We start from the raw sequence: 60,948 nt of genomic DNA on the forward strand, positions 1-60,948 counted from the left end.
ACATGCACAGGACTATTCAAAAGGTAATTTAAAAATGTATGATATGTGCTAAAACAGTCCCAAGATGGGACCACCTTACATAATTAAAGAAGCCTGATTTAGAGGCACTGGACCAGGAGATTGGGGTATTGATTTCACTATGATGCCAAGAGCAACTGGAAACCTCAGGTGTTTATTAGTGTTTATAGGCACTTTTACTTGCTAGGTAGAAGCCTTTCCTTGCTGATCTCAAAAAGCTTCTGTGGGATGCCTGCATGACTCAGTTTTCAGTCAGTTGAGTGTTGGACTCTTGATTTCAGCTGAGGTCATGATCCCAGGGTGGTGGGATTGATCCCTGCAACAGGCTCCATGCTCAGCTTGGGAATCTCTCTCTCTCTCCCTCTGCCCCTTTCCCCTACTTGAACTCTCCACTCTCTCTCCCTCTCTCTCTCTCCCTTTCTCTCTCCCTCCCTCCCTCCCTTCCTCCCTCTCTCTCAAAAACAAAACAAAAAACAGAACAGAACAAAGCAAACTTCTGAGGTTGTTAAAGACTTCTTAAAGGAAATCTTTCCCAGATTTAAGCTAACCATGTCTATTCAAAGTGACCATGGAGGCACCTTTACAGTAAAAATAACCCAAAAGTGTCAGATGCCCTGAACATTCATTGGAAACTATGTGCTTCTTGGTGGCCACAATCTGCTGGCAAGACACAAAAGATGAATCATACTCTTAAAAAGACATTAGCTACAATTTGTCAGGAAATTAATTTACCTTGAGATAAGGCCTTGCTAGTTTCCCCGGTCTGAGTAGGGGTGGCTGGCCTCTAAAAGCAGGCTGCAATTGAGCCCCTATGAAATGTTATATGGGAGACACTTCCTACACTTTGAGCATAATATGAGCCTATCAGAGGGAACTCATATTAAGCAACTAAACACCCTAAGGAATGTACGGTCTTGGAGAGCTACTCTAACTGCTATTCATGAGTTTGCTCTTAGCAGGTTGTTATATCCTACAGATGTTTCTCTCTACTACTTGTGTTCTGGAAATTGGGTCCTATTAAAGCCCGAAAGAAACAAGCACCTGGAAGATTGACTCCATCCCCACTAGGTGGGACCATATGAGGTCTTACTGGTAACTCGCTCTCCTGTTAAGTTGAAAGGTGTCAAGCCATGAATCGATCACTCTCGAGTGAGGCTGGTTCCATGGGAATCACCACACCCACCATGCCCCACCCGTCAGAAGGCTACTGGCAATGAGAACCACACCATAGAAGAACCACACAATCCAGATCAGCCAAATCTTGACTAGTTTCATATCCCAAACACTGATTTCTCCCAATGGACCACTGAGGCTTTGACAGACCTCAACCTACTGCTTAAAAGGCAGGTCCTGACAGACCAAAAGGTAATGTATCATCCACATGCTATCATTGTCATAACTTTGATTTAGTTACTTTGGGTGCTCGTATTAAAGCACAAACATTGATGGTTCTTTTTCTTTTATTTATCATATTTCCCTGCTGACTCTGACTACCATCCCCACACCCCCACTGCCACCAACACCAAGCCTAAAAGATAATTCTGTGATTAGGACTTCCCAGACTTGGGCTAATTCAGGAAATCTCTCTGAATGTTGGATTTGTCACCCAAAACCTTATTTGGTGCACAATCATAGTGATCTCATGCTAATGTGAGTGGCCAAATTTTTAAATTTTTTCAACTTCACCATGACATATGACCAAGACACCTAAAGAAGCCTATGCTAGATACTGGGGGATAATGTAAAGGCAAAAAGACATCATAAAAATTAATTTGCTAATGGGCAAAAGAAACTCACTTGTTTACTAAGATTTGGATTATCTACAGTTTGGCATTTCATTAATTGGGTACATAATAATCCAAGGTGCTTTCTGATGCTGCTCCAAAACAATCAAAGAAAGAATATTTTGGTCATGCAGAACATACATGTTCAGGTAAGTACCAGGAACTATTTCCAACAAAGCACAAAGTTGTTTCCTGCCTCAAGCCCCAAAGCTGTGCCCCTTTCCAGCAGGAAGTAGCCAGAGCAGTTATCACCCCAATCCATCAAGACTGAGGAATGAGGGGGGTGGGGGTGGGGGTGGGTGGCCTGAGTTAAATGCTTGACTGTTCTACCTAAAAAAACTCAGATTAACCTACTTGATTTGTGGGCTTGTTTCGTAGAAGCTGACCAACCACCAATAAGCAGAGACTGGAGCAAACCAGGAAGAATTCTTCCAATTGAGTAGATGGATCAAGAATGAACAAAAGTGACCTCTGTGGGGACACACCCCAAGACCTCCCCTAACTTAGCATGCTTATTACACCGCCATTTTAAGAATATGAATGCGCATGCTCAGGAAGGAGGACACCTCCCCTTTTCTCTACATCTAATCAGCACATTCCATTCAAGCCACGTACCTTGTGATATCCTGACCGCTTATCCTTAAATACACCCAAGCCCACCCCTTGGACAGGTGGATTTGAGAAATTTTCTGCCATTTCCTCACTTGTTGCCCTGTAAGTAAGACTTTTTTGTTCTGCCACAAAACTGGTGTCACTGACACTGACACAGCTTTTGTGGCAGTGTTTGGCTGCCTCACGTCAGGCAATGGACCCTGGTCCGGAAACATGTTTATAGTACAATCTTTCAATAAAGCACCAAATGTGTTCACTAACCAGAGGCAAATTTTAGCCTAAGTTTCTTCGTAATAGGGAAACCAAAAGTAGGCAAACCTGTATGTTTAATAATTCATGTTTCATTATTTTATTTAGAAATGATCTAGGTAATCAAGGAATTTAATGTAAGCCTTCACTTAGCAAAACTTTAAAGTTCAGGATATAAAAAACTTTTTGGAGCTTTTCAAAAGTACACATACCTTAAGAAGTTAATTGTTACTAAAAAAGGTTATTCTACAAACTCTTGCTGCACTTATATCTATTTAAAACATTTGTTCCCAACAATGGTTTAGATCACCCACGAAAACTTCATGAGACATTACTCAAAATGTTAGTTACTTTTGTTGACAAATTTTGTAACAGGGATAACATAAAGTGATGCATTCAGTGAATCCCGGTAGGAGAAAAGTGCTGCTTTTAATGCTGATAACTCTAAAGACATGTCTATTTTTGTTTAATGTTTATTTTATTTTTGAGAGAGAGACAGAGACAGAGTGCAAGTAGGAGAGGGGCAGAGAAAGGGGGACACAGAATTCGAAGCAGGCTTCAAGCTCTGATTTGTCAGCATAGAAACCCACCAGGGGCTCAAACTCAGGAACCACAAGATCATGACCTGAGCTGAAGTCGGATGCTTAACTGACTGGGCCACCCAGGTGCCCCCAAAGACGTGTCTATTTTAATTAAACAACCTTAAATTAGCTTAATAGATGATTTTTCCCATATTCTATAAATCTAAAATACATTTGAATTTTCTTTTTTATTTGGAGAATATTTATGAGTACTAAATATCTATAAGCACTTAATCTTCTTTAAGCCAAATAAATAGCGCTCTTTTATAAATTAATTATGGCAATACCATCTGGAGCTAGAAAAATACTGTATCTCTTATATACATACAAGGACATATAGACAAGTACAGAGATCTGGTAGCTTCTCTTTTCAAACAATAGAAAATACATTAGTTTATAAATGACAGTATATAAACAGAATAAATTAATTTTTGACTCAGATGGTTTATGTCTTTTAATATTTGTCGAGAAGACTTTAAGACTTGTATTTGTCCCCAGAAGCAGTCTTAAGGAGGCTGCATTAGAGTTTGAGCAAAGAGCCCTTTTAGCTGTTTTGTATTTTAAAAGGTCTGTTTCCATTTTTGTGTTCTTCAGTCTCAGGTGATTGTGGGCGCTGTTTATATTTCAAATGTATGATAACATTTATAACTTTAAGGGACAGAGAAAGAATGGAAGTTTTTTGAGTCTTGGAGTAATTATTATTTACTTTTTTTAACTGCAGGGCAATTTGTTCTAATATTCTGGTGTTTGTTAGTATCTACAAACATTTTGAGAGGAATAGGCAAGGGTTGGAGATTGGTAAAGAAAGGTGGGTTTTGACTTGTTTCTAGAGTCACATTTCTGGTGTTGTGGAGATCTAGAAGATAAAAACAGTGGTTTTGAATCCACGAAGAACTAGATTACAGCCTGAATATTAAGGGACTGACCTACCTTTTTAACTGAACTTGCATCTTTATATCTGGAAGATTTTTTAACTGAAAGGAGAATCAAAAGATTTATATCTTTATAAAGTCTGTATAAAGCATTTTGACCAAGGCCTTATTTCTAAGTATACAATCCAACCTTCACTTTTATCAGTTCATGAACAACGTCCTTCCACTGATCATTTGTAGGAAGGTTTATGAGAAATTTTGGTCGTCTATTTTCTCTTTGAGGAAGTGCCATGAATGGCCACCAATCTTTCTAATTCTTCTCTAAATTTGATAGGCTCTTTTGAAACACAGGTAAAAGGGCTTTGTAATTTAAAAGATCTCTGCTGTTCAATGGATAGGAATTTCTGGAGAAGAGGGGGATGTCTAGGATACATCTGCAAAGGCCCTTGTATAGGAATCCTGAAGGTGGTTCAGCCTGATTACAGAGCCCTATAAAGTAGGAGCAAAGCAAGCCTAACTGCCCATCGTAGAAACTTTTATTAAATTCATGTCTCGGCTTTCAACATTTACGTGAGTAACGCGTATACTTTGAACCTTAGAGATTAAGTCAGCGTGCTCTCTGTAAGTGAGGATAGGGAAAGAAAAGTTAAAATAGACATGATCTTGTAGTTTGTGAGTTCAAGTCCTGTGTCAGTTTCTGTGCTGACAGCTCTGTTCTGGAGACTGCTTCAGATTCTGTGTCTCCCTCTCTGCTCCTTCCCTGCTCAAGCTTGCACTCTCTCTCTCTCTCTCTCGCTCTCGCTCTTTCTTCTTCTTCGTCTTCGTCTTCTTCTCAAAAATAAATAAACATTGAAAAAAAATTTTAAATAGGCACACAGGGCCAGATTTTGAAAAGGGGAACTTATAGATATGGATACTAATTTTCATCTTACGCCTAATTTCTGTTCTTTCATCTTGCCAAGGCCAAGCTGTTACACTAATAAGGACAATTGAAAACATTCTATAAAGAAATTTTTTTCTTTCAAATACACCTAATTTAAAGGAGCCATCTTCTGGCTCTGATGAGTAGGATCATATTAATCTCAATAGTGACTCAAACCAAAAAGTCTTTTTATGGAACTACCCAGAAGTAACTTTTCAGGCTTCATCCTTGAGTGCAAGAGGCATCCCTGGATAGGACATAGATGCTGCATTCCCCATGATCCATAAGTTTACCCCCCAAAATAGCAGAAGAAAACAAAGGCCTTTGTTGCACCAGTAGTAAAGATAGTGTAGTGAAAACAATGTCTCTGGTCTCCCACAAAAATGTGAGATGCTTGCAGTCAGTCATGCTAATATGTGACACTAGGCAGACCCTACTCCAGCACCAACAAGCTATAAAGGCTAAGATGACAAAGGTCCCTTATTGGCAGGGACCTCTTATGAAAAACTCCCCAGAGGACTGGCACAGCCAAAAAGAGAGCTGTTTGTAACTGCATGTCTCCAAACCCCAGTCTATTCAACTGGCTACCAAGTTGCACCCAGATAAGTCACCTCTAGATGGAAGAGGCCAGACAGAATATTCTCACTGGTCACAAAGTAAAGGTTTCAGAACATAAAACAAGACAAAAGGAAAAAATCTGGTCTGGTTTTCATACATGGGCCCACAGCAAAGTCTGTCTGGACATTGGTCTGATGAGAACTGTGAACTCACCAGTCTATGAGGCTAAGTCAAAGAGCAGGCTGATAAGACTGCCTTTACAAAGATGAATCTCTTCATTCTTATTCCATTAGATCCTGCAGTTAGATAAGCAGGTAAGGGTTCTCACCTCATGCCAGCTGTTTACCACCTGTCCCAGGATCTCTCAGCTATAGCAGTGTCCAGCCAGGGAAGTTCATCCTTCTGCCTATGCCAGCTGTTGGGGAGGAAAAAAACTCTTCTCTCCTTCAAGGTTCTTCTAGCTGATCTAAGAAACGAATTGACATGAGAGAGATTAACAGGCGGAAAAAAGTTTAATTAACTGTGCATGAAGGCCTAGTGTTCAAATTGAGACCCAAAGGGATGACCAACACAGCCAGATTTTATGCTTTTTGGTCAAAGAAACAATAAACCTGTGAATAATAGTAAAAAGAAAACTTATGTTCAATGGCTTCAGTTAGTAAGGAAGTGTACAAAGAATTTGGTCTGAGGTAGTAAATTATTAAAAAAATTTCTTTATATAGTCTTCTTTGCTCTTTTCTTGAAATCTGGCGATAAAAATGTCTCTTCATATCCTGGTATAGGGAAATGTATCTCCAATGTTTCACCTGGGCAATTTATTTCCTATTTTGAGGAGATAAAGTCAGGGTCAGTGTGTTCTCTTTGCACTGGCTGTTTCTTACATAACTTTAATTCAAAATAATGAATATACCAAAGGAGCTTATTGGGGCAGACTGTCATTGGCCCCCACATGCACAGTTGTGTAGGTTAGCGCTTCGAATAAGGCAGATACTGTGAACACTCCCAAGAGACCACTTGTGAGAACTAGATTCTCCAGACGTGGCACCATTCAGGTCACTGATTTTTCCAGATCTACAGTGGCCTGTGAATGTGTAGTATATACCCTGTCAGCCTTCCTTGGGCTACACGAGTACTCCAGGGTTGTGCAACTCAGATAGGGCCCCAATTAAATGCATAGCTTCTAGTGTAAAGGGAGCCTGACCCCCAAAATCCATTGTGAGGTGGCAGCTTTAAACTCTCCACACTCAGTCCCCATTTGGACTGATTGCCTGACAAGGTATGGGGTTCACCAGTAACCAAGGTTCCCAGGTGTCTGTTAGGAAAGGCACTGCCAGCCACCCCTCCCCAGCCAGCTCTGGCAAGGAAGTCCAGATTCCTCCAGCTCTGCTTTCAGGGGGAATGTGCACGTTTGTGGAGATTAATGCTTGGAATGGACAGATGCCAGGTGTTCCCAAGAGCCCTACATTCTGGGACCCAGGCTTGCCCACCATTGCCCTGCTCCATGTCCCTGGCTACCCAGACTTACATGGCTCACATGTGCCAGGTACAGACCCGTAAACCAGCCTCAGTAAGACCCAGCCCTCTAAGCCTGAGGGCTACCTCAGCTACCCCAAAACATGCATAATCTCTGGCATGGAGGGAGCCCACCTTCTGAAAACTGCTCTGACATGGCAGTCACAGACAGGCAACAGTCCCCATGTGCATTTGATGCCTGTTGGGGTTCCAGGCTTCTCTAGGAGCCAGGACTCCCAGGTGTCTGCTAATGGAGGATACCCTGTTCTCTGGCCAATCCCTCCCTGACAGGGATGCTGACAAATCTCCAGTGATGCCTTCAGGGGAACATTCCCCAATGGTCAGTAGGCCTTGAGATTAGGCCAATGGGTTATTCTCCTGACAGCCTGCTCCTGTGAACCGACCTCTCCAGACACTGGCTCTATTCTAGGTCCCTAGCTGCTCTGAACTGTGCAGTTTGTACATGTACAGTCCACACTCCACCACCCACCCTTGGGCACCCAGGGCCCTTCAGGCCTGTGGAGCTGGGACCCATCCCCAACCTAATGCCTTGCCTCAGTGTGGAGGAAGCCAACACCCCCAAAATCACTCTGAGGCATAGCTGAAATGGCCAACAGTCAGTCCCCTTGTGACATGACTACCTGACGGGCTCCCAGGCATCTCTTACTGGAGCCCACGCAAACCAGTTCACCCAAACCAGCCCTGGCAAGGCAGTCTGGATTCATCCAGTTCTGCCTTCAGGGAGAATATTCACATACGTGGAGGTTAGTGCTTGGAATTAGGTGGATATCGGGTACCCTCAAGAGTCTCCTCCAGTGATCTGGCATTTGCCTAGCGTTGCCTCACACCAGGTTCCTGGCTACCCTGCACTGTGAGGCCCACACATGCACAGTTTGCCCTCTGCCAGGGGGCCTTGGGCTGCAGGGCTCACTTCTGCCCTGTGGAGCTCTGGCCTGACCCCAGTCACCTCAATGTTCTTGGGTGGAAAGAGCCCTTCCTCTGAAATACTTTCCGAGGCAGCACCTTTAAATGGGGCACATCAGTCCTCCAATGAGAATGGCTGCCTGAGGGGGCCCTGGGCTCCCCCAGCAGTTGAGGCTTTCAGGTGTTTGCTACTGTAGGAAATCCTGGCCTTCCCACTGTGCCCCACAAAGGCAAGAGAGTCCAGGTACCTCCAGCTCTGCCTTTAGGGGGAATATACACATTTGTGTAGGTAAAGGTTATGAATTAGGCAGATGCCAAGTGCCACCAATAGGCCACTCCTGTGACTGGGTTACTCCTGACACAGTTCCAGCTTCCCGGCTACTCTGAGCTGCCCCACCAGCAAACGGGCAGTCCCACCCTGTCAGCCTTTTACTGCTGGCGCTGCCAAGCCCGTGGAGCTCAGGCGGGTCCCCAAATGACTGCATAGCCTTGTGAAAGAAGATTCCAAGGTGAGGTAAGCATTGCCAAGAGAGTCATTCAAAACAGAGTCAGGAGATACTGAGGAAGCAGAGCCTAGGCATGCTCCTGTTTCAACTCTTGGAACACCATGAACTTGTGACTTTTGTCAGTTGCAACCTCACCCCCTCCCCAAACACATCCTTGTACTTTGGACTGAAAGAGACATAATGGACACTTGTTAGCTAAATTGAAGATTATTCGCACACACAAAATAAATTGTCCCCTGTACTGTCTCTGTAGCACCCCACTGCTCCTTGTTCACAAGAAGCCATATGAATGGGCATGGAGATTTGTTCCAGATCTTAGGGAAAGTAATAATATTGTATTTTCTCAACAAGACATCAAAACAGAATTATTGAACATAGCTTTGTCCGCATTGGGCTTCTTATTATAGAGAAACTAAAGATATTCAGGTCTATTAGTAAATATGTTTTATGCCACATTGAGAAAGCATGTTTTCTCATGTGTTTATGAGTATGTTTATAAACACATTTATTAAATGTATTTATAAATTCGCCTGTCCATAATTGCTTCCTTCTTTGTTTTTGCTGGAAATTAAAGATTCTAAGGTCTGAGAATTCTAATTAATGTATGTGAACTTAAAACTACTAAAAGCAGCAAGGATGAGAGAAAACAACTCTATATGAAAAGTATGCAAAAAAACAAGTAGAATGTGTGCTATTTGTTCTGCAGTAAAGCTGGTTATTTGAGAAATGGAAAGAACAAGGGACAAGCAAAAGTGGTTGCAGAACATTGTAGAAAGTTTGTAGAAAAGGCATTTGATGTTGTATGGTCAAAGTTGGTTAAGATTGAATTTTATTTATAGATCTTTTAAAATGAGCTCAATAATGTACTGATACCAAACTAGAGTTTGGTTTTTTCTCTATTAAAACAACAATATTTTCTTAGATATTGGTTTGTTCTTAGTAAGAAATTATAAATAAAGTTAATTTACCATTAATGTAATCTGCCTGGGAAACAATGATTCTGGGTTTTTGTCTTTCATATGTTTTATTACTTAGCAAAACTGAGTCTTCTCTATTCAAAAAGAGCTCTGTAATTTTCTATATTTATACTTGAAATATTTTCTGCCACTTTGGTTAAGTAGATAATTAGGTACTTTCATAATTTTTTATGATCCTTTTTTTAATGTTTTATTTATTTCTGAGAAAGAGAGAGACAGAGACAGGGGAGGTCAGAGAGAGAGGGGAAGATACAGAATCTGTAACAGGCTCCAGATTCTGAGCTGGCTGTCAGTCAGCACAGAGCCCGACGGGGGGCTCAAACCCATGAATGGTGAGATCATGACCTGAGCCAAAGTTGGACGCTTGATCAACTGAGCCACCCAGGTGCCCCGCTACAATCCTATTTAACCAAGTGTCCAAACCTTTTGATATTTTTAACAAACTTGCCCAAATCAAATTCTAAATAAAGTCTTTCTGATCTGGAAGAAATTTGCGGACTTTTCCCCCAGAGTGTTCTTAGAACATTGCAAAGGATCTATTAAACTAATTTGGCTCATTTGATATAATAAATTACATGGGAAGCATTGTCAAATAAGAAATAATACTAAACTTTATGTTGTATTTACATAGGCGTCTATTAATATAAGCATTCCAAAACTTGTACGACATTCCTAAAATTCTGATATAAGTTCAATGAAAATCTGATCTCCTTTGTAGTGAGATGCCCAATGGACCTAGCCTCTGCTTCCTTTGATCCACAGCTGATAAATGGGGATATACTTCACATTTCCAACAGCTCGATCAAATCCATAGAGAATAATCATACTTTGATAGAAGAGTCTTTCTACAGCATTTCCCTGGGAGACAAAGACATCGACCATTAACGCCTTCAACCCAGAGACATGGTTTATTGGAAATGACACCTCCACAGAGTCCCTTCAGCCTCACTGGAAGAGACCATACCAGGTGTCGCTAACTACTTTTTGCACCACTCAATTAGAAGGCATTGGCTCACGGATTCATTTCTCATTTTAAGAAGGCTCCAACATCCAACTAGACTATTAAACCAACCTGGGACCTCAAACTGACTATTTCCCAGATAAAAAGAAGCGGACAAGTCTGCTTTCCCAAGAGTCAGGACTGGGCCAGTGCAATAATTCTTATGTATATAACTGCCAAAAACTTAACGCCAAAACTCACTGAGATCTTTGGATTATCATTCCTCTGTGTAGGAATTCTTAATGGACTTTTGCTGCTTCATACTCAGTGGGACTTCACTGGTGGTAACCAAATCTCAAAGATTTCTGTATATCTGCTATTGTTCCCTCCCTGCCTTTACATATATCAACACTTAAGAATTTTTTGATCCTCCCTGCTTTTAACATCTCCCCTAGATGGAAGAAAATGTGATTGTTCAAATGTCTTAAACTCTAGCTTTATCTGGGGATCTATCCAACTGTTGGATCTGCCATCATTACCCACTGTAAGTTTTGCAAAAACTAATGACCCAATAGTTTTGCCTGTCTCTAATTTTTCAGATGTTCCCAACTTTACTATAACTCTTGATAAAAAAAAAAAAAAAAAAGCTTTCTGGGCTGCCTGGGTGGCTCAGTTGGTTAAGCGTCCAACTTTGGTTCAGGTCATGATCTTGTGGTGAGTTAGAGCCCCGCGTTGGGCTCTGTGCTGATAGCTCAGAGCCTGGAGCCTGCTTCAAATTCTATGTCTGTCTGTCTATCTCTCTCTCTCTCAAAGATAAACATTAAAAAATTTTTAAAGAAATGTGTATCTTTAAAAATAATTAAAATAAAATAAAATGATAAAAAGCTCTCTGCTCTAGCCTACTGAGTCCAAGTTTTCAGCCCCCAAACTCCCATCTCATGCTTTCCTCTAAAAAAACAAACAAACAAACAAAAAACAAAACAAAACAAAAAAAACCCGCACTACACTAAGGGTGCCTGGGTGGCTCAGTCAGTTAACAGTTAAGCATCTGACTCTTGATTTTGGCTCAGGTTATGATCTCACAGATTGTGAGTTTGAGCCCCACATCAGGCTCTGTTGCTGACAGTGCGGAGCCTGCTTGGGATTCTCATTCTCTCTCTCTCTTCCCCTCCCTTGCTCATGCTCTGAATCTCTCTCTCAAAACAAATAAATAAACATTAAAAAGAAAGTACCATACTAGCCACTAGCCACTATTTTCCCAATAATGAGAGCATTAAACTCCTGGAAGGTGGGTTTTCCGGTTCTTACTTGTATCTGAAATACAAACGCATAGACCTAGCTTTCCTGATAAAAATTTGCCACTTTGTGATACTTTCTTACCCAACCCTCTTCCCTTGGCTGCCCCTCCCCAAGCTTGCCAACTTTAAAAAAAATTTTTTTTGTTAATGTTTATTTATTTAAGAGAGAGAGAGAGAGAGAGAGCGAGTAGGGGAGGGACAGAGACAGAGGGAGACATAGAATCCGAAGCAGGTTCCAGGCTCCAACCCTTGAATCATGAGATCATGACCTGAGCCAAAGTCAGACACTCAACTGAGCCACCCAGGTGCCCCCCCTAAGTTTGCCAGCTTAACCAAACTACTGGGAGACTTCCTAAAACTGATCCCAGACTTGAACTCACCTCCTCTTTATTGCCTGCTATTGCATCTATAAATACTGTCAACAAGTCTAGCTTGCTCTGTGCATAAAGGACATAGTTTTGTGGATATGATCACCAATATCGGGCCTATGAATGTATTGATAGCTGGAGAGATCATGGCAGCACATGTTTGGGGGGAGGGGCATTTAACATCCCCTTCTAGTATTCTCAGAATGGCTTACAACCACTAATCCTGAATCTTGAGAAGAAAAAGGGCCTCATCAATAGTAGATGATTACAACTGCCCTGTGTCCAGTCTCCTGCCTACCCGGACCTGCACAGCTGCAAACGTGCACCTTGTCAGCCACCTGGGGGGCTGTAGGAGCGTTCCAGGCACGTGGAGCTACACACGTGAGGACTGAACCCCCAGAATGGCCTCAGAGGGGAGGAAGCCCACACCAGGAAAACATTTCTCAGGTGGCAAATTTTACTGGCTACAGTCACTCCCCATTTGGACTGGCCATCTGAGGGGGTCCGAGGTTTCCCAGCAGTCAGTTCCCAGGGGTCTCTTATCAGAGGGTAGCGAAGCAGGCCAGTTTGCTCCAGCTCTGCCTTCCGGGGCATACGGACGTTTGTGTAGGTTAGGGCATGGATTAGACAGGTGCCCAGTACCCTCACGGCCCACTTCCCTGACCCAGACTCCCCAGACACTTGCCGCATTCTAGGTCCCCCATTACTCTTACCTGCTGGCTGTCCATGTACAGGACACATGCTGTTAGACCACGGAGGGCTGCTGGGGGTGGAGCTCAGGGGGATCCGAACCACTGGTGGCAGCTTTAAACCGGCAACAGTCAGTCCACATTTGGGCTGGTGCATGTTGGGGTGCCCGGCTTCTCCAGGAATCAAGGCTCCCACGTGTGTCTTATTGGCACGTACCCCGGCCAGTCTGCTGGGTCAGACGCCCGCAAGACAGTGCAATTTCCTCTCTGCCTTCAAGGGCAATATGCGCAACTGTGACAGATGAGGCTTGAAATGAGGCAGGTGCCAGGCACTTCAAATCCTGGGATTCAGCCTCTCCCTACAGCTGCCTTTTTCCAGGTTCTTGGCTCCTTTGACCTGCGATGCTCACGCATGAGCAGTCTACGTTCTGTCAGGCAGCCTTTGGCTGCTGGGGCATTTTAGGACTTTTGGGCTCAGGCTGGTGCCCAAAACCTGCATAGCCTCCAGGGTGGGGAGTTGCCCACTCCCCCAAAACCTTTGAGATATCAGCATTAAACTGCTATCAGTCAGGCTCCCCTGGGGAGGTCCCAAGGGTCTCTGTCGGGCGAGGCTCCCAGGTGAGTATTATTAAAGGGTACTTTTGAGACAGGGAAACCAAGGGTTTCCCATCAAAGAAAAAGCTGCTTTTTATCCGTTGCTTTCCCCCTCCCCCTGCTTCTCTTCTTGCAAGGATGTGCATCCCCACCGTACACAGGCTTTAATGAATGGAACAAACATTTTCCTTGTATGGAACAAAGCATTAATGATATCTTTGGAGTCTTCCAGCACAGTAGGTAATTTCTAACCTGCTGGCACTAGACATCTTAACACCAAGACCCCTGGCCTCAAGGAATAAGTGACTTCTGATAAACACCTGGAACTTGTCCTTGTTCTAACGGCTTCTGGATGCCTGAGACAACATGTACACCAGACCCCAAAGGTGAAACTCATGCTCCTTTCCTTTCCAAGTCCCCTGGATCTATATCTACTCTCTCTGTATCTTCGATAAACTCTGCCTTCACTCCCTGATGGCTCATGTTTGATTTCCGTCCTGCAGAACCCCCTCAGCCTATCGGCATCACTTTGACCATCCCACGCTGGTAATGTGGTTTTCTATAGCTCTGTCGTCAGGGGACTATGCTCATCTGTGTAGGTAAGGCTTGGAATGAGGTAGATCCCAGGTACCCCACGCCCCCACCAGCCCTTTCTCATGAACTGACCTTGCCCAACATTATCCCATTCCAGGGTCCTGGCTACCCTGAGCTGCACAGCCTGCTCGTGTGCACTATGCACCAAAAGCTGGCCTTGGGCAGACTCAGTCCTCCAAGCCTGTATAACATGGGCCAGGCCCCTGCATGGCCTTGGCACCTAGGGATCCCACCTTCTGAAAACTGCTCTGAGGCAGCAGCTGCAAAGGGTGACAATCAGTCCCCATGAGAACAGACTGCCTGATGGGCCTCTGTGCAATCAAGGCCCGCAGGTGTCTCTTATTGAGTACAACCTGGTCAGCCCTCCCATCCGGCCTTGGCAACGCAGTCCAGATTCTTCCCTTGTGCCTTCCATAGGAATATAAACATTTATGTAGGTTAAGGCTTGCAGTTAGATACCATGTGGCCCCAAAAGCTCACTCCTGTGAGCTCACCTCCCCAGATACTTGCCCTGTCCCAGGTCCCTGGCTACTCTGATCTGCATGGCTCACGTGTATGCAGTATGTACCCTTTCAGCTGCCTTCGAGCAGTCAGGGGCCCTCCAGGCCCGTGGAGCCAGGGCCTATCCCCAGCCACTGCACTGCCTTAAGAATGGAGGGAGCCACCCATTGAAAATTGCTCTGAGTCATCAGTTGAAATGGGCAACAGCCAGTCCCCAGTGGACAGGCTCCCTGATGGGGTCTCAGGCTTCCGTGCAATCAAGGCTCTCAGATTTCTCTCATAGAGGCTATCACAACCAGCTTGGCCAGTTTAGCCCTATCTGTAAACCAACCAGTATCCTCTAATCTTTAATCCATAAAAACAGAGTCAATGCCTTGCCTTCCAGTACTACCTGCAGTGTCTATTTTCACTTGTTTTGATATCTTGAAAAATCCATAGATTGGTTCCTGTACTAGGAAAGGATCTCCCACTTTTTCTCACCGAGGCTTGTAAACTAAATTTACCCTTGGCTAGGGAGCACTTACCTGAACCAAAAACACATTTTGTGCTTGGGAAGCAGGGGCCTGAGTAACACTGCAATAAGATGGAGTCGGCAAGAAGATGTAACGCTTGCCAACGCTGGTCCATTGCAATGACAACCTTCTTTCTCCCTGTGCCCAAACTGGGCCTCGACATTATCAACACAAAGCTCCAGTCAGCTGCTCCCAGTTGGTCAGATTATAAGCGATTTAAACATATGTCCCATCCCTGTAATAAAAGAAAGAAGCAGCACACCGACTTCCAAACACAAGGCATTTTGCTTTTTTTCTACTAAAAAAATAAATGGGGGTCGCCTGGGTGGCTCAGTCGGTTAAGCATTCTACTTCTGGTTTCCACTCAGGTCATGACCTCATGGTTTTGTGGGCTCCAGCCCCATGTGAGGCTCTAGGCTGGTGGGGCTGAGCCTGCTTGGGATTCACTCTTGTTCTAGCTCTCTGCCCCTCCTCTGCTCGCACTTTCTCTGTCTCTCTCAAAATAAATAAATAAACTTAAAAAAATAAACAAAATAAATGGGCTTTGCCAAAATTAACGCCAAATTTCTTTGCATTCCCCTTCTTTATGCAACCTTGATTGCTTCTGTGTTCGTTTCTTATGGCTGTCCGTGGTGTGTCTTATTCCAATTAGTTGCCTTGTTTTACCAAAACTAAATCTTTTTAATTTTTCTCAGTCGACAGATTTTTGGTCAGTTCCAAAAAAAGCAAATGCATAGGAGTGGCATGTGTCTTTAACGATGGGACTAGAAACTGCCCTCCTTCAGCAATACATTCAAGAGCCAAGGAATCCTGGGAGGGTCAGGCGGCACTTGTGGCCATCAGTGAATTCATACCACACAGCCGTGCCTAGAATCCGCTGCATTTCTCACTCACCGTTCTTTGTGTGCTGTTCCTCATTCACGAGGCTCTCTTGAATAGAGCAGAGACAGGAGTTGTAAGTAGGGGCCCAGGGATTACTCCTAACCTGGGGTGTGCTGATTGGGAACGTGTTAATCTTAAGTGTGGACATCATTCAGTTGTGTGTCCAGAGTGGGACAGGCCAGAGTGTGTTAAGAATTTCTGTCTTAGGGGCATGTAGGTGGCTCAGTCAGTTAAATGCGACGTCAGCTCAGGTCATGATCTCGTAGTTCATGAGTTTGAGACCCACATCGGGGTCTGTGCTGATAGCTCGGAACCTGGAGCCTGCTTCAGATTCTGTGTCTCCCTCTCTCTCTCTCTGCCCCTCCCCCACTTGTGCATCTGTTCTCTCTCTCTGTCTCTCTCAAAAATAAATAAACATTAAAAAAAATTTTTGCCTAAATTTCTGTTGTCAAACTAAAATTAAACAGCAGGATTTCCGTCTTTGCCCCTCACCCACCCTTCACCCAGCTTTCTGTCTGCACTGTTCATACCCAACTAAAAGCAATGGATCAGTCAACATATTTTGTAGAATAGTTTTCTACCAAGTCTAAATTCAATTTGGAAAATCTCAAAGATTCACTCTTGCAGTTTAGAAAAACAGGAACTCTCAGGAGTTATTTCTTAAAATGTGAGCTTTCACTGAAATAGGCGGCAAAGGATAAAATGAACAAGCCTAAAGGCAAGGAACATAGAATTTAATAGCCATTCCCAAGATCTGCAATAGGTTTGCAGCAACATGATTTTTTTTAATACATAAATTCACCACTAGAGGATGTTACATACTTCAAATAGATTGCAACACACTGAGGCCTCCATACTGTGAAAACTGACTGATGAGGAAGAGGTGCTATGAATGATTTACTTACTATAGGAATTACAATTTTAAATAGTATATAATAAAAATGATGTCAAGTCTGAAGTTGCAATCTGCATAACTGAATGGTTGATACAGAAGCTGACAAAGACTTGACCAAAGTTCAGTCAGGTTCCTCAGCCTTTTCGTAGGCTCGTCTATGCACTTTCTTGTAAAATACAGCTTTAGCAAGAACCCTGCTACATTGGTTTAATCTGGAAGCCCCCACCCTCGATGTCTGATCTAGCTCCCTCCAGGGGATGTCTCATCACCCCAGCCTGTCCTTGGCAAGAATCCTGTTAGGTCACTTTAACCAGAACCCCAGTCCCTAACCCTGATGTTTCCTCTTGGCAGTTTTGCATCCACTGACCTCCACCCTGCCCCCTGTCTGTAAACTCCTCCCTGCCCATGCTGTATTAGAGTTGAGCTCGCTTTCTCTCCCCCAATGTAAAATCCCACTGCAGTGTTCCCTACACCCATCACGAGGGTCCTGAATAAAGTCTGCCTTACCATCCTTAACAAGTGTCACTGAATATTTTCTCGTTAACAAAGTAGCTTCATCAAGCTACCTGAAGAAAGGATATTAGCTACTGAATGATCCTTAGCTATATTATGAAAAGGAAAAGGAGTGTACAGATCCTGTTTTGTACAGGTGCCGGCATTCCTTACGGGGAATTCCAACCACATGGTATATGACTTCAGGGCCTGCCAGAGCCTGCACACCCACAAACACTAAAATTGAGACACCTTAACTGTCTTAACCTAGAGTCTGACCCTTTCTCAGATCTAGTAATTATCTAGTATCAATACAGGTCTATATTTGAGATGAGCCAAAAATTTAGTAATGTCTTTTATTGTCATGTTAACCTAAGATTAAGTTCTCACTTTGACTTAATACCGTGTTAGATAAAATATTTCAAGGGAACTTTAAAAGTACAGGCTCAAAAACAAAACAAAACAAAACAAAACCATCTTTGAAGATCAGAAACAGAATAAAAACCAAGTGGTGAGAGGGGCTGAAACCACATGGATGTTGCATCCAATCAGGCAGAGGCTGCTGAGCACTTGAACATGAATGTTTCAGGTGAGTCACACAAGTTCAGTTACATAAGCAGGATGGGCTTGTTGGCAGTCCCTGCCAGATTGTGTTGTTACTGCAAATATTCAGTAATTATTTCATTTCCAGGAGTCTTTTAAAAAACATCTAGTTAGAAAGCCAGTATAGAAGTATGCTACAAGTCAATTTCATAATCTCTTCTCTTTTTCCACATTCTTATTTAAATTCTGGTTAGTTAACGTGTAGTGTAATACTGGTTTCAGGTATAGAGTTTAGTGATTCATCACTTCCATATAACACTGAGGGCTCATCCCAACAAGTGCCTTCCTTAATCCCCAACATCCATGTAGCCCAAACCCCACCCACATCCCTCCAGCAACCCTTGGTTTGTTCTCAATAGTGAAGAGTCTCCTGCGATTTGCTTCCCTCTCTTTTTTCCCCTTCCCCTATGTTCATCTGTTTTGTTTTTTAAATTCTACATAGTTTCATAATCTCTTCTACCTCATGTAGTTTGTCTTTGGCTGAACAAGGTCAATGTGAACCTGCCCCACTTTCTGCTTAACAATAATTTTGTTACCTGATGTGGGGCTATAATTACTCACCAGACACATTAATAAACAGTGTGAACAGACATCATATGCTTTTGGTTACTGAATCCCCATGTTGGTTCAATTGTCAATGATAATGGCATAACACTTTATCCATTTTCCATTCTCCACAATTCTTTGATAAGAATTTCACCAAATTGCTGAGATTCAAAATTTTTTCCAAAAGGTAGAAAAGCAGAAGTATATAGGAATTCATGAATCTACCATGTTGTCAAAACCATTAATGGTTGTTTTTGAACATCCCTTTGTACATGATCATAGCAGTTAGCATTTATATTGCACTTTTATTCAGTCTGTGTTCTTTATTATATCTGACTCATAGATGTGCTTATACATAGTTTTGGAATTATTATTCCCTTCCCATGAGATTTTGAGGTGAATGAAAGAGCCAAGAGGAGAAAGAAGATAGGCTAGAGGACTTGCTCCTGGCCATTAGGATCATGGAGTCCTAGGCCCTAAAATACTGTCAGAAACCACCACACCTATTCCCACCTCAGTGTGCTTCATAGAAACCATCTGACGGGAAACAAAAATGCCCGGTTTTGAAGAATAACCAGACAATCCTGGAGTCAGAGGTGTTCATCACAGAGCAGAGCCAGCCTTGGCAGAGCCCGCCCCATTATGTTCAGCAACTGTATGGAGTTCATCACTTGTACAGGTTCAAGGGCAAGGGCCTTTGTCTTCCCAGTCCTTTCAGAAAGCCCAAGCCCTTGCTGCTTCTCTGCAAAAGGGAAGATGACTGAGGTACAGAAAACATGTAGGCAGAAGGCACTTAAAAAATAAAAGGGCTTGGGGCACCTGTGCGGCTCAGTTGGTTAAGCCTCCAACTCTTGATTTCGGCTCAGGTCATGACTTCATGGATTGTGGGTTCTAGCCCTGCATCGGACTCTGAGCTGACAGTGTGGAGCCTGCTCAGGATTCTCTCTCTCCCTCTCTCTGCCCCTCCTCCCCTTGTACTCTCTATCTAAAAATAAATAAACATTTTTTTTTAAAAAAGGAGGGGTATAATTCCCACTTGAATGTCAGTTTCTTAGACACTGAATCCACAAGCACTAAATGGACTAAATGAAGAGACCCCAGGAGTGGACAGCAGGAGGATAAGAAGCAGATGGAAGATGTAGGCTTCTCCATGGCTTTATGAGTCTACAAAAAAATTATGTGTAATTCATTTCTATTTCTCTAACACCTAGAACAATGTTTAGCCCCTGGTGTCGAGTTCCCCAACAAATGTTAGTTGAATGAACAGTTCTGCCCGCATTAACCCTACTCTCTAATGGCTGATTTTCAAAATCTGTGCCCTTTTGACCTTTCCACACAGGTCAGCTCACAAGCACTTTGACTCACCCTTGGAGTCGGAGTTGGGTCACAGAGTTGAAGCTGTGGGAACAGCCACAGAGGGAACCAAGGGAATGACAGCTTCTGGACACTTAACAGTGTATGTAACAAACGCAACACACAGATTCCTGAAAGTTACACCTGAGTCAGATTTCTGGCAATCAAGTTATTTTTTCTTTACTGAAATGTTCTGACATCTGTCCCTGAGGCAGCCTCTGAGAGCTGGAAAGGCAAGTGGAACCCAGATTCTAAGGACAAGGACAGAGGTGAAGAGCCTCTGGGTGCCCAGGTCCAGCTCATGAGTCAGCCGGCGGTCACATCCTCTCAAAGACGTCCCCCCACACTGAATAACCAATAAGTTCTTTACACTTTGGCTGTAAGTTACTTTGCATAGAAGCCTCTAAGTCAAAAAGCTGTAGGGAAAGAAGGGCATGAAACACTAAAATAAAATAATTGAAATGGTCATATAGTCAAAACCCCTAGTTTTACAGATGGGAAAACTGAGGGACTAAGACCATGTTGTCACTGCAAAACTGAGACCAGGGGGAGCCTGGGTGGCTCTGTCAGTTAAGCGTCCAACTTCGGCTCAGGTCATGATCTCACGGGTTGTGAGTTCAAGCCCTGCATCGGGCTCTGTGCTGACAGCTCAGAGCCTGGAACCTGCTTCAGATTCTGTGTCCCTCTCTGTCTCTGCCCCTCCCCCACTCTGTCTCTTTTGCTCAAAAATAAATAAACATTTAATACATGGTTTAAAAAAAAAAAAAACTGAGACGAGAACTGAGGTCCTGAGCCTTAGGCCACTGTTCTTTCTGCTGTGGAGAAACCTGGCAAGTGAACTAGAGAAGCCCAGTATTTCCCAGAACCTACTGCGGCATCACAGACATAGATGGGGAGGGGGGCAGGAGGAGGGTAAAAATGTAGAGCTTTGGGGCACCTGGTGGCTCAGTCGGTTAAGTCTGACACGTAACTGACTGAGCCCCCCAGCCACCCCTGTGTGTTGGACTCTTGCTATCAGCTCAGGTCATGCTCTCACAGTTTATGAGTTCGAGCCCCGCATGGAACCTGCTTAGGATTCTCTGTCTCCCTTTCACTTTCTCCCTCCCTCTCCCTCTCTCAAAATAAATAAATAAACAAACAAACAAAAAAAAGTAGAGCTTTGCATTCAAATTACCATCAACTTTCAGAAGGGAAAACCTCCAGTTATAAGTAAGTTGTGAGGATCTGATGTATAGCATGGTAATGACACTATGTTATGTATCAGAAAGTTGTCAAGAGACAGTAGATCTTAAAAGGCTCATCACAACACCAAAAAATTTATAACCATATGAGGTGATGGACATTAACTAAATGTATTGTGATCATTTTGCAGTATATACAGACGTCCAATCATTAGGTCGTACCCCTAAAACTAATACCATGCTGTATGTCTCTTATAGTCCAACTTTTTAAAAGTTAAATAAAGAAGTAAAAGAAACTACTATCGGACTCTCCTGTGATATGAAAGATGGCCCTTTGCCCCAATTTGCAGCTTTATCAGCACTCAGGGCCTGTGTCACAGAGTGCGCCCCATCCGCACCCCCGATTCGTCACGCTTATTGTATAAAACACTGAGGTGGGCAGGACCGGCAGCCTGACAGAGGCCTGGCGGAGAGGGGCTCAGGGAGACCCTGGAAGGGAGGCTTCCCTCTGCTGTCCGCTTGGTCCTTCTACCCATGAGATTCACAGTACTGTCCTCCTCCGTCACCAGCTCACCCTTCTGCTTCCCGCAGCCTCAGAGCCACACCAGCCCTCCAGGCGCCAGCCAAGGTGTGTGAGCAGCACGTAGGGCTGCTTCAGTGCTTCCAGAAGCCCGAGGGCCTCTGTGGAGTCAGGAGCAGATGAAGCCGGCTGGGCAGGGGAAGCACAGGAGCAGTGCCTGAGGCAGAGCGGGAGGGGGCTGTGTGCGGTGGGCTCTAGTTCGTACATATGCTTGCTCGTTCCCCACACTCGTGCTGTGGCAAGAGACTGCCAAGTCCTGGGAAATGGCCAGGGCTCTGTGCGTCTGCAGCCTTGCCCAGACCACTCAGAGAACTTTAAGGAGCAGCAGCGCTCCCGTTTCAATGCCAAGGCCTTTGAGAGGCACCACAATGGCTGGATGCCTCTATCAGGGGTCAGTCTGGGACTCTTGAAAAATGTGCATCCAACAAAAGCCAAGCCTTGAGCTGCACATTGCAGCCTTTAGAGTCCCACCTTTTCACAGCCGGCGATCGAAGCAAGAGGCATGGGGTGGGGGTGGGGGTTGCATGAGTTGATTTCAGGAAGTGTCACCCTGGAAGAACCAATGAAGGACCAGCTCATTTGGTCAGGGTTGGTCCTGGTTGCTAGTTAATCCCAAAAGAGACGAAGTTTAGCGAGGAGGTGATGGAGAAGCTGGAAAACTCAGATGTTACCAAAGAGTGCAGCCTCGAAGGGTCCGGGCTTTGTGCTCCGGATCCAGGAGCAGATGAAGAAGGCTGTCACAGCTCTGAGAGTGGTCCAAGGGGTGCTCCCCACCAGGAAGCCGAGGACCTTGCTCGGATTCCCCAGCCACCCACTTTGTTGCAAACTGGCGGTGGGAGGCAGACTATAACCTCATCAAATCCCTGCCGCCATCATGGGCTTTGGGATAAATAAAGCCCAGTATTTCATCTTCTCAAACGTTGGACCTGAACACCACTTAAAAGACACATAGAAAGGGGAGAAGAGGGGGCATTCTTCTCTCCCTGAACTCGATTTGTCTAGTCCTCTTGTATTTATGGTATTGTTCTATCTTCTCTTCCCTTCTGAATACACCTGACTTTTTAAAAATATTAAGAACGGCTTAATGAAAGAGAAATACATCCTGCTACCTTCAGCAGACTTCGGCGGACTGCAAAGTGTGTGCAGAGCACTGCACCACATGCCGAGGCTCACGCAGTGGTGAATCCTGCCCTCCACGAACCTTCTGTCTGCCAAGGAGATAAAGGGCACTCCAAATACCGGTGCTCCAACCTAGAATGCGGGAGAGGTAGAGAGAGGCTGTTCTGGCTATCCGGAAAAGGGAAGAGATTACTCCAAGTGTTGACAGAGGAGTAAACACAATCATGGAAAAGGTTTGATGGACAGGGGAAACTTGTACTGGTGGAGATGGGGGTGTGGGTCCGGAGGTACAGTCATTCCAGGTGGGATGAACAAGATCTAAAAAATTCCTGGGGGTGTTGTTGCTGTTGTTTTACCTTTTTGGTGGGGGAGGCACAGCCCCTTTTAGGATACCCGATGGACACACATTTACGCTGAATCCCCGTCGGTGGGTTCATAAACCCCATGTGCATTTAAACACAAAAGTCCGGATGAGTCCCCGGGAGGGGTATGGGGATGCTGGTGGTTTGCTCTCCTTCCCTGCCCCCCTTCCCTCCCCTCTCCGTTGCTACGTCCACCCACTGTGGCACCAGGAGAATCACGAAGGGGACAGGTGACTGCTCAGCAGAGCAGGCCCCATTCGGCAAAGTCTGCTGCCCTTGTGCATGGCTTCCGCGAGGGGACCCGCGTGGGGTCCGCCCGAGGCCCCTGCCATCCATCCAGTTGGCTGGCACAGCCCAGGACCCGAGGGTCCCGGCAGCCAGGAAGGTCCACGGCTCGCCCTCCACCTACCCTTACAGCTGGTTCATTCTCTCCAAATCCTCTTCCTTCTCATCTTAAAATATGCTGCCTGCCCAGGACGCACCCCTCCCCGCCACCTTTCCCGCCTGATAGGCTGCAAAACTACAATCCAACACATTTATCTTTGGAGTTTCCGTGAAGACAGGTTTTGTCTAGGAGATTCCACAGTGGGAGCAGGGACGCGAGGATCCCTCATCACCCTGCCTTCCTATCTGTTTATTTAGCCTCAGACTTCGGGCCAGAAGGGCAGCTCCTCCCCTGCCAAAGCTTTGTTTTTATGCAAAGATAAAACGTAGCTGTTAAAAATAATTGAATCATGTATGGTTACAGAGTTTCTGTCTGGGGCGGTGGAAACACTGTGTTCTTTGGAAAGAGTGCTGACGGTCGCACAAGCTTGGGAATGAAATTAGAGCTCCTGAACCGTACACTTCAAAATGGTTAAAATTGTAAATCTTATGTTATATATATTTTACGATATGAACTGCTGTTGGCTGACACGGTTTTCCCTCTGCTCTTCCCGTCGGTGGCCTGGTGGGGAGAAAACTGCTTCACACTCACAGCGGGGAAGGCCCTTTGCCCGTGGAGGGTCCCTTGGGAGGCCCAACGGCAGCCGTGTTCCAGCCCCAACAGCGGAGGGATTCAAACGTGGCAGCATCTTACAAGGCTCATGAGGTGCCCGGGGCCGCCATTGAGACACCCCCGCGGCTCTTCCAATGGAGACCAGAGCACAGGCTCTGCCGGCTTCCCCCCGGCCCCGCCCACAGCCGCTGCGCGCGCACCTGCATGCACTACCCAGCATGCACTAGTCCCAGGCACCGTCCGTGGTGGTGTGCTCTAATCGGAGGGAAAAGATTCTTTTCAAAATGCAGAGTCACAAAACTCACAAGAACACATCCAGGCAGACGCTGAAGTTTTGTGTCTGCCCCCATCTCGTCGATTCCCCACTTCCTCCCCAAAGGAAACCAGTTTTATTATTTTTTTTTATTTTTTTTAATGTTTTATTTATTTCTAGGAGAGAGAGAGACAGCGTGAGCAGGGGAGGGTCAGAGAGAGAGGGAGTCACAGACTGAAACAGGCTCCAGGCTCTGAGCTGGCAGTCAGCACAGAGCCCGACGCGGGGCTCGAACCCGTGAACCGCGAGATCATGACCTAAGCGAAAGTCAGACGCTTAACCGACTAAGCCACCCAGGTGCCCCAGTTTTATTAGTTTTTGAGGCATCCTTCCAATGCCTAGCTCAGGCACATCTTCTATTACCATTTTCTCCCTTATTTAATTCTTAATTTTTCTCTTGTGAGTTCCTCCTCATTTATTGTCACTCGTACTTGACTCCTTGGAACGGGGTCCTGGGGGCCGGGAGGAGTGAGAGAGGGCGATAGAGACAGGAGAAGGGTGAGGGTGCAAGTAAGACCCTCGGAATGCAGGGATCTGGGCTTTGCAGGCCTCTGATCATCCCTTCGGTCAGGCCCTATACTTCCGGAGAAAGAATCCAGAGGACGTTGTGAAGAGGGTCTGGCCCGAGCTAGAATTCCAAGATGGCTAATTAGACTCAGCACACAAATCCTCTAAGGGCAGAGGTCTTTTTTTTTTTTTTTTTTTTTAGAAATAAGGATGTGGTTGGTTGGGTAGAAAACCTGTGGCCCAAGGCAAAACCCAGCCCAGGACGATAGATAAATATCAGATGGGCTGAAGTGGATGCAGGAGCTGGCAGGCCAGTACTAGAGCACAGTGTCCCTCCAGGTGCTCGGGGGCCTGTGGCTGGGGCTGGAAGAGCCATGTCATCTTCTGTGGAGACCTGGAAGGGAAGGTGATGTCAAATGCCCAGTGCGATCCAGCCGCCAAGTCTCTGGACTTTCACCCCTGTGAAGACCGAACTCTTCTACCCACTGGGTGGGAGCCAGTCAGTCAGGAGGAGAGGGCTGCCACACCTACCCTCCTCTCCCAGCTCTGGCTGGGTTCCTTGGTGGTGGAGGTGATGTGTATGCAGAAAAGAGGTGGGGCGTTGATGACAGAGCACAGAGGAAGTGGGGTAGCCAAGGACTTTCCTGGAGGTCTGGGCAAAGCCTCCCGCAGGGGCCAGCCACCCTTGGTAAAGGACTTCTGTGGGGAGTAGCCTCACTTGGGATCGTGGGGGCAGTCCTCTGGAATTAGGCGTGACTTCTGCCTTGGTTGGAACATTCTGGCTGGATGTTCATATCCTAAGCATTAGGCAGAGTTCAGGGATGCCCAACAAGTGGGCTAAAAGCAGAACATATTATCTTTAAGAATATTCATGACAAGTGGGTTTATCCTGAATGTATTTGAAGATGCTCGTTGGACAATAATTTCACATATATGGAGAATGTTGACATTTTCATAGCCTGCGTGTGGCTACTTTCAACGATCTTGCCTTTTGGAGACTGGGAACAAGAAGGTAGAAAGGCCATCCTCCACTCCACTTCTGTCCTTCTACCCAAGACTGTCCTGCCTGAGGATTCCTGCCTGAGGAGAGTTAAAGAGACTCCTCCCTCGGTTTGACCTATGGCCTCCTCAACTATACTTTTACTGTGGGTAATAGTAAAAACTGGTCACCTGGAGAAGGCTTCTCTCTTTGCTTGGGCCTGTAGGTTTGGGGGAGAGTTCAGAGGGCTTTGCCAAGAGGGTCAAGCCTCTGTTTAGCCTTGAGCTGCTTACTCAGATCCAGAACACAAATCACTGGGGCACCTGGGTGGCTCAGTTGGTTGAGCATCCAACTCTTAATTTGGCTCAGGTCATGATCCCAGCATTCTGGGATCAAGCCCCACATGGGGCTCCATGCTGAGCATAGAGATTCTTTCGCTCTTTCTGCCCCTCTCCCCCACTCATGTGCTCTGTTTCTTAAACATAAAGAAATTGAAAAAGATTTTTTTTAACTCCTATGACCAAAGTGTCAAGAAATATAGGTATAGGTTTTATTTCCTCCCACCTTAAAAGTACCCACTAAGCCCTGTAAGAAAAGGGGAAAGGCAGAGGCCTCAGGAGCTGTCCCAGTGAAGCCCAGTACCACCTGCACCCGTAGCAGGACACAGGTCAGAGATGAAGGCAGGTGGCGCAGAAGGTTGGTTGGTGGCGCTTGATGAGCTGTTTGAATCCTGCCGGCCACTCTCCTCCACGAATGGGCAGGATTGGGCCTCAGGGCCTTATTTCACAGAGTTCAATCTCCTGGCACCAGTCAAGTTGCCTTAACTCACCCTGAAGTGAGAACAAGTTCACGGACATGACAGTCCCTCTGACAACTTAGGATAACACAGAAAACTTGCCTAGAGCCCTACAGTGAGTGGTGTGATGGGGACAGATGGACAGGAGCACAGCAGGTGCAGAGGCAGCCTCACCTTGCTGTAAGGTGAAGAGAGAGAGAACTTTGATTTTATTTCTGAGGAACTACATCCACTGGAAGGAAGGGATATAAATGGCTGTATGATGTCTGGTCAGGGAAGCTGAGGCCCCCATGGCCCCTGGGTGAGGGTTACAGCCGTGCCATCATCTCTCCTTGTCCTCCGTGGATCCAGGCAGTATGTGAGGAGGAGGGTTTGGGGCAGAGTGAAGGTGGGTCCCCAGAGCCAGCACTGGGTGTGTGGATGCCAGGGGGTGTGAACAGGTGTGAACCAGGTGGTTCTCCTTGGCTTCCTAGCTCTATGAAGATGCAGGTGGTGTCCTGTAAAAGCACATTTCTGTCCCTTCCTGTGAGACATCAAGACACTCTTCCTCTCACCCTTCCTCCCCACACTCACCTCCCCACTATTACCCAGAATCCCTTGTCCACTTCCAGTGGCAAGGGAGCTAGCAGTTTCTGGGTGAGGCCCAGCAGGGCCAGGGATGAGCAAGTCAGGGAGTCCAGGCTTAAGAGGAGGGGCTGGGGTTCCTCTGAATCCCTTCTGACCTTTCAGACGTTGAACTTGGGGAAGCCAGTGACGTAAGAAGCACAGAGGCAAGCCAAGAGCTGTGTCTTAAGTTGGAATATGATTACCCTCCTTCATGTGTCCAGGTCATTAGAGCAAATGTGACCAAAAAAAAATGCAGCTCTGGGTTGACGAGAGCTTTGGTCTCTCAAAGAGTCATAGGTAGTTATTGGGGAGGAGGTTCCAAATGAAGAGAGAGGCTGTAGTGAGCAGAGAGGCGGTCCTGACAATGCCTGGAACAGGCAGAGAGGTGGTGAGGGAGGAGGGGAAAGGCTCAGGGGAGGGTAGAGATAAGGAGATGAAATGCAGCCCAGAGCAGCCCTCCACCCTGGGGCCTGGCCAATCTCAACTTGGCCTCCAGAACTCAGGTTTGGGTGCACCTACAAATCCTGCTAATGACAATGGTGGCCATGTGTGCCAGGCCCACTCAGTCCCCACAGCAATAGAATAAGGTAGGTGTTCTGATTTCAGTTCTATACGGGAGGAAACAGAATCGGAGAGATGCAAAAAGCGGCCTGAAAAGTCACACAGCCAGTGGGAAAGCCAGGGTTCAAAGCAAAGTCTGATACAAAACTCCACCCTCGGACCACCATTACTCCGTTGCCGCACCTGCTGGGTGTTAGGTCGAAGGGAGGAAGGAGCCCTTCCTTCCCGATAGCTGCTTGCAGCTGTGGCCGGGGGATGGTCCGGAGGGTGCTGTGTGCCGGGCACCCTGAGACACGCTGTGAGGATGCCCAAAATCCTGAGGTGCAGGGGCCCTTTTTAAGAGCTTGTGTGCTAGTGGGCTCTCCACAGGAGACACTGGGCAGTGGAAGGAGGGGCTGGGGGTCTCGGGCAGAGAAGGTGGCCAAACAGGGAGGAGAGAGGAGCAGCCTGGACCAGGCTGGGGAGGGAAGAAGGGGTGCTGGCTGTCTTTGTCACGGTTGTCTGAGACATGCCTAGGTCAGTGCCTGAGGCTCAAGGACTGTGGTCCATTTCCATTCTGAACAAATAGGGCTGGGGGTAGGCTCCTGGTTATGCTTTTTCTTGCTGCTGAGCCGTCAGGAGCTCCCGGCCTTAGATATGGTTTGGTCCTATTTTCCCAGAAATGATCAGTGACCTCTGAGCAGTACTTGTAAACAAGTATAGAAAATGGGATGAGAAGCTTTGACAGTGGAAGAAATTTCTCTCTGAAGAAACCTCAGGGATCCGGACCAGCGTGATGCAGCTTAGGGGGCTGACAGTGTCTAGGGGGCCAAGGGCTGTGTTGGTCACAGAAGCCCCTGGCTACTGAGTCCATGGACCTGTGATCTTGACCACTGCTCCTGTCCTCTGCCCCCCCTTCCCATTTTGACATACAAAGTATAGTAAGACCCAAGGCCTGGGGCTGAGGCTGATGGCACTCAGGTGCCACCAGAGAGAAGAACAGAGCCAGGGCTGTGACCCCCACATCGCCTGGGGCTGCACAAAGATGTGGGTCATCCAACCTCACAGAGGAGCCATCTGAGAGGCAGGGATGGAGTGGGCCTGAGTGCTTTGCAGGGGAGGGGATGGTTTGAGGTTGGGGTGGGTGTGGTGGCGAGACAGATGAGCCTCAGGGATTCTATTCCCAGAGGACAACTGGTGGCAGAGCTGTGGCCAATGGCCACGAGGGCTGAGGTTCAAGCTGTGCCCCACAGCAGTACCAGAGGCCTGCAGAAGCAGGGCGCCCGAGCTCTGCAGGCCAGGCTGTGCACTGCTCCCCAGCTGTAGTCACACTGGCCCCGAGCGGCGGGGGGGTGTCTCCCGGTCTCTCTTAGATACACACACACAGTCCCACACACAGATCCGTCCTCATCCTCACCCTCTCTGTACGCTCCCTGTCACGCACAAAACTATTTCCACTCTGGTCCACACTCCGTTCCTCTCTTGGCTTTGCAGCCTCTGCCAGGGTCTGATCCCCAAACTCCCTTCTCTTCTGTCTCCTCCCAACATGCAAGGGCTGGCGGTGTGACAGACACTCTGGTCAGGTCTCCTCAGCCTTCAGACGGTTGGTGATTTCACCCATAACTACAGGTGGGGACACCACGGGCCTGGACAGTGAGGGGGTGGGGGGCTGGGAGAAGGGCAGAAGCCTGGGTTGCTCTCTGGGAGGCTCCCTGTAAGCAGGCTGGGCCACTTCCACCTCAGGGCCAGCAGCAACTGTCTTCACATCCCCTCTCCCAACAAACAACACATCCTCCCTGGGTGCGAGCCCTGACTCAGGCAGCAGGGCAGGCGGGGGGACGGCGGGCAGCATGAAGGACCTGTTAGTGCAGAAGCAGGAGGGCAGAAGCAGCTGGTAGATCTCGGTGTTGAAAATGGACATTCTGGGAAATAAAAAGGAGCGTTCACTCTTAAATCCGTGCCCAGCTGCCCCCTCCTCAGGTGAATACAGGTGAATAACAGAGCATTCTGTGGGATTTCTATTTCAAATTCCTCATTTATTTTGACATTCACTTGGTTGTGACTCCAAGTTATCAAAGATGCAGGACAGGAAATGTGCAGCAGGAGCAGTGAAATGGCGGTGGAGACAAGATGGCCGAGAGGAAAGGGTGTTCCAGCCTCTCCTTTTCTTCCTGTTGGGAACGACTTGAAAGGTGTCCAAATAGCGTCCCATAGCACAGACTCCATAGCTAAGAAGTGCAGCACGATTGAATGGGTGGGCTTCCTCTTCCATAGGTTAGACCCTCACACTACAGGGGATGGACAGCTCCTGGAGACTGGGCCCTGAGCACTGAGGGGGGGAGGGGAACCGGGGCGCATCATCCCTCCAGTGCCCAAACCCAGATTTTGGTGTGTAGATTGACAAGATTTAGGCCAAGAAAGCTCTAGGAGGAGAGGGGACGGTCCAAGATGCTTTTCACTGAGGGACCCCAATAGATCAATGCAAGAAGCAGGTGATAGTTGACTGGGCTGTCTTGATTTCTCCAAAGGCAGGGGGTACAAAGGAGGGCCAGCCTTTGCTGTGGTTGATTGGCTGTGAAATTCCCACGCGGGGAGGCACTGGGGCTGGTGGTCAGGAAGCCACAACGCCTGCCACCCCCAGAAGCTCATGTCAAGGGGGTGCACTTGGGCCCAATGAGGACTGCTGAAGGGATGAAGTTCCTGTCCTAGTCTGGTCCCTCTGGTCTGGGAGACAGAGCTTGTCACCCCACCCGGAGCTGCCTCCCAGTATCAGGAAATGCTGCTATTTGAGATCACTCAGTAGGGCCAGACATGTGTGCTTTTCCCTGACCGTTAAAATCGTTTTGCCTGCTACACCCGTGTTTCACCGTGGTCCTTCAGTCCTCGACACACACATCCTTGCACACTGGATCAGGCAGTCGACAAGTGCGTCCAGCCCCCGCCAGGATGAGGGCGAGAAAAGCAGCATGGCGGGCAGGTCTTTTCAGGAAGTCCTGGCTGTCTGGAGTACTAGCGGGCTCTTAGGTCTATCTGGGCAGCCCTCATTTTCCTGGAGAAAATGGCGACTCTGCGAAGAAAAATGACTGGCCCTAGAGCTAATGAGTGACCAGAGTGTGTGTGACAGACCCCAGGTCCTCTGATTCGTACATAAGCCAGTGTGCGCTAACTACAGAGGAGATGCGAGGTGACAAGTGTGTCCGGGCAGAGTGAAGTGACAGGTGTGGGGAAGTCTCTCCCTGCGCCAGCTCTCTCCCAGCTGCACATGGCTCCCGCTCAAATGCAAAATCCGGATTCCAGCAAAGCGGCTAGCTCCTCCCCTGCCCCAGCCCCGTGCAGCAGTCTGTGACTCCGAAGGTGGGGGGGAGGGGGCGGTAGGTATGCCTTTAGAAGGGGGTGCAGCCACCCCTCACTGTAGAGGAAACCAGGAAAACCCATCAGGTACTTTCCCTCAAATGGCATAAGGCCACAGCAGAGTTCTAAGTGGGGAGTGGGGCAGCACCCCCCCTAGCCAGGGGTGAGGGTGGGGGATCAGCAGTGGGAGGGAAGCCAGCACAGAATCGAGGGAAGCCAGCAACCAGGGAACCGTCCCCGGGAGGCTCTGCAGGCTCTGCCCACACCCGCCAGCTGTGCCCTGGGGACTGGCCACCTTAATCACCTTGCACTCCTGTGTGCAGGCCAGTGCTTCCGTTCCAGCCGGAACATCAGACACCTTTCCGCTCTGCAGCTCCCAAAGGTGGCAAAGCCCCTGGTGTGTGATGTGTGCTGGCGGAGGACACGGACACACACACACACACACACACACAAACACACACACACCCTTGCAGCACTGTTCCCACACGCCCTGCTCAGTGGTGGGCTGGGACCCCAGAGACTATCATCAAGAAGGTCTCATTTGCTAAGCTGCTCAAACTCAGTAGCAAAACTTTGAACCGGGTTCTCCAGCAGGGGCAGCTGGTCCCCGAGGCCGAGAACGAGGATCTGCAGGGAGACAAGGCTAGACATCACCTTTTCGGTGCACCCCCCGCAAATAACCTTATGCCGTGACCTTTAAAGTCAACTCAAGGTGTTCCAGGAGGCAGGGCGTGGGTACAGATGTAGCGAGTTCCGGAATCTATACCCATTATTGGAGCGGATGCACAGACTGCGGCCCCCGTGATGACCAAACACAAAACGCGGCTCTGAACTGGTTCTTGGATTCCTCATAGTGCACGGGCCTGCGGAGGGCCCCGGAACACCTCCCTCTCCCTCCTCGGGCTCTGCAGGGCCTGCCTGCTCACCTCTCCCCGGGCCCTGGGCCCCCTTCGTCCATCCCCCCAAGGAGCCCGGAGGCCTCCGGGGTCTTTGCTCAGCTTTCGTGGTGCTCCTCCTCCCGCAGTGCGGCCAAGCTGGGGGAGCGAGGGGAGCACGAGCGGTTACGAGCCCGCAAAGACCGTCTCAGCCCAGAAGCGCGCAAAGCCAGGGCTCCACCCTCCAGCCCCCACCTCTGCGCCCCGAGGGCGGGCCCTGCCCTCGTTCTCCCTGCACTCAATAGCTTGAATTCCACTGTGGGGCAAGAAAAGCCAAAAACAAAACGAACAAACAAAAAACGGAGACAGTCCTCGTGGGCTGTGGAAGGGACCATCTGCCGCCCCCATGGTTCCGCTGGGGCGGCAGCATCGGTACGCGGAGGGGTCAGGGGGGATCGGGGTTACACGTCTGTACTAATAGCCCTTGGGTTGGTGAAGGCCTCACGCCCCGAGCCCGGCCACGTCACCGGGTAACTCTGGGGCACTGCCAGCTTGAGGGGCGGGGGTCCCCCTTCCTTGTAGTACGTAGGAGCGAAGGAGAGCCGCTCGCCTCCGCCCCCGTTGGGCACCATGTCAGCCGTCCGTATGTAGAAGGGGGAGCCGTACGGGGAGCAGGTGGTGCAGTGGCCGCAGGGCTCGCTGGTGAGAGGCGCCAGGCCGCCTCGGCCGTCCAGGGCTTGGGAGCTGCAGGCATTGCAGGCGGGGCCTCTGGGGTGTGTGGGCAGGTCGTGCTCTTCCTCCTCCTCGTCTGCATCCTCGGCTCTGCTCTTCTTGCAGCAGTAATACTGAGGGGAGAGAGGGGAGGGCTGCCTGAGGGCCGGGGCCCCCCTCCCAGCGCTCAACGGCGCCTGTGCCCCGGTCCGCGGAGGACCCTGTGCAGAGAGCCTCTTGGTGTGGGGGCCAAACGGCCACACCAGACGCCCACGTTCCACCAATACGTGTTCCCAGCTTTGCAGACCCCCACCTTCCCTCTTCCTTCCCCCCTGCTTCCCAGCACATTAGCTCCGGGCTGTGGTTGAGACAGGCAGGCGGCAGAGCTGAGGGGCATGGCGTCATACTGAGGACAGGACTGGGGCTGCTGGGAGCAGCTTTCTGTCTCCCCAGAAGGATGCCCTTCCCCCCACTCCTGAAAGCCCAGGCATGCAGGAGACACGGCACAGTGACCCAGGATCTCCCCAGCACCCTGCTTTGGGGTACCCCAAAGTGTACAGTGTGGGGGCTGCGTGGCTCCCTCTGGCCACCCCCAACTCCCAGCCCCCCTAGCCTATGCCTCCCACATTCCATGGCTCTGAGCTTTTCACCCTCCAGGTGGGCCCCCGGTTTGTGCCCCCCGCACGGGAAGTGGTTGGCTGGCCCCTCTGGGGACTGACCTGGAGTCTACAGTAGCACAGGACGGCGATGATGCAGAGGAGAATGACCGTAGCTAGGATTCCGCCAGTGATCACAACTGTTCCCGCTGTCATCCGCCCGATGCCCCATCAAACTCTGCAATGATGTGTGCGGAGAGGTGAGGGGCGGCCATATTGGCCATGGGGCCTCCTGGAACTTTCTACACAGCCGGAGGCTGGGAGGACCTGCGGGTAGCTGGGAAAGGAGGGCCCCGGGCTCTGGGGACACCAGGGGCTTCCTGAAGGCAGAGGGTGGCTGTGCCTGGGCCAGCGGGGGACCCGGGGGCCTACAGCTGCGGGAGGGGAGAGAGGAAGCAGAGTGCTGACTGAGGACATAATTCTGCTCTCTGCTTCTGTTCAGTTTCAAAGGTTCTTGCTGTCTTTCTCTATCTCTCTTCTCCTCACACTCAGCTCATGGCTTGAAGACACAAAGACAAAAAAAGCTCCCTTTCCTGAGGGCTTGGTCTGTGGCACTGCCCTAAATTTTCCCTGGTTGTCTCAGTTCATCCTCAGAATACCTTCTGGGGTAGTTATTAAGCATCCCTGTTTCACACACGATGAACCGAAGCTTCGACTGGTGTGGCTGAGCTCCTGTCCAGCCTGGTCCACCCCAAGCGCCATGCTCTTAGTCCCTGCCCTCCAGGACACAAACAGAAATGACACCAGAGCCTTTGACCCAGGTGGAGGGGACAGGGTCTGAATCTCAAAAGTTCTAGCTGGTTCTGCCCTGGCTAAACCCACACTCTTTTTGGGGGTATCTCACCTCTCTTTCCAACTCGTATGGAAAACAAGGGCAAGGTAAGCCCAGGGGGGTGGGCAACAGGCAGTAAGTATTCTGGCTCCTGGAAGGTGGTGGCGGGGCTGGAGGTCAGGCCCTGCTAAGGCGGTAACGGGCCCGGGGGGAGCTCTAGACAGGAGGAGAGACTTCCCAGCCTCTCGGGCACATGGGGACCAAGGCTGGCCGTGCTCCTGGAGCAGGAAGGAGGGAGGAGACTTGGCATCTTGAGGAAGGAAGGGTGACCATGAACACTTACGTTCAGTAAAGGGAACAGTGTGACCTGCAAGACAATAAAAGAGACAGAGATGTAGGAAGAAGAGCGTTACCCCTGAAAAGACGCCAAGGGTTAGAATGGTCCCCAAGGCCCACCTCACCTGGCTTTCCTCCCTGTGTGCCCCACCACCCATAAACCCACATGTCCCGAGCCCCGTCTCCAGCTGTGCCTCCCGCTACTGATAGACAGATGTTTCACTCGCGTGTCCCTCTGGCACCTCACACTCAACTGTGACAGCCTGAGTCATCACCCTCTTTCCAAACGGGCTTTCCCACCTCCCACTTCTCTGTGAGTCCTTCTACCAGAGCCGCTGCGTAGGGGTCTGGCAAGTTGCTGTCACTCAAAGGGCACATGGGGCCGGAACGCAAGCTGCAGCCCACTGAGGAAGGGGTGCACCCTGCGGTGCTCACCTGGCGGAAGGAGCACCTGCTTCTTCAAGCAAGTCCCACCTGCCCCTCACCATGGTGCACCCTCGCATGCTCCGCCCCGCTCCACTTCCATGCATGCTCACCACCAATTTATCTCCCCCACCCCACACTGCCCACTACCCCCCTACATGAATCCTCTGTCCACCAGGGAGGTGCAGTTCTTAAGAAGCTTAGAGCCTCGTGATGAAAAGACATTTAACATACCATATGATATGGCATAAGACACACAGACCAGGGGCTGTGAGGACCCAGAGGAGGAGCGGCTAACTGCTTGGGGAAGGCTCCTTGGAAGGTGTTACGCTTGGGCTGAGTCATAGAAGGTGAGAGGGAGCTTGTCTGGTAGACATGTGCAGAGGGCTGGATGAACGGCCCAGGCATGTGAGCAACCACAGGGGCTTCCAGAACCTGGAAGGAACCTGCATGGGCCAGGGCAGGGTGGGCAGGAAGTGGGAGAGGCGGTAAGGCAGGCAAGGGACTGGCATTTAACTCCCTTGGAGGCAAGGGGGCTTCCTGAAGAGCTTTCGGTAGGGGAGTGCATGAGCCTGCTTTCTCTACCTGTTCAGATCCTGACCACCGTCCAGGGCTCTGAGAGACCTCCCTGACCCTCTCATAGTGGTGCTCTCTCTCTCTCTCTGGACTCCTACAACCTTTCCATGTTTTTAAGTCTATTTATTTTCAGAGAGAGAGAGCAAGCAGGGCGGGGGGGGGGGGGCAGTGGCAGAGAAAGAGGGAGAGAATCTCAAGTAGGCTCCACACCAGCACAAAGCCCAATGATGGGCTCCAACCACCCACGACATCATGACCTGAGCCAGAATCAAGAAGAGTCAGATGGTTAAGCGACTGAGCCACCCAGGCTCCCCACCCATCAGCCACTTTCCAAATCTTGTCTTGGTAAAACGCTTGTCAAGTTTCACATGGGAACATCTTAATTCCTCTAGTACTTTTGAAGTCCTTTGGGGTCAGGAGTTGTGTCTTATACTGCTTCATACCCCTGCAGCATTGTACACAGCGCTCCGTACAAGTGGGTACTTATAATCATCTTCTGATACAGCGTTTCTTTCATAGGCCTGGCAGTTATGACTCTGACCCACCCCTAGGGGGCAGCAAGTTGCATCTCTCAGCTCCCATCCCATCGTTCAGACCTGAGCTTCCCTGTTCAAGACCAATTTGACTTTGCCCAGATGCATCGTGGGCCATGCTTCAGGGCATCACTGGGCATTTGCGGGGGGCAGGGGGGCACAGATAGGGAGATGAACCCCAGCTTTGGGAGAATTTATGTGCCCTCATTACAACATCAGTCCACTCTCCCCTGCTTTCCCTGCTTGCTCACCAGGGAGGGCTGTTGAAGAGACAGAGGCCTGTGGAGCGCCCTCAAGTTGGAGGCAGCAGTGACCCACTCTACCTGGAAGTCTCGGCCTTGTCCCCTGGGACGAGCCGAGCCTGTTTTAGGATACAGCGAGCTATGAAGCTATATAAGAACAGTGCCCTCCCCTCCTTCTGACCTCCACGCCTGGCCTCTCCCTTTTCGGGGCCCTGATGCTGTACAGCACAAGGGACCTAGAATGGGGAGCAGGGCAGTGCAGGCAGTGGCGCACATCTGAAGACCCGTCTGAGGTCCAACTGCGCCATTTAGCAGCTGTCCCCATCTTGGAAACTGACCTCCTTTCTCACTTGTAAGAGAAAGATTAAAAAAAAAAAAAAAAACTCAGCTTACAAGCATGATTTTGAGGCAGAAGTGAGATTCATGTATGCAACAGTCCCTTGGAAACTCCAGAAGATTCTGCAAACACAGCTATTTGTGGGGAAAAGGAAGGCGTAGACATTGTCTGTGTCTGCTTAAATCTGGCCTTAAAATCAGAAGCCAAGAAGGCATAGGTAACGGGCATGCAGGGAACTAGCCAGCTGCCAGCCACTCCCCGTGATGGCCCCATACTAATGGTACAATTTAGCACTGACATTCCCATATCCAGTAGCTCCTATTATTTCAGGTGGGTTCATGTTCACTCTGCAATTACATGCAAAGGACAACACTCTACAGTCTACAGTGTCCTTCCACTTACAGCCCTTCCCAGGACAGGCAGGCTCCAAGATGGCCACTTGGCAGCCATGCCTCATGTACTTGCCTTCCCTCGAGGGAGGGAGCCTTCTGTGACTGAGTTCTAGCCAACAGGACATAGCAAAGATGATGGGATGTCGCTTCTGTGAATAGTTTACGTAGCATTCTGACTACCTTCTTGCTAGCCAGCTCCTTCCCTTGCCGGTTTGGATACAGCATGTTGCCATGTTGAGAGGCCCATATGGCAAGGAACAGGGGGTGGCCTCTGGCTCTCAGCCCAATGACCTAAGTGGAACTGGACAATCACATAAGTGAGAGTGGAAGTGGGTCCTTCCCCAGTTGAGCTTTGAGATGAAACTGCAGCCCCAAGACACCTTGAATGCAGCCTTATGACAGTCCCTGGAACAGTGGGTCCCGCTAGCCACGCCTGGACTCCTGACCCATAGAGACTGCAAGGTCATCGGCATGTGTTGTTTCACTGCTAAGTTTGTAGCAGTCCCATTATGCAGCAAAAGATAACACATCTCAGCACCACACAAAATCCCTACACGCAGGAGAGAAAGTCAGACCATTAAATGATTTGCCTAAAGTCCAGTGTCTGAGTCAGGACTCAGGGGCCAGTGCCATCAAGTTTCCAGAATGCCCAGCTGCCTTCTGATGAGCTTCCTAAGGATGAGAAAGAGATTCCCTCCCAGAGCCTAGTGGATCAGGACAGATGGGTGCAGTGATGACCCAGTCAGGGACCAAGGGCGGCCGAAGAGGACAAACCTATTGTCCACTCCCAGGCCTGCCCTCTGTGACCAGGACTTTCTGGACCTCATCCCCGCCAACACCCATCCCCACCCAAGGCCCAGACATCTTCTGGCGGGAAGAGAGGGCTGGCCTGAGCCTCATACTTACGTGAAACAGCTGGGGCAGCAAAGGCTCAGTCAAACAGGCTGTGCCTGAGCAGACAGTGGTTGGGGGTGCATCATGGCCAAGGGCATCAGTTCCTGCCAGAGAAGAGAGGGGAAGATCAGTGAGAGCTGGAGAGGGAGGCCAAGATGAAGAGAGCCCAGACTCGGAACAGACATCCCCCAGAGGGCCTTGGCTCTTGACCTCCATGCTGCCTAGGAACCTGAGGACGGACCTGTGAGGACCTATCCCGTCTTCGTTTACTGCCCTCAGTGCCGCTGTCCGGAACCCACGGGCCAACACAGTAGCAGGGCACTGGGCAAGAGCTTCTGCCTGTTCTGGGAAGTGAGGCTCAACGTGGGGGGTGGGGGGTGGGGGGGTAGGATAGGGAGCCTCTCACGCTCCTGGAGAATTCTGGTCAGTGCCCTGGCCGACAGTGTCCTTGTTGCCTGCATGCTGGTCCTTTTCTCTGTGGCCCCACACACCTCTTCCCCATTCTTCCCCAGTGCCCACAGTTACACACTCCCTTCTCTTACGCCAGTATCCCGACCCCCACCCCTTCCACCACCAGCTGGACGGTCGGATGAGCAAGTTCACACTGGGTGCTGATGGGGGAGGGGAGGCAGGGTCCTATCAGGACATGTAGCAATCCGGTCTAGGCTAACTAGTGGGGCTCCCTTCAAATGAAAATTCTCCAAATATCCACAGCACGTTCTTAACAGGAGAGTCTGGGCCTGACACTGAGAGTATGGGAGTGGGGGAGAGAAGGAAGCCCGCTGGGGAGGCCCAGCCCTGCTCATTGTCCTGAGCAGGGAAGGCCCCACCGGGTGTGTTTGTATTGGGAGGGAACCCAACTGTTAACTGGACCCACAGCGTCACCTTCCATAGGGATGGGCTGACCTCCTCCGGGTTCTCTGCCTCAGCCAGAAGCTGAGGGTCAAAGGGCAGCATGAGCATGCCTCAAGGCCCTGTGCTCATCTGAGTTCAGTTGTTCTCAGGAGCAGAACTCTGGGAGAAGTTGAGAAGGCAGATGTTGACCTACAGAGTCAGCCCATCCACGCCTTCACCCCCCTTCTAGAACTAGGCCTTGCTGCCTGGAATCTGCCTGGGATGTTCCAGGCACCCAGGCTTTCTTTTCTCAAAGATGCTCTCACTCTCGCTAATATGGAAATCACAGGTAGCTGGATGTCAGAGGGGGACTCTTAAGGTTTTTTTTAATGTTTATTTAGTTTTGAGAGAGCACAGTGGGCGGGGGGGGCAGACAGAGGATTCAAAGGGGGCTCTGCATGGACAGCAGCAAGCCCGATGTGGGGCTTGAACTCAGGAACCATGAGATCATAACCTAAGCTGAAGTCGGACGCTCAACCGACTGAGCCACCCAGGTGCCCCCTTATCTAAGTTTGACTGGGATGCCAATTGATAGAAACCAGAAGACTAAAGTAAGTTTGGGTCCCTCCTCCCTGGCCAAGAGCAGGGAAGTGTACATGGGAACGTCAAAACATCTGACGTTTCGGAATCCAGGAGACTTTCTCCCACTTTGTAAAATACAGATGGGTCAAAAATTTCGAGAAGACTTGGTGCAGAAGATTTCCTTGACAAGAGCTGTTGCTGAGCCAGGAAACCTCACTCTAACCCCCAAGGGCCGGGGACCAGCAGAGGCTGGCTGTCCCACGTCCTGTCCACTAGTGCCACCCGGAGGCACGAGAGAAGCCCAGTCCACCAGGCTGGAGATGGACATCCTGACGCCCAGGGGCTGAGCAAGGAGTTGCAAGGGCCTCTTGGGACCGAGAGAAGTGCCTGCCTGGGGTAAAGGAGCAGCCGGAGACAGGGGCCCTGCTGGGACCCTCAAACGTGCCCACAAAAACACCCACAAACGCAAGAGCCCGGGTGAGGCTTCCCCTGACCTCCAACCAGTCAGAACTCCCCATTTCGATCCGGCAGCTAGGGAAACAACAGCTCCTGGGAGTAGCGGGAAGAGGGTAAGGGTTGGAGCAGTAGACAACAGAGGGCACGGCCCACCGCCCCAGCTGCCTCCAGCCCGAGGCAGATCCAAACTGGCAGAAAGGAGAAGCACAGTACTGTCGAGTTATTCAAGGATTCCAGGTCCTAAGTTGAGGCTGTCGCTACAGCTGAGAGGTACCACACACACTATCACCTAGGAGTGGGTGACCAGCAACGGCACTGGCCCAAGTTTTTATCTAGGGGCAGGGGGAGATTCCTTCCACTGAATACATTTTAACGTAAAGGGATTGTCCGAGGGAGGGGGAAACATTAAAGTTGTTTGCTGAGCACAAATCATGCAATATGCTTGTTTAACCTATTAGTTACTTACAGAAAAATGCATGGAAATGGAAGGACTCTAAGGGATCTGACCCAGTTATCGATTTTCTAGATGAAGGAACCAAGTTCAGAGAGGACAAGTGACTGGCTCAGCAATGCACAGCAAGATAGAGACAGAACAGGAAGGGCAGTGGGGGTAGAGCCTCCTGGCCCCAGGCCAGGGCCCTGCCGTTAGGCTGCTGTCTCTCCTTCCAGAAGATCTGCACTAACTTCACCACGGGCTAAGGTGTCCCCGGAGGTAGGGTCTCTCAAATGAGCTTGATGATAACAATCACCTGAGTCGGGTGTTAAGAAACAGAGACTCCAGACCTACCGAGGCGGCATCTCCCGACGAGGGGCCCGGGGACCTGCCTCTTTTATAGGTTCGAGTCTCCCATCTGGCCCTTTTAGGAAATGATGTAGGATGAAGGTCTTTGGGAGGATTTCAGGCCGCAGGCAGCCGAGGAGGCAGGTGACTTTGCAGAGTCTGTAGCATCATCTGCTGCCCATAAGACTGGCTCTGGATTCCGTGTCCTCGGGGTGAGTGGGCCAGAAGGCAGGAGGAAGAGGGAGGTGCGGGGGAGAACCAGGGTACACGGCAGCCCTGAGTGGGGTCAGGGTGGGGGATCTTAAAGGCCATTTTAGTAGAGGCTGGTGGCGGGGGAGGGTGACGGCCAACATGACAGGATGTATTGGGGAGCGAGTGCCCCCCTCCTCACAAGGCGAAGCATCTGTGCTGTGTCTGAAGGGCCCCTGCCCTCAGTGACTTCAGCTCACTGAGGCGGGGTCACCCCCTCGCTGCCTGAGTGACGCTGGCGGGAGACGCAGCCACAGCAGGGAGCGGTACATGTAATTAACGACCGGCTGCCCCTGCTCCCTGCTCAGCCCCCTCGGGGGCACGAGTTAATTGAGTGGGGCCTGAACACCACTGATCTCAATTTCTTCTGAGGCAATTAAGCCTTCCCCAATCATTTATTAACTCATGAAATGGACACAGCAGGTTAGCAGCCCCGGAGAAAACGAACAGCTTTTTTTTTCCTTGTTACCAGACGTCCTAGACTGCAATCCTCACGCGAGGTTGGCAGAGGGGATCGGAGGAAGAGGTTCCTTTTACTTTGGCTGTGCTTGTGGCCATTGCCACGCACATGTCCCCCAGGAGGAGGGTGTGAAGAATGGTGGCCAGGTGGGGTCCTCAGTGCCCAATACACAGGTAAGGACAGCAGCAAAGAGGTGTGTGCTGTTTGCAAAGAGGTCTCTTTAGATAGAAGGAACTCTTGCAGGGGTGCCTGGGTGGCTCAGTTTGTTAAGCGTCTGACTCTTGATCTGGGCTCAGGTCATGATCTCAGGATTCCTGAGATTCAGCCCTGCATTGGGCTCTATGCTCCCACACAGAGCTTCCCTCTCTCTGTCTCTCCCCTGCTCGCAAGCACATGGGTGTGCATGTGGTCTCTCTATCTAAATAAATAAATTTATTTTTCAAAAAGACCCCTTGCAAATCATCAAGGGGAAAAAGGGAACCTGGATGTAGTAACGGGTAACAGACAGGTGGTTTCAAAAGGAATAACCACAAAGGCTAACGGGAAAGTGAAGAGACGCCCAGACTCACGACCAATCTGACAAAGACAAATTGAAACCACAGTTTCAAACTTCTACTTTACACTGGTAGGACTGGCACAAAATTAGAAAGCTGGATAATGCCGAGGGTCCGAGCAGCTGTAGGCATGCAGGGGCACCGCGGGAGGGGTGTAGCGAGAGCAGCCACTGGCCTGGTGTCACTTCGTCATATTAAGTTCACAGATACCCCATGAGAAGCAATTCCGTGCCGGAGTCTATGTCCCCCAGATTTCTCCCGCCGTCCACAAGGGGATCACGTGTGAAAGGTTCATGGCTATGTTGTCTGTGGTGGCAGGGAATTGATGCCCCAGTGACCCCCCGCCCCCCAGCGATGGGGAGTGGAGAAGTAAAATCAGGAGGGTTAACGCCACTGTGGAAGGCAACAGACCACATGGTCCATAGTAACGACTGTATATCTTAGCACAGCGCTAAGTGAAAAACAAAGAAAAACAAAAACAAAACAAATGGAGCGAGATGTAAAATACTGCCTACATAAATTTAAAATGCAAGCCTGCAGATCAACAATTCACAGTTTCATGAACACACGCCAAAGCAATGGATCGCATTAAATGTGAGAATGGCTGCCCATGGAAGGAGAACAGGACTGGAGGAAGGAAAGAGAAAAGCAAGTAACACAAGAGGGGCCTGGCACAGACCCATGTAATTGATAATGTGCTACAATTGCACGGAGTATAATTAACTTCACTGTCTGTACCTGAGGTCCAACTTGAACAAAGATTAAGAAGGGGGCTTTGACCACCTCCAGGAAGCCTTCCATGATGCACTTAATGTTGCACATTTCTGGTTAGCCTTCCTATTTGTCCTCAGATAACTGTATTTGTTCATACATCCGTGTCCTGGGGGCACTGTGCTACCTTCGTTAGATCACAGACCATTTGCGGGCACAGACTTGGAATCCTGTGTCTTCCTAAAGCTCTACTCCAGGTGCCTGATGTTCTGTCCGTTTCAAACATGGGATGAGCAGCTCTAATGAGGAAGTTGCTCTGTACGCAGAGTGCTAGTCCAACACGCAGCCAGGCCTTCAGGGCTCATCTGCTGCAGACAGTCATGGGAGCACCAGGCTAGGAGTACCAAGATTTGGGCTTAAATTCTATTTTCTACGCTCCCTGAGGTGACTTTGGACAACCGATGATCTCTTTGAGGTTCCTCCGCAAAATGAAGGTAAATGACACACCTTCCCTTACAGAGTAAGGATTATGGGAAAGGGGGTGTTATTTTAAATTGTGCTGGCTTCGAAGGAGAGTGGATGCTGTTCCAAGGACTCAGGGTCCCTGGGGTCCTCTGTGCTGCCAACAGAAGAGACGGCCCATCGCTCTCACTTGTCCCTTGATGAGTTGACCATGCCAAGGTTTGGAAATAGACATGGTAAGAGCTGGACCACTCGACACAATGGAGTAAAAAGAGTTTATTGAGGTATAAGGTGGCAGAGACAGACCAGAGAGGGAGGCATGAGGAAGAAAGGAGATCCAAAAAAAATGGCTGAGGCTGGAGGGCTCTGGCAAGTCTCTTGGCCAGTTAAAAATCCCGGCAGTTGGTTAGTGTAAAAGGCTTTTAAGATTTGGGAGGTCTTGGGGCACCTGGGTGGCTCAGTTGGTTGAGTGTCTGACCTTGGCTCAGGTGATGATCTCACAATTTGTGGGTTCAAGCCCCACATCGGGCTCTGTGCTGACAGCTAGCTCAGAGCCTGGAGCCTGCTTCAGATTCTGTGTCTCCCTCTCTCTCTGACCCTCTCCTGCCCACGCTGCTTCTCTCTCTCTCAGAAATAAATAAAACATTTAAAAAAAATTTTTTTAATTAAAAAAAATTTGGGAGATCTCTAAGCTTTTAGCAAGGTCTTCTCAAATTGTTGGTAACTCACAAACATGAACGATATTTTTCTCATTAGAGGCAATCGAAGGAAGAGGCTGAGCTCAGACTCAGATCAGTGGGATGCAGAAGACACAGGAAGAACCAATCAGCAGACAAGGGCTGAGCAAGGTCTACCCAGATCCTTACAACACATGACCCCAGCTCATACGTGAGTTATGCCTCTCAGATCACATGTGTCCTGAAGGTTCCCGATCATGACCTTGACAGCATTCCAGCTGGGACCTCTGTGTCTCAGCATGATACTCATGAGCACCCTATGTCATTCTCCTCATTTATTCTCTACCTATTAGTAGTAGTAGCAGTTATTGAGTATTAGTAGTATTAGTAGCAGCTCTTGAGTAGTAGTAGCAGTAGTAGTAGTAGCAGTAGTAGCAGCAGTAGTAGTTATTGAGCATTAAGCTTTGCCTCCGGGACACAAACATGATGAGGCAGGGCACCCTCAAGAAGCTCACAGGGAGAGGGCGCATTGTAAACAGGGGTGGACATGGTGGCCCACCTCTCTCCTGCCTGGGGAGGCACAAAGACAGACCACTCTGCATGATCCCTCAGTCACGACTGTGCCGTCACAGAAACAGTGGGAGCAGAAGTGCAGAGCATCACAGGGGCACCCCAGCTCCACCTGTCCCACATCACAGCCCCATTCCGCTTGTAGTCTAAACACACAAGTGGGACTTAATTACATGTCACTTTGGATGGGGGTGGCGACTATTTTCTACAGAGGACCCTCGTCTCTGCAGCTCTTGAAATCAGGCTCCCTGATCACGGTGGATCTGTTCTCTCTGCTGCAGAGAGATGGGTGCAGAGGCCAGTAAACTCGTTAAGGGTGTGGTTCCCCTTGGACTTGGCTTTGTTTCCCTTTCTGCCTTTCAAAACAGTGTTCATCACTGCTGACAGAACTTCCCTGGGCTTCGTCTTGCTTGATCTCCAGGCATGGCAGTTTTTGATTTATTGTACAGAAAACAGTTAAGTTCAGAAAAGCCACTGACGCAGCAAATTCCGGGAGCGCTGGGACACCCCGCCGGCACCGTTCTTCCACGACCAGCGCGGGCTTTGTGGGGACGTGCAGGGTGGCCCGCGTCTGTGCTACCCCAGCTCTTCTGGGCCCGCATTCCACGCTCTTTCCCAGCCTGGCCGTTTGCAGGAGGGCAGGCGGCACCACTGGCTCCTCTCTCCATGAGTGCACTGTTCTGCATCACAGGCCTGTATTTCTCCTTCTGCGCCTGATGTCTACCATTGTTCAGGAGGTGCTCTGAGCTCCCCTGGCACCAGGCCTCCAGCCCGATGACTGCTAAACAGGCTTGTTAGGAAAGGCCGAAGCGTCTGTGGGGTTTGTCTCTCCTCTCCGGCAAGATGTCAGCCGGCTGGAAGGGATCCAAATAAGAACACAGGCCACGAGTGGCACGGAGAGCTTGTTTTTTGAGGCCAGATGGCGGTAAGGAGACCGTGCATGAGGGCTGAAAAGACAGCCAGAGGGAGCTGGCCTGTAAGGGACCGGTCATTGACCCACAGTCAATGGAAGGAAGAAGCAGGAGGTTTGCTCAGGGCTTTCCAAGGGAAGCAGGATTTGAAAAAGGGATGAAATTCTACTGAGAGAAATTTAGACCAAATCCAAGATAAATCTCACAGGACACCAGCAAGTGTAACAGCGGTCTGGAAACTGCTAACTCACGGTGCATGGGGAGGCTCGGGAGCATCACAGGGCTGGTCTCCTCTCCTGCCCAACCCCGCTACCCAGTCCGGAGGACAGGGCCTATTTCTGCACCTGTTGGGTGTGCCTGGGCCAGACTGAGGGCAGGAGGGGGGTGGGACATCCAGGGGGGGATGGGGCGGCTTCTGGGTTTGGGGAACTTAAAAAATGCAGCAGAATATGCAGAATCCTTGAATCATTTCAGAGAAAACATTCTAAAATAGGCAAGAGCACCCGGGGAGGACTCTCAGAAGTCCAGGCGCAGGAGATCGGGTGAGGGAGACAGCAGGCCTCTGATGCCACGGGTGCAGGTCCGCCACAGAAGCCACGGAAGCCCAAACCCAGGGCTTCGGCACAGGCTCCGGGCAGAGCCCCCCGGGCAAGCTGTCTGTGAGAGGGCCAGCAGAATCCGCAAGGAAGGCCCGGGACTGCAGCAGAGAGAAGCCATCGTCTTGGCCACACGGGCTGGAGCTCCCACCCTTAGTGAGCAGGAAGGGGGAGCTCACCTCCAGACACGTCTCATCCTCTTAACAGCCGACGTGCGCATCCCCACGTCCACGGCGCACCGCAAAATGCAGGGTTCCTCTCCACGTTCTGGGTCTAGGAATTCTCAGCTAACGCTTTGGGTATCTCTGTGAACTGCCAAGGTAAACTCTTCTACCAAGTGACCTGCTTGACTGTTAGAGTCAACACCCTAGTACACAGAGGGAGCAGAACCCAGGGAGCAGCGTCTGTGTCTCAGTGAACCGTATTTCTGTGTGAGTTACATACTCCGACCCACCTGGCAGGGGTGGTCTTGTGATGGTTCCCTCAGCTGAATCTTGATCCCTTTGCACCCTGTGGGATGGGGCCGGGGGTGGGGGTGGGGTTTAGAGATTCTAAACCGCAGCTTTCTAACTCTTCCCCCCAGAAATAGAGATTAAGGAGGGGGAGGGGTGGGGGCAGCAGGTGGCCGGCTTGCCCTTCCGGGAAGCCTCCAGAAGAGGCTGATGCAGAGAAGCCAGAAAACAGTTTAGGAAGATGAGGAAGAGCAACTTTACGCTTCTTTAGTGTAACAGGAAAACATGTGAAGGTAAAGTATTCACAGGCTTTCCCCTCCTCTGCTTTCTGCTAAACTGTGTCTCCTGGCTCCGCTCCTGGAGTGGGCACAGTTAGGGTAAAAGAGAGGCTCTGAGGTGCTCTGCTGTTTGAATTTTTGGGAGCTAGGCAGGTTCGAGTACCCACCTGAATACACTTGCACAATGAGAGGCGAGGAGGAGAACTCCAAGAGCCAGTGTGAAAGGCATCTGAAAAGCCTTCTGGAAGGAGGGACAGAAGAGGAAGGTCAAGGTGGCCACCACATGTGTGAGACGCTGGGAGCACTGGAGATGGGGGAAGATGAAATTCTGAAGTTTTTTCCATATATGATGAATACAGTTTCTCCCATTGGGATCATCCCAAAATGTGCATTAAAGATTGAACTTGCTTTCTAAACTTTTTTTTTTTTTTTGCATATTGGATTTGAATTTCCTGGAATGAGACACCTTGAAGAGACTGAGACAATGAAATAATTTTTCCTTTCCTTTTGTGGGTTATAATCATAAAGAAAGACTACTTGGGGCGCCTGGGTGGCTTAGTCGGTTAAGCGTCCGACTTTCGCTTAGGTCATGATCTCGCGGTTCGTGGGTTCGAGCCTCGCGTCGGGCTCTGTGCTGACTGCCAGCTCAGAGCCTGGAGCCTGCTTCAGTCTGTGACTCCCTCTCTCTCTGACCCTCCGCTGCTCATGCTGTTTCTCTCTCTCCTAGAAATAAATAAAAATATTAAAAAAAAAAAATAAAGAAAGACTACTTGTCTGAAGAAAAATAATCAGTAGCAATTTAGTTAAATCAGTGCTACTTTAGGGAAAGTAGAAAAGAGACGGCTAGGTTAGCATTTATGAACTTCCAAAATTTTAAGGGTGTGTGTGTGTGCATGTGTGCATGTTGCGGGGGGGGGGGGGTCCAGAAAGACAGTATATAGCTTTTGTCAGATATCAGAGAGCACTGTGACTTCAGAGAGTTATTAAGGACCACCAAGCGAGATGATGTACAGAGAGAATGTAAAAGAAGACGGGATGGCTAAGATGGCAGCAGCTGTAAAAAGAAAAATAGGAAGGAAGGAAGGGAGGGAGGCAGGGAGGCAGGCAGGCAGGCAGGCAGGGAGGGAGGGAGGGAGGGAGGGGGGGAAGGGAGGGAGGGAAGTTCCTGTCTTGGAAGACTCCTGTCTTCCTCTACATGTAGAGGAAGGAAGAATAATTAAATTTAAATCAGGTATGAGTGGTCAAGACAGGAAGTCATTTCCACAAGCAAAGACAAGCCAAATGGAAGAAAAAAAAAAAAAAGACACAAAGAAGACAGGATTTAGTAGGAAACATGACAGATAAACAATTACTCAAAATGCTCCTGGTAGGTGACCCCTCTGTGATAAGGCAGCAGAACACATCTGGGTCTCTGACATTTTTTAACCCCCAAAGGGGATTAAATCCCCTTTCAAAAGACTTCCTCCTATGTGAATGATCACTTCTTAATTTCATTCATTTTTCCTACTTGTTATTTTGTGCTTTTTTACCAATTTCTCTTTTTTCCCCCAATTCTTATGCACCTCTTGAGATACATTGCACACACACATTTATTTTTACGCCAATGGGAAGATATTACAAACTGTGTTCTACACCCTTTTTTTCTGTGTATCAATATATCATATATCTTGAATATCATTTCTTATCAGTAGAAGGCAGTCTCCCTTATTTTAACAGCTGCATTGTATTCTATTAATATTCAGTGCTGTAATTTATTTAACTTGCCCTTTATGGATGGATTGTTATATCATTTCCAGTCTTTTGCTACTACAAATAATTTTGCAAAGATCATCTTTGTATGACTGTATGAATATACCTGTAGCATGACTCTCAGAAGCAAAATGACTGGGTCAAGTGTGTGTCTGTATTGCTCATTTTGATGAGTACTGTAAAAATTGCCCTTCAAAGAGGATATACTACACTTGTACTCTTACCAGGAATGTACGCTGTTGCATTTTCTCACATCCTCGCAAACAATCTATTGAGTATAATTCACAATTCTTATCAATTTCTTGGCAAAATTACTAATTAGGCACATTAACACTTGCAGTGTCATAAATACTATTAATATTTTCCTACTATGGAAAGATTTCCTACTAGGAAGTTTTCTTGCACACAAGTTTACATAAGGCATTTTTCATTTTTTCAATGTAATTCTTCAGCATGGATCTGTTTTATACTCCTAGGATTTCAGTTATAGTATATTTTTTAAATTTCTTTTTACATTTATTTATTTTTGAGAGACAGAGAGCAAGTGCGGGAGGGGCAGAGAGAAGGAGACACAGAATCCAAAGCAGGCTCCAGGCTCTGAGCAAGCTGTCAGCACAGAACTCGACATGGGGCTCAAACCTACAAACTGTGAGATCATGACCTAAGCTGAAGTCGGACGCTCAAACCGACTGAGCTAAGCAGGTGCCCCAGTTTTAGAATATTTTATAGATAGAGAACCAATTCTGCCAGTTGAGCTTAATTTTCTTAGAACTAAATTATCATCTTTATGTACATATTATGTACATGTTATATTAATTTCAGACTTATTCATGTACAGATCTATTTCTGACTTTGCAATTCAGAAATTAATAATTATTAATAAACCCTATTATTTTATTAAGTTGCTTCATAACACATTTTAATAGCTAGTAAAACTATATTTTAACTTTTTATTGAAATGCAACATACAGTAAGTACACAAATCATAAATAAGCATCTTGATGAATCTTCTCACATGGAACGCACCTATGTAAGCTGCACCCTAGAAGCTTCCCGGAGCTTAGGCTTATGGGTCTGCTTTAACCCCAGCTGAGCTCTGCTGGGTGGCACATGAGTCCAGACTTTCTCATGGCCACTAACTCCTTTGCTACTAGCTCTTGGGCTATAGCTTCTTACGTGATGGCTCAGGGCCTCATAACAGGAAGCCAAGGTAGAGAAGATTGTTGTGGCTGGACTATGATAAGAAAGAAATGTGTGGCACAAAAATAGACACTCAACAGAACAGAATCGAGAACCCAGAAATGGACCCACAAACGTATGGCCAACTCATCTTTGACAAAGCAGGAATGAATATTCAAAGAAATAAAGACAGTCTCTTCAGCAAATGGTGCTGAAAAAAAAACTGAACAGCGACATGCAAAAAAATGGACCTGGCCCACTTTCTTACACCACACACAACAATAAACTGAAAATGAATGAAAGACCTAAATGTAAGACAGGAAGCTATCAAAATCCTTAAGGAGAAAGCAGGCAAAAACCTCTTTGACTTCGGCCACAGCAACTTCTTACTCAACACGTCTCTGGAAGCAAGGGAAACCAAAACAGAAATGAACTGTTGGGAATTGGGACCTCATCAAAATAAAAAGCTTCTGCACAATGAAGGAAACAATCAGCAAAACTGAAAGGCAACCGACAGAAAGGCAGAAGATATTTGCAAATGACCTGTCAGATAAAGGCTTAGTATCCAAAATCTATAAATAACTTACCAAACTTAACACCCCAAAAACAAATAATCCAGTGAAGAAATGGGCAAAATACATGAATAGACACTTCTCCAAAGAAGACATCCAGATGGCCGATACATGAAACAATGCTCAACATCACTCATCATCAGGGAAACACAAATTAAAACCAACAATGAGGGGCACCTGGGTGGCTCAGTCAGTTAAGCGTCTGACTTTGGCTCAGGTCATGATCTCATGGCTTGTGGGTTCAAGTCCTGTGTCAGGCTCTGTGCTGACAGCTCAGAGCCTGGAGCCTGCTTCGGATTCTGTGTCTCCCTCTCTCTCTGCCCCTCCCTCATTCCTGCTCTGTTTCTCTCTGTCTCAATAACAAATAAACATTAAAAAAAATTTTAAAAACCAACAATGAGATACCACCTCACACCCGCCAGAATGGCTAACATAAACAACTCAGGCAACAACAGATGTTGGCGAGGATGCAGACAAAGAGGATCTCTTTTGCACTGCTTGTGGGAATGCAAACTGGTGCAGCCACTCTGGAAAACAGTATGGAGGTTCCTCAAAAAATTAAAAATAGAACTACCCTATGACCCAGCAATTGCACTACTAGGTATTTATCCAAGGGATACAGGAATGCTGTTTCAAAGGGGCACATGAACCCCAATGTTTATAAGCAGCACTATCGACAATAGCCAAAGTATGGAAAGAGCCCATATGTCCATCGACAGAATAATGGATAAAGAAGATGTGGTACATATATATATACACAATGAAGTATTAGTCGGCAATCAAAAAGAATGAAATCTTGCCATTTACAACTACGTGGATGGAACTAAACGGTATTATGCTAAGCCAAGTAAATCAGTCAGAGAAAGACAAATATCACATGACTCCACTCATATGAGGACTTTAAGACACAGAACAGATGAATATAAGGGAAGGGAAGCAAAAACAATATAAAAACAGGGAGGAGGACAAAACATAAAAGACCCTTAAATATAGAAAACAAACAGAGGGTTGCTGGTGGGGTTGTGGGAGGGGGGATGGGCTAAATGGGTAAGGGGCATTAAGGAATCTACTCCTGAAATTATTGTTGTACTATATGCTAGCTAACTTGGATATAAATTTAAAAATAAATAAATTACTGGGGCGCCTGGGTGGCTCAGTTGCTTAGGCATCGACTTCAGCTCAGGTCATGATCTCACGGTTCATGGGTTCGAGCCCCACATTGGGCTCTGTGCTGACAGCTCGGAGCCTGGAGCCTGCCTCGGGTTCTGTGTCTCCCTTTCTCTCTGCCTCTCCCCTGCTTGTGCTCTGTGTCTCAAAAATAAGTAATGTTACAAAAAATTTTTTAAATAAATAAATAAAATAAATTATTAATTAAAGAAAGAAGGAAAGAAGGAAGGAAAGAAGGAAAGAAAGAAAAGAAAGAAAGAAAGAAAGAAAGAGGAAGGAAGGAAGGAAGGAAGGAAGGAAGGAAGGAAGGAAGGAAGGAAAGAAAGAAATGTGGGCCCTGCTCTCAGGCTTTTCCACCAGAAAGGGCACTGAACTATCATCAATGAGCAAAAGGAAAAAGCAACTGAAGCCTTTACCCTCACAGTTTTTTCTTATCAACAGCAGGAAGAGCTGGTCCATTCCCTTTGCAAACTTCGCTATCCAAGCCAGTGTGGTGGGGAGTATCTGGGACACAGTCCCCTTGAGTGGGCTGGGGGTGCTGGGTGAGTCCAGGGGCTCCTTACAGCGAGCTGCCAGGGGAGCACATCCAGCCACAAATCAGAGCTGGCCTGGGTAACACTGTAAAACGATTTCTCTCCTGTGGACCGGGGAATCCTTATGGGTGTTGCCGTATTTAGGAAGATATTTTTCCTTCCTGAGTTTAGACTGAGCTGCCTCTGAGAATAATTTGACCTTGGAAGGTATGTTATATGAGTGTGTGTATGCAGGCACACATTTGAACCAATACTAACGCCCTAGAAAACTACAGTAGACATCTCTGACATCACACCGCCTGAGAGAGAGGCAGGTGTGGGGGTGCCAAAACCCAACTCCAACCTCCCTGTCCCAAGTGACCGCTGTAACTCTACACGGACTAGCTCAGGCTCTGTGACATAGACTGCTGGCAAACTGTGTCCTTGCCTAAGGCACGATCAAACCTTATGGTCACGGGTGGAAAGAATGGTCCCTTCTAAGAGAGACAGAGGAGGAAGAAGGGGGAAATAAGTTGCCTTCTGTCCCTTTAGATCACAGTATCCAACTAGCCAGGCTCCGTATCCATTTAAATGTCCTCCTCCCTACAGAAGCCACCCCTCTAATTATTTTCAACCTGCCAATCAAATCTGTTACACACCAGAGCTCGGGGGCGGGAGGGTGGAAGGCTGAGCCACTAAAGGAGAGGGCGCCCTCTCCAGGCCATGGTTCTGTGGAGGCTAATGCAGCAGAGGCCACATAGCATCAGAAGGCCAGCGACCCGAGAGTCCCGGGGAAAAGCCACCACCGTGGAGCAGCTAGTATAGCAGGGAGAAGAAGCGAAGGGGCATCCCATGAGGAGATGCAGATGCTAGAGGCTGTCTGTGACCGGATTTTGACCAGCTTCCTTTTTTTCTTCAATTTCCTAGAGGTGTGAGACCAGGAGAGAGGGGAGAGGGAGAAAGACATTTGGGTAACAGATAAAAGAAGATGAGCTGAAAGCTTCCTGTCTGTAAATGTCACTTGCTGAAGCTGGTTTGCCCCCAAGGGTCATTTATGATAGGTTTGTCTCTCTTCAAAGGACAGTTTTCTCAAGTCTCAAGACCGCATGGCGTACAAGGCCCTTCATGCTCAGCTACCTGCTGGGACAGAGAACCTCCACATCTGGGACATGGGCCTGCCACGTGAGAATGTAGGGACCCGGGGTCCCATGTAGTGACTCTGCCTGCAGTCATCCAGACAGAGGAGGAGTGGGGATCACGGCAGGAAGGCTTCTGTGGGCCAGACCAGGAAGTAGTGCATGTCACTCCCACTCACATGCTGTTGACAGGCGCTGGGGGGCAGAAAGGGGGTGTGCCCAAGAGGAAGGAGGAACACAGTCCCTAACTTCTAGTCCATCCTTATTTCTTGGCATTATCTCCTTGCACTTTTGCTCCAATAATACTGAAATGCATGTCGTTTCCTAGGTAAGCCAATCTCTCTCAATGCCTCTCCAACCTTCTTTCTACTGTTCCGTCTTCCTGCTCCTTCTCCACCATGATCTATTTGGCAAATTTCTAGTTCTCCTTTAGGAATCAGCCCAAGAACCCCTCCTGCCCCTTTTAGGCGTTCCTTAACTCATCTAGGCAGACGTAATCACTTCTTATTCTCGACCTTATGGAAACCTCCTTTGTAGCTCTGGCATAATTTATAATTCATAATTTATAATTGTTTTTAATTGTCAAAAAGCCTGCCTCCTTTGCTAAACTGCAAGTCTAGGGCAAGCAGGAATTTTTTTAATATTTATTTTTGAGAGAGAGGGAGGAAAGGAGAGAGTGCACAGCAGGGGAGGGGCAGAGAGAGATGGGGACAGAGGATCCAAAGCAGGCTCTGTGCTGACGGCAGAGAGCCCGATGAGGGGTTCAAACTCATGAACCATGAGATCATGACCTAAGCCAAAGTCAGGCACTTAACCAACTGAGCCACCCAGGCACCCCTAGGAATGATGTTTTTATCTCTGTACCTGCTTAGCAGAGTGCCCTGAACACAAAGGACTTGGTAAACACTCACTGATTGAATGAACAAAAGTATCTCCCCCTAGTTTGTTTTTTCTTCAGGCTAAGCGCTCTCATTTCCTTCTACCTTTTCCCAAGCCACACAGCTTCCAGTTTCTCACAATCCTTGTCTCCATCCTCAGGATGAGCTCCAGGTTGTCTACATCCACCAGAAGATGTGGAGTCACAGTGAACAGGGCACCCTGGGCTTGAACTGATTGGCACTGATTCACTGCGCTGGCTTTCTCCCCTTGCTAGATAGTAAAATCCACAGCACCTGTGGGTCAGGGCCTCAGCAATGGCCACAGACCCTTCTTTCCTCTTGGAATACTTCCTTCCCCCACCCCCACCCCCATGCACATCTACACTCTCACCCAACAATCATCCATTCTAATAGAACACTTTAAAGACCTTGGAGGAGGGATGTTTAGATGTGTAAGGTATTGCTGGGCTACGTGGGGCTTTGGAAATTGTGCCAGATGCTTCTACATCAGTAGATACGGACAGTCACTTTGCAGCAGATTTTCTTGCCTAATGAGGGAATCGCTTGAGGAGCCTCTTTGTCACATAAATACAAGTGACTGGTATGGTGAATGGCGTGTAATATCTATTCCATCCCCCTTCTTGCCCGTCCTATGGCAAGGCCAAGGCCAGAATGCTAAAAGTGATATTTTCCAGACTCCCTTGTATCTAGGGTTCTGGACAACTTAAGTGTAGCCAACCAGATGCACTCGCGTGAGATTTGGAAGGTGGAAGTGAGGCAGGCGCTGCTTTTCTGCTGCTTTTGCAGGCAAGTGGGCTTGTTAAGACATGGCGTTCTCTGGAGCAGGGTTATCAGAGGTCTCTGTGTCTCTCAAGAGGCAGGGGAGTGGCGTCTATTTTTTTGCACTAGGGGATCCAGCAGGCTCCGTGTGGTTCTGGAGCCAAGAGCTGTGCGGGGGCAGCTTCCCAGTCCCTGGGTTAGAGCTCAGGCCATGCACAGCTATGGCCAGCAGCTACAGTGCCAGCTTCATGATTGCTCAGCTTCCTGAAATGGTGTTCCCGTTCCAGGAATCACCGGAAGGGCTCAGCCTAAATCCTGCCCCCTAGTTCTGCCAATGATGTGTAAGCACCTGATCCCCTGTATTAAATACATCTTTCTTGAAATGGATGGAATGAAATGAAACAAAAATAAAGACATCTAGAAAAAGAAAAATAATTGTAAAAAAACAGGTGGAGTGATTTCTCCAAAAACAGGCTTTTGCAACCTGATCAGATGAGTAGGCATCCACTGACCAGGAAAAGTAACCCAAACCTTTTGCGGCTTGATGAAAACAGTACCTCTCTTCTTGAGACCATTTACTATGCCCTGAGCTGGAAACTTAGAGTATGAATTTGCAGAAGGATCCCAAGATTCCTCTGAGAGGGCAGAAACCAAGACTTTACCTCCTTCTTCTCAAGATTTGAAGTTAGAGAAAGCTGTGAAGTTGCCCTGACTAAGGTCTGCTGGAAGTAAAGAACCAGGGGGAGGGGGCGGGGAGATGGATAGTGGATATCTGTGAAGGACTCAGGCTTCACACAAGGGCACACGGTTGTGGGGGGATTGCTGGCTCTGACATGTCACCTGGCTCCAGCCAGAAGCCTCTTCTTATCCAGCTGCCTTAGCATAGTATGGAGCTGTAGGGAACAATGGCTGGATGGGAAGAGAACTTGGGACCATGGCCTGTTCAGGGACCACATCAGCAGAAGGACTTTGCTACAGCAGTGGACATAGATGTCCACTGGATAGCGCAGAGAGAGCATTCAGCAGCACACCACGTAGCATCAATCAATGCAAGCAGACTCAACCAGAATTTCTAGTTTCTTTCCCAGTCTTGTACCTAGAAACAGGAGTCACCTCCTCTGGGCTGAGTAAGACCCTTAAAGTTTGGGGGAAGAAGGTAGAGAGGTCTCAAGAGGGAGTTATTGAACTTTCTGCCAATAGGAACATTTTAGGGTTGGAAAATTAGGGAAATAAGAGTTATGAACTTACTTGTAAGCCAAGCTGGTGAAGTGGGTTATCCAAACTACAGGCACAGAAGAAAAAAGCTACATACATTCCAAATTCAAACTTATGTATGAAAGAAGTCAGAACAAGAAATCAATGAAAAGGTAATTGGGAAAGTAACTACAGTAACTATGAGAGCATATCTTGATGATAAAGCCATATATTAAGATCAAATAGGTGAACGAGGAAAGTACAGAAATGGACCACTTACAGAGGATGGAGTGAGTTAATAAACGTACATAGAAATATCCAACCTTACTAATAGTCAAAGAAGTACAAATTGGCATATCTCTTCCTTCTACTAAATTAGGGGAAATTATAATACCTAGTGCTGATCAGATTGGGGCTTAATACTCTATTTTGTTAGATGAAAATTTGTAAAACTCCATGGGAAAATGCTTGGCAACATTTATTTTAGAAATGTACATAACAAAGGCTTCTGGTTCTAAATGGCTGATCAGAAGTCTGTATTTTTCTTTCCTACCTCCCAATGTCTCACTGAAATAATAGAAGACATATGAAAAAATAACCTTAATAGCAGTACTGGAAAATCAGGACAGTATGCTCCAATTGGGAATTTCTGGATGAGGTGAAGCTGATGAGATCAGGTTGATGGTGAAACCCAACAACCTAGGACCTCATAACAGATAGCCAAGAGGACATCCAACCCAAGTAGCTTTCCTCCCAGAAATCTGGCATAATCCCAGTATCAGAGGCATTGGGCCTTAGGAAAGAAGACCACAGGCCTCAAACTTGGGCCTTCAGACAAACTAGCTGAGCTGGCCTCTCCCCCCACTGTCTGAGCTGATGGAGATGTAGGATTAAGGCTCTCTGAAGGAGGACTTTCACCAGAAGAAACCCCCAGAATGGACACTAAGGTTACATAAACAAAACAGTATCCCAGGGTGCCTGGGTGGCTCAGTCAGTTAAGCATCAGACCTTAGCTCAGGTCATGATCTCATGGTTCATGGGTTTGAGCCCCGTATTGGGCTCTGCGGTGACAACTCAGAGCCTGGAGTCTGCTTCGGATTCTGTGTCTCTGCCTCTATCTGCCCCTCCTCTATCACACACACTCTCTCTCTCTCAAAAATAAAATAAACATTAAAAAATTGTTTTAAATAAAAGCAGTATCTCAGTGATCAGGAAGGATGGACAGGCCTCCAAACCTGACAGTCAAAAAAATGTATTGCTCATCTTCCTAGTAATCAGGAAACAGAAGTTGAAACAATAATGATACAGCATTACACCTGACTGGCTACGATGTAAAAGGCTGGATAATGTCCAGTGCTGTTGAAAGTAGGGGGGTACTGGTCCCTACATGCACTTGTTGGTGGGGTGTAAACTAGCAGAGCCAGTATGGGGACAATTTGATAATATGTACCAAAATTTGAAAGGTATGTGTACTTTTCCAGCCAATTCTACTTCTAAAGAGCTCATCCCATAGGAATATACATGTGCACAGATGCAAGTACAAGTATATTCCTTGTAGCTTTATTTGTAATTGCAAAAATCTGATAAATATTTATCAGTAGAAGTTAAATGAATTAAAGTTTTTCATGGAGTTGTTAAAGAGATCAAGGTAAAGTAAGACTATTTGAATTAAAGTTGGTGTATGAGATTAACATCTAAACATGTTCATACTGTTTGACCCAACATACTAATTTTTGGAAATATATCCGGAAGGAAATGATCCAAAATAAGGAAAAAGTTAAAATCAGAGAAAAAGTTAACTTGTAGTGTTATTTATAATTGAGAAAAAAATGGAGTTGCCTGGGTGGCTCAGTCCTGTGAGCCTCCAACTCTTGATTTCAGCTCAGGTCATGATCCCAGGGTCATGGGATCAAACCCCGCTTTGGGCTCCACGCTGAACATGGACCCTGCTTACGATTCTCTCTCTCCTTCTGCCCTCTCCCCGACTTGCATACGCTTTCTCTCTCTCTAAAATAAAATTTTAAAAAATAACTGGGAAAAGATTGAAAACAAGTTAAATATTTAGTGATAAGGAAGCTGTTTATGCATAATACAGACACTCAATGAAACACTGTATAGTTACTGAGTTATAATTATGAACACCTTAACAGGGCACAATGTTTAAGAGGACAAACTTGGACATTCATGTAAAATAGAATCACAATCAGGCAAAACATGGAATATAAGAAGGGACTATGTGGTACCAGGCTGGGGTGCAAGTGATACGTAAGGACTGTAGATGATTTTTTTCCCTTTATTTTTATCACTTTCTGTAATGCTGCTCTAAAATAGTCTTATGAAACTAGTTTTTGGTTCTATAAATCCTCATTAGATTAATTCTTATTTTTCAGTAACTCTAGTCACTCTGATGACCTTCTCCTGTGCCCCCTTCCTACTACCTCTCACGTGCGCATTTCTCCTTGGGGTTGCTGGATAATGTCTGTGGTTACATGTTTCCGTACTGAGTACGTGGGGAAGAAGCCCAGGCCTTGGAACTAGAGGGCTCAGGTTAGATTCCTGGTCAGTGGAACTTTAGATGAGTCACTCAGCCTCTTTGAATTCCCACTTTCCATTTCCTTATGGTAATTATCCACTTACACACTTATACTATTGTGTAAATGTCCCCCTTTGGCATTTACATGAGTTCACCCTCGTGTAATATCTATCTGGAATTCCTTTCTACACAGAAACCCCTCTGATTCAGGGACCTGTCTTATTCTCCTACAGCATCTAGCAAAGGGCTCCGGACATCATGGGTACTCATATTTGTTAAATCAAAGTCTCACATATAAAAGTACCATATAAGCCCTTCATAAAAGCAAAGGATTACTGTTTTTTAATGATTTTTTTTTACAGAATATGCTTTTTATTATAAATGATTCTATTTATTTAAACTAAAAAAAATTCACCCATTTCTCCCCCCCCCCCATCACCCCTCTCTGGCCACTGCTAATCTATTTTATCTACACACTGGTTTTGGGGGGGGTTATTTGTCAAGATTTCACACGTAAGACAGATTATGCAGTATTTGTCTTTCTCTGACTTATTTCACTTAGCATAGTACCCTCAAGGTCCATGTTATGCAAATAACAAGATTTCGTTCTTTTTATAGCCAAATAATCTTTCATTAAACATATATACCACAAGCTCTTCATACTTTCATCCCTCAATGAACAGTTAGGTTGTTTCCATGCTTTGGCTATTATAAATATGCTGCAATGAACGTGGGAGGGCTAACATCTTTTCAAGCCAGTGTTTTCATTTTCTTCAGATACACACCCGGAAGTGGAACTGCTGGATCATGTAGTCTTTCTATTTTTAACCTTTTGAGGAACGACTGTATTGTGTTCCCCGGGGGCTGCACCAATTCACATTCCCACCAACAGTGTACACAGGTTCCCTTTTCTCCACATCCTCACCAACACTTGTTATTTTTTATCGTTTTGATAATAGCCATTCTAACAGGTGTGAAATGCTATCTCATTGTGGTTTTGATTGGCAGTTCCCTTATGATTAATAATGTCAAGCATCTTTTCATGTACCTACTGGCCACTTGTATGTATTTTTCTTTAGAAAAATGTCCATTTAGAGCCTCTGCCCATTTTTTAATTGAATTGTTTGTCTCTTTGCTATTGAGTTGTGTGAGTTCTTTATGTAATTTAGCTATTAGCCCCATATAGATATATGATTTGGTAAATATTTTTTCCTATTCAGTAGGTTTCCTTCTCATTTTGTTGATGGTTTCCTTTGCTATAAATCAACGTTTTAGTTTGATATAGTCTCATTTGTTTACTTTTGCTTTCGTTGCTTGTGCTTTCGGTGTCCTAGGCAACAAATCACTGCCAAGACCGGTGCCAAAAATCTGGCAGCCTATGTTTGCTTCTTTGAGTTCCAAGTTTTTAGGTCTTAAGTGCAAATCGTTAATACATTTTGAGTTAATTTTTGTGTATAAGAAAGTGGTCCAGTTCCATTCTTTTGCATACAGCTGCCCAGTTTTCCCAGAACCTTCTATTGAAGAGACTTGTCCCAATTGTGCATTCTTGGCTCCTTTGTCATATGTTAATTGACCATACGTGTGGGTTTATTTCTGGACTCTCTAATCTATTCCACTGATCTATGTGTCTGATTTTATGCCGATGTAATACTGTTTTAATTACTACAGTTTTGTAAGATGGATTGAAATCAGGGAGCATAATACCTCCTGCTTTTTCTTTCTAAGACTGCTCTATTTAAGGTCTACAAATTTTAGGATTATTTGTTCTATTTCTGTGAAAAATGCCATGTCATGCCAATGACACTTTCATAGGGACTGCACTGAATCTGTATATTGTTTTGGCTAGTATGAATATTTTAACAATATTAATTCTTCCAATCCGTGAGCATGGAATATCTTTCGATATGTTTGTGTCTTCTTCAGTTTTTTTCATTAGTGTCTGATAGTTTTAAATATACAGGTCTTTCGCCTCCTTACTTAAATTTGTTCCTAGGTATTATATTTCTTTTAATGCTATTGTAAATGGGATTGTTCTCTTAATTTCTCTGATAGTTCACTGTTAACATATTGATTTTTGTGTCCTGATTTTGTACCCTGCAAATTTACTGAATTTAGTTATTAAATTTTTTTTCTATGAATTCTTTAAGGTTTTATGTATGTAATATCATGTCATCTGCAAATAGCGACAGTTTTACTTCTTCCTTTCCAAATGGTAGGACTTCTATTTCTTTTTCTCGCCTAATTGCTCTGGCTAGGACTTCCAATATGATTTTGAATAAAAATGGCAAGAGTGGACATCTTTGTCTTGTTCCTGGTCTTTGAGAAACAATTTCAGTTTCTCATAGTTGAGTATGGGATTTTCATATTTGTCTTTATTATGCTGAGGTATGTTCCCTCCATTCCTGCATTGTTGACAGTTTTATCACAAATGTATGTTGGATTTTGTCAAATGCTTTTTCTGCATTTATTGAGATGATCTTATGATTTTTATTCTTCATTTTGTTAGTGGATGTATCAAATAAACTAATGTGCAGATATTGAACCATCCTTCCATCCCTCGGATAAATTCCACTTGATCATGGTATATGATCCCTTTAATGATTTATTGGATTTGGTTTGCTAATATTTTGTTAGGAATTTTTGCAACTATGTTCATCAGGGATATCAGCCTGTAATTTTTCTCATGGTGTCCTTGTCTGGTTTTGGTATCAGGGTAATATTCCCCATAAAATGAGTTGGGAAGAGCCCCCTCCTCTTCTATTTTTTGGAAGTTTGAAAGGAATTGGTCTTAAGTTTTCTTTGAATGTTTTGTAGA

The 60,948-nt window shown here is 47.5% G+C and overlaps 1 protein-coding gene across 1 annotated transcript; it reads right to left on the reverse strand.

The window, feature by feature from the left end:
- Positions 1–31,151: 31,151 nt before the first annotated feature.
- FAM163A (family with sequence similarity 163 member A) lies at positions 31,152–37,895 on the reverse strand. The gene is made up of 4 exons (XM_039255370.1): positions 37,873–37,895; positions 34,471–34,494; positions 33,419–33,533; positions 31,152–32,833 (listed from the first exon to the last, which is right to left on the reverse strand). Exons 3-4 carry the CDS (start codon positions 33,509–33,511, stop codon positions 32,450–32,452), a joined length of 477 nt encoding a protein of 158 aa, XP_039111301.1. The 5' UTR covers positions 33,512–33,533; positions 34,471–34,494; positions 37,873–37,895; the 3' UTR covers positions 31,152–32,449.
- Between the last annotated feature and the right edge of the window lie 23,053 nt (positions 37,896–60,948).

Source organism: Hyaena hyaena, unplaced genomic scaffold (assembly GCF_003009895.1).
Source record: "Hyaena hyaena isolate Hyena2069 unplaced genomic scaffold, ASM300989v1 scaffold_525, whole genome shotgun sequence".
NCBI classification, from domain to species: Eukaryota; Metazoa; Chordata; class Mammalia; order Carnivora; family Hyaenidae; genus Hyaena; species Hyaena hyaena.

What these genes read in the sequence shown, in the direction of transcription:
- FAM163A (XM_039255370.1), bottom strand. Translation starts at nt 33,511, where the DNA reads ATGACAGCGGGAACAGTTGTGATCACTGGCGGAATCCTAGCTACGGTC. An exon ending in TGTGCTACTGTAGACTCCAG is followed by an intron (nt 32,834 to 33,418) that starts GTCAGTCCCCAG and finishes CTCTCCCCTCAG; the next exon opens with TATTACTGCTGCAAGAAGAG.